The sequence below is a fragment of the Arachis ipaensis genome, chromosome B4, assembly GCF_059453495.1.
Source record: "Arachis ipaensis isolate K30076 ecotype BB chromosome B4, ASM5945349v1, whole genome shotgun sequence".
Classification (NCBI taxonomy): domain Eukaryota; kingdom Viridiplantae; phylum Streptophyta; class Magnoliopsida; order Fabales; family Fabaceae; genus Arachis; species Arachis ipaensis.
Window position 1 is genome coordinate 142367434 of NC_142439.1, and position 72089 is coordinate 142439522.

The 72089-nt window shown below is 30.6% G+C and overlaps 4 protein-coding genes across 4 annotated transcripts; all 4 read right to left on the bottom strand.

Annotated features, from left to right (window-relative positions):
* Window positions 1–24737: 24737 nt before the first annotated feature.
* Window positions 24738–32035, bottom strand: LOC107637292 (uncharacterized). Its single transcript, XM_088485083.1, has 11 exons — window positions 31831–32035; window positions 31668–31748; window positions 31215–31400; window positions 31048–31128; window positions 30767–30874; window positions 29984–30049; window positions 29731–29790; window positions 29184–29622; window positions 28142–29064; window positions 26943–28022; window positions 24738–26413 (listed from the first exon to the last, which is right to left on the bottom strand). The coding sequence occupies exons 1-11, from the start codon at window positions 32033–32035 to the stop codon at window positions 24738–24740; spliced, it is 4905 nt and encodes a 1634-aa protein (XP_088341209.1).
* Window positions 32036–33840: 1805 nt separating this feature from the next.
* Window positions 33841–34983, bottom strand: LOC148569491 (uncharacterized). The gene has a single exon (XM_088485084.1). The coding sequence runs from the start codon at window positions 34981–34983 to the stop codon at window positions 33841–33843; it is 1143 nt and encodes a 380-aa protein (XP_088341210.1).
* Window positions 34984–39311: 4328 nt separating this feature from the next.
* LOC107635329 (replication protein A 70 kDa DNA-binding subunit C-like) lies at window positions 39312–41784 on the bottom strand. Its single transcript, XM_088485580.1, has 11 exons — window positions 41632–41784; window positions 41274–41544; window positions 41103–41202; window positions 40887–41011; window positions 40706–40790; window positions 40477–40612; window positions 40243–40406; window positions 40050–40164; window positions 39769–39954; window positions 39588–39668; window positions 39312–39497 (listed from the first exon to the last, which is right to left on the bottom strand). The coding sequence occupies exons 1-11, from the start codon at window positions 41779–41781 to the stop codon at window positions 39312–39314; spliced, it is 1599 nt and encodes a 532-aa protein (XP_088341706.1). The 5' UTR covers window positions 41782–41784.
* Window positions 41785–54727: 12943 nt separating this feature from the next.
* On the bottom strand, window positions 54728–61252 carry LOC148569492 (uncharacterized). The gene is made up of 4 exons (XM_088485085.1): window positions 61070–61252; window positions 55502–55599; window positions 55314–55423; window positions 54728–55173 (listed from the first exon to the last, which is right to left on the bottom strand). The coding sequence occupies exons 1-4, from the start codon at window positions 61250–61252 to the stop codon at window positions 54728–54730; spliced, it is 837 nt and encodes a 278-aa protein (XP_088341211.1).
* Window positions 61253–72089: the final 10837 nt, after the last annotated feature.

The following is a 72089-nucleotide window of genomic DNA, read 5'->3' on the forward strand; positions in this document are numbered from 1 at the left end:
GTCAATATTTCCTTCAGGATCCTCAAAGAAATCAGATACATCATAATGAGTGGTGGAATTCTCAACAGCATCATTTGAAACGAAATTCGTTTCCTTTTCTTTGTCATCCTTTTTCAAAGATTTTTTATAAAGATCGACTAGGTGCCTTGGTGTACGACAGGTACACGACCAATGACCATTTCCACCACAACGGAAACATTTATCCTCTGTTGATTTATTTTGCTCATTGTTTCTTTCTTTATCCCACTTCTGGTGAGATCCTTTCTTGTGAATATAATTCTTCTTCTTTCCATAATTTTTCTTGTTACCAAAACCCTACCATTTACCTCTTCGGGGTAACGATTTGCTGCATTTACTTCAAAAAATGGGGCGGCGCCAGCTGAGCGCACTTCATAATTCCTTAAAAGTAATTCATTGTTGCGTTCAACAACAAGAAGGCAAGAAATTAACTCAGAATACTTTTTAAATCCTTTTTCTCGATACTGCTGCTACAGGAGCACATTCGAGGCATGGAAGGTCGAGAAAGTTTTCTCTAACATATCATTATCAGATATCTTTTTCCCACATAATTTTATTTGTGAGGTGATTTGAAATATTGCTGAATTATACTCATTTATGGATTTAAAATCCTGTAGACGCAAATGCGTCCATTCATATCAGGCTTGAGGAAGTATCACTGTCTTTTGATTATTATACCTTTCTTCAAGGTCTTTCCATAGATCTGTAGGATCTTTTATTATGAGATATTCATTTTTCAATCCTTCGTCAAGATGACGACGAAGAAAATCATGACTTTGGCTTTATTCTTCTGGGATGTATTATTTTCAGCCTTAATGGTATCTCCAAGATCCATTGAATCAAGATGGATTTTAGCATCTAGTATCCATAATAAATAGTTGTTTTCAGATATATCAAGAGCATTAGATTCAAGATGAGAGAGTTTTGACAAAATAAAAATTTATTTCTTGAGTCTTCCTAAAATTTGATCAGAGTCTCGTGCTAATAACGTGTTGTAGAATAAATAAATAAAAATAAATAAGGAAAAGGTAATATAAAATAAAGAAGTATAATTAGATAACTCTAATAGTAATATTCACCACAATTACTATATCAATATAATAGAGATGATTAATATATTTATCTACTAATATATGAAGCAACTTATTAGTAAAAGAGAGAGAAAAATGGTATATGAATAAAGAGAGAGTGATTTTATTGTTGATTGTAGTATGTAATTAAAGGAGGCTTAACCTCCTATTTATATATGTATAGAATTCTCTTTTTCTTCTTTTATTGAATGTAATTTCTTTGGTAATATGGCACTTCACTATAGAAAAGTTAAGCTATCCAAATCATACGTGGTCATCCATATTATCATCTTTATCACAACAGTATTTTTTATGACTTAAACATTATTTAGAGTTTGATTATTAATAAATAAAGATAGAAATAAATCGGGCCAAGTAAGACATTATTGTTAAAAAAAGGCTTGTATTATAGGATTGTCAAACAAGTCAGTTTGTAAATTATTTAAGTTGGTCTATTTATTTTTTATATGTTCATGGAATCTCAAATTTCCAGTTCAAACAATTTATGTTCAGTTCGACAGATTATATAAACCGAGCCTAATTTGTAGCTTGTTAAAGATTTATTTAAATGTTTAAAAATCTGCGTTGGCTTGAAACTTGTTAACAAGCCTATGAACAAATAAAAAAAAATTAAAATTAGACTAAAATTAAAATTTTAAAAAGGCCAACAACGACTTGACAAACTTTGTAAAATTTTCAAACCTCTTAAGATAAAAATGTTTTATCATGAGGCTGAGCTTGTTTGTAGTTTTCAAACCTCTTTAAGATAAACTTTGCACTACTACAAGATTTGAAGAGTTTGATGATCCATCTTTATACCGAATTGAGAGGTTAAATTTGGATCCTCTAAATTTTGAATTTCACTTGAAAGAGTAAAGTATAATTTTTCACTATTTATTTTATAAGTGAGACAAAAAAAAAATTGAGAGAAAAACTATTCAAAAATAAAAAATCACACTTTATAAGTAAAATTCAAAATTTAGAAGATTCAAATTTAAAGAATAAGGGTTAGTTTTAATATTTAGTCAAGTTAGCTATCAGTTATGGTTTGTTAAAGAAGTTGTTACGCACTTAAGTTAGTTTTTTCCGATTATTTGTTAAACACTCGACCACAAAAGACAAGTAGAAGTACTCAGCAATATAAAGTGTAAACTAATTAGTCGAATGCACAAAACATCATCACCATCCTTACAAATTAAAAGACATGTAACACAAACAAAACACCCCAAACAGAATAAAAGCAAACACCCCTAACGAAAAAACAGAACTTGATATAGAGCACTACGGGTGGTGTAACAACTTTGTGTATACATAGGAAGAGTTTCTCTACAAAAAATATAGTAGATATAGTTCATAATATTATATATGTTAAAGATATAATTATTTATATGCTTATTGCTATTAACTTATAAATTACTATTGTTTTTTTTTGAGAAAAACTCAACAAAAGTTTAAACAAGAATCTGTCTAAGAGAAGCAATAAAAATAATTTTTCCACAATCTGTGCGATTAAATAGGCATTACCAAAGATATTCAAGCAGTAAATATAATGGCAGAAATTAAATAATCACATACCAGAATTTTAACGTGGAAAAACTCCTAAAAGAGGGACAAAAAATCTACGGGACCTAGTCCAATAAAATTTTTTATTATTAGAATAATGGGTACACAAACAGTCTTTCTAGTGACACTAGGACATCTCAACAATCAACAAAATACATCATCAAAACTGATGGAATCAACATAAACCTTCCACAAAAGTGTGTATCTGAAATCAGCCAAAAGAAAAGGCAATACAACTAGCAAGTTATATCCTAATGTTCATCTCTACACCAGGAATAATATACTAAAATTTCATAAGAAATGGAGCAAATTTACCGGTTCAATCGGATAAAAAATGACTTGCCATTTTCCCTCAATTTTCTTCTCCTCTTCGACGCCGAAGCCCTTTGCGTGCTTCGTTTGCTTTCTTTTCAAAAATTGAAAGAAAGCTTCTCTCTCTCGTGTCTCATTAGCCACTTTATTTATTTATTTTTTTTGTTTTTAAAAGTTGTGTGGGCCCCACTTGAGGTTTGGGATCCACCAACAAATCTCCCTCTCACCAATTTAAGTGGGGATAGGCTGTTCTACCAAATCCGCCTTCTCTTTACAGGAATCAAACTTCATTGCAGGTAAACTCTTAGTCATCATATCTGAACCATTATCATCAGTATGGATCTTCTCAAGTGCATATGACTTCATCTCAAGCGCTTGACGTATCCAATGATACCTCACCTCTATGTCCTTCGATTTGGAATGAAACGTCGGATTCTTGCTAAGATGGATAGCACTCTGACTGCCATAAAATAACACAAACTTCTCTTGATTGATGCTTGACTCTTGTAGAAATTTCTTTATCCACAAGAGTTCCTTAGAAGCTCCAACAACAGCAATGTATTCTGCCTCTGTAGTAGACAAAGCAACTCATTTCTAAAGTCGAGATTGCCACGACACAGCTCCCCCTGCAAAAGTCATCATATAACCAGAAATAGACTTCCTTGAATCAAAATCCCCAACCATATCCGCATCTATGTAACCATCCAATACAGGTTGGCCACTCCCAAAGTATAAACAAACTCTGGAAGTACCATTAAGGTATCTGAGAATCCACTTCACTGCTTGCCAGTGTTCCTTGCCAGAATTAGAGAGAAACCGACTAACAACTCCAACAGCATGAGTAATATCTGACCTGGTGCAAACCATAGCATACATCAAACTACCAACTACAGATGCATATGGAATCTTCTTCATTTCTGCTTTTTCTTTCTCACTTGTACAACATTGTCGCGAACTCAGCTTGAAATGACTAGCAAGTGGAGTACTAACAGGTTTGGAATTACTCATGCTAAACCTCTCTAAAACCTTCTCAATATACTCTGCTTTGACAACTATAGTTTTTCATTTTTTCTGTCACGAGTGATACTCATGCCAAGGATTTTCTTTGCAGGACCCAAATCTTTCATAGCAAAGGATCTGTTCAAGTATTTTTTAAGACTTTCAATCTTCTTAGTTTCATGACCAACAATCAACATGTCATCGACATAAAGCAAGAGAATTATAAAATCACCATCAGAGAATTTCTTAACATACACACAATGATCAGAAGAAGTCTTACTATACCCATGACCTTCCATGAAGGAATGCATACAAGGTGCTCCTTTCCTTTAACCTCGAAATCCTCTGGTTGCTCCATATAAATTTCTTTATCTATGTCACCGTGAAGGAATGCAGTCTTCACATCAAGCTACTCAACCTCTAAATTCAAGCTAGCTGTCAATCCAAGCACAACTCGAATAGAGGACATCTTCACAACTGGAGAGAAAATCTCATCAAAATCAATACCTTTCTTTTACTCAAAGCCTTTCACAACCAATTGAGCTTTGTACCTTGGTCATGAGATATTTTCATCTGCTTTAAATTTGAACACCCATTTATTCCTAAATGCTCTCTTACTCTCTTACCCTTCGGTAACTTCACCAATTCAAACATATGATTCTCATACAAGGATTTCATTTATTCTTGCATGGCCTTCAACCAATATTCCTTATGCTCATCAGACATAGCTTCCTGGTAGCTCTCTGGCTCCTTAGTCTCAGTGTTCATTACATACTCATGAGGAGAGTATTTCTGAGAAAGATGACATTCTCTAGTAGATCTTCTTAATTCAGACTCAACTGGTAGTTCAGGTGGAACTTCAACATCTGGTGAAACTTTTGCATCTGGCACCTCAGGTTGAGGTGTAGGTTCATTATGCAAATTATCACCATCATTATCAAATTGTAAATCTTCCTCATCAATAGGAGGTCTAGTGGAAGGACTAGGTTCATCTTCAGCAGAATGTCTAACAGTTATTATTGGCTTATCTGTCTTCTCAAGATCTTCAATAGTTTGGTCTTCAAGAAAAATTACATCTTGGCTTCTAATTATTTTCTTGCTCACAGGATCCCATAATTTGTAACCAAAGTCTTCGTGACCATAACCCATGAAGATACACTGCTTTGACTTTCCATCAAGTTTGGATCTTTCATCTCTTGGAATGTGAACAAAAGCCCTACAGCCGAACACCCGCAAGTGACTATAGGAGACATCTTTTCCTCTCCAAACTTTCTCTGGAACATCACCATTTAGTGGAACTGAAGGAGAAAGGTTGATTATATCTACTGCAGTCTTCATTGCCTCACCCCAAAAGGATTTAGGCAACTTTACATGAAAGAGCATACATCTGAATCTATTATTGATAGTGCGATTCATTCTCTTACAACTCCATTATGTTGAGGAGTCTTAGGAATCGTCTTCTCAACCTTGATCACATGTCCTTTACAATACTCTTCAAACGGACCCCTGTATTCATCACCATTATCTGCTCGAACACATTTCAATTTCCTTCCTGTTTCTCTTTCAACACTTGCATGAAAGTGTTTGAAGATACCGAGCACTTGGTCTTTAGATTTCAAAACAAAAGCCCACACTTTTCGAGAATAATCATCAATAAAAGTAACAAAATATGATGCACCACCTAGTGTCTTAACGTCTGTAATGCAAACATCAGTGTGAACTAAATCTAGAACATGTGATCTCCTATGAGGTCCAGAATTATGAAATGATATTCTAGCATGCTTTCCAACAAAACAATGAGTAAAAGTATTTAAAGTTGTACCTTTTACAGGAAGTGAGTGCTTCTTGACTAAGGCGCTTAGTCATTTCTCACTCAAGTGACCAAGACGTATATGCCACAAATCAGAAGAGGGATCATCAGCTACATTCACCTCTTCTTTGCACAACTTTGCTTGCAACCGGTAGAGAGTAGTAAAACTATTGTCTTCTTTAGCAACAATGAGAGCCCCTTTGGTAATCTTGCATTTTCTACTACCAAAGGAAGTGCAATACTCCTCCTGATTCAATGCCTTCACTGAAATAAATTTGAACCGCATATCTGGCGCATGCCTAACATTCTTCAACTACAACTTGCATCCCATGTTGGTTTCAAGCCACATATCACCTATACCAATGATATCACACACTCCTTTATCTCCCAATTTGATCTTGCCAAAATTTTCAGCAATATAGAAAGTGAAAAATTCACGCCTCGAAGTGACATGACATGAGGCACCAGAGTCCATAATCCAAGTGGAATCATCACAGACAAGATTCACATCATTTTCATCATATGTGATAAGAACATTTTCATAAATAATAGCAACAGTTTCTTTATCACTATTTTTATCTTTGTCTTCATTTCTTCCCCTTGATTGTTCTCTTTTCAAGAACCTACAATACTTCTTTCTCTTCATTTTTTTCCCTTGATTGTTCTCTTTTCAAGAACCTACAATACTTCTTGATATGCCCCGACTTGCCACAATGGTGACAAATGAATTCCTTTCTTGGCTTTTACTTTTCTCTTGACTTCCTTCGACTCTCTGACTTGTCGAAACTGTGAGATTTTCTACTTTGACTTCTTTCCCGTGACTCTGAAACAAGTGCTTCTGACTGGGAGGAGGCATTGGTCAAACTTCGCTCTCTTCTTCTACCTTCTTCATTCAACATGTTCTTTTTAACCATTGCTAACGTCAACTTCTCATTTGGAGATGAGTTAGTCAGTGTCACAACTAGAACTTTCCAACTATCAGGCAAAGAGCTCAACAACAACAAGAATTGTAACTCATCATTCAAAGTGATTTCATTATTTGTCAGTTGGTTCACCGTCTCCTGAAAAATGCTCAAGCGCTCCGGCATTGATTTACCTTCAATATACTTCATATTGACAAGTTTCCTAATTAAGAATGCTTTATTTTGCACATTCTTCCTCTCATATAACTCCTTCAATTTCTTCCATATCTTCTCAGCATTCGTTTCGATGTCAACATGTGGATACACACTAAGATCAAGCCATTGCCTAATCAAAGCAACTGCCTTTCGATTCAGTTTCTTCCATTCAGCATCAGATTTGGTACCTTTGGATTTATCCCCCTCCACAGGATCATACAAGTCCTTGCTGTACAACATATCTTCCATAAGGGTCTTCCAAATCGAGTAATTTTGGGAATTCAATTTGACCATATTTAGCCCATGATTGTTTTCCTCCATTTAATCAGCACAAAGATAAACAACTAAAGTTATAGATACTACTTTGTTGGGAAAAACTCAACAAAGGTTCAAACAAGAACCTGTCTAACAGCAGAAGTACCAAAAATAATTTTTCCACAACCTGTGCGATTAAATAGGCAATACCAAAGATACTCCAAGCAGCAAATATAATCGAAGAAATTAAATAACCACACACCAAAATTTTAACGTGAGAAAACATCCAAAAGAGGGACAAAAAATTCACGGGACCTAGTCTAGTAAAATCTTTCACTATCAGAATAATGGGTACACAAACAGTCTCCTAGTGACACTAGGGCATCTCTACAATCAACAAAATACATCATCAAAACTGATGAAATCAATATAAACCCTCCACAAAAGTGGGTATCTCAAATCAGCCAAAAAAAAGGCAATACAACTAATAAGTTATATCCTAATATTCATCTCTATACCAAGAATAATATACTAAAATTTCATAAAAAATAAAGTAAGTTTACTAATTCAATCGGATAAAAAATGGTTTCTCCTTTTCCCCAATTTTTTTATCCTCTTCAAAGCGGAAGTCCTCTGTGTGCTTCGTTTGTTTTCTTTTCAAAAATTGGAAAAAAGCTTCTCTCTCTGTGGTTTATTAGCCACTTTTTTATTTATTTTTTTTGTTTTTAAAAATGGTGTGGATTCTACTTGAGATTGAAATCCACCAACATCTTTTAATTTTAAAAATAAAAGACATAAATTAAAAAAATTATTACATAAAAAATATTAAAAATATAATTATTCATATATTTTTATCTGTTATTTTAAATTTTTAGAATAAATAATTTTATGAAAAACATATTTGAATATAATTTATACAAGCATTAAACTATCACATCAACATATCATACATATTATCGTATCAACAGAAAAGCATGGTCTCTTGGCGATACAAATGTCCTTGTTGATATGGACAATAATATAATGCATAATGATACAGTTACCCGAATAAAAATCTCTATATGGTTCTGTTTGGAATTACATTTGATTCAATTAGCGGTTTATAAATCGTTTTCTATGGAAAGCAATTCAAATCTGTTGTTTGCATTTTACTCTTCAATTCATTCTTATCCGCGAATTATATCTTAAATGTTTAACGAAAAATCATGATGATAAAAGTGTTAATTATTGTTTCTGATTAATAGCTGAGGCTTAACAAAATAAAAAGATATAAAACATTTTAAATAATAATAGAAATATTTAATAACAAAAAAAAATAATAAAAAATAGATAAAATTTATCTTATTTAACATTCATTAATTCTAACAATAATTAATAAATATTAAATAAGACAAAATCTAATTTTTTTTATCTTTCTAATATTACGGAAATAATAATTTTCCCATCCAAAGTAAATTTAATAGTACACCATAATTGTGACTTACTAATGTAAACACAAAAAGAACTTCACTTTTCATTATTTTTCATAAAGTCTGTATTTTAGATTCTATACACTGTTATCTATGCCCTAAAATTATGAAAACAATATATGCAATTAAGTAACTGACTTTTATTTGGCCTTTTCTTTTTACCAAAAGATATATTTCATTAATGCTGTTAAGGGTATGAGAGTTAGTTGACAGTGGTTATAAACCGGTTAAAGCAGTTAAATCTGTTAGAACTGTTAATGGAAATCTATTATTGTGTTAGTTATAGGTTCATATAGATATGTATGAGGCTAGCACAGGAGTGTACGTAAGATATAAGAGTTTATTTAAAAATTATTTAACGTGTGAAAAGAATTTTATTTCATTTAAAAAAAAGAATTTATTTTTGTTTAAAATTTAATTTTATGATTTGAAATAACTATAATATATTAGTGGAATAGAATTTTGTTGAGTTAAAAAATTAACTAAATTAATTAATGATGACAAGTATTATTTTTAGGCAATTATCTAAATAATGTTAATTATTTATAATTAAATGTTGCAAGTCAAAATTGATATACAAAACAGCAGCCCAAAGTAAATGGAAAATACAAACAAGGCTAGACTATAAAAATAACAACAGCCCAAGGAAATCAAAGAAATAAAGTCAGATGGGCCAAATGGGTTGCATGAATCAAAACCAATCCAAGCCTGTATCCATCACTCCAAGCTGATCCCTTTCATTTGCTTTTACCAAAAGCAACATTCACTTTTCATCTTGGTCAGAAATCACAGAAGTGAGAGAGAGCTTTTTTCCTAAGCTATTCACTAAAGAAACAAGAAAGAAAAGGTTAATTAAGCAAAAAGGGATTGAGGTCTAATTAACCATATCAAACCAAATCAAGTTAAGGCAAAGGTCAAATGTAACACATTTTCAATTGCATGCATTCTGCCTTATTCTCTTCTTTCCATCTCTCTGCCAGTCCGAAAATGAGATACATGAGAAAGTTGATCTCTGTTCTTCACTGCTGTGCATCTACGGTTAAAACTATGTCTTGGGGACCAAGTAGTTTTTCAATGGCCAAGATCTGTATTCACCTTTGAAAGACTTTTTGTGTTTGCTGTCTTGAGGCTTTCGGTCAACAAAGGAAGTCAGAACAAAAGTACCTAAATTGAGGATTAATGGAAGAAAGTAAACGGCTGGGTTGGTGAAGCACACAGCTTGAGGGTTGACCTAGGAGAGAGCAACTCAACCTCATGCAAGGAGATATAAAAGAAGATTTTTTATCATTCAGAAGTCAAGAAGAGATAACCAGTGTTCTTGAGGTGTATGTTCTGAGAAGAGTTCTCTGAAGAGGTTCATCCACTTGGACAGTGCTTCCTAGTCAAAGGAGCATTCTGCCAGAATGAAGAACTGAATCAGAGGCTAGCAAATCTGGTTTATCACATAGCAAAGAGACTGTTGAAGAAGTCAATCTCCTTTATGTTTTACAGATTGTAATTTACTTTTCAATGTTTATCTTTCTGTAATTTTTTGAGTGAAAAGGCATATTGAGAGAGTTCAAGTAAAAGCCAATGAGTGAAAAGAAGCTGAGTGATACACTTGAGAGAAAAGCCTAGAGTCATTTCAGATTTTTTTAGGTAAGTCTGTGTCTTGTATCTTGTACTTGTGAGGTATCCCTTTCTTAGTTGGGTTAGTACTAAGAGTGAAGAGTTAAGTATTAGCATAGCCAAAGTCAAGTTAGGTTAGAACTTGAGTGTGAAAGGATTGTGTCAATCCTGTGGAATTGGTGTATGTAATACTTTAACTATAGTAAAAATTCCACCACTATTGTGGTGGAGATTGGATGTAGGTTGCATACCACAAGGTAACCAAATCAGGATACATGCTTCTCTGCTCTATCCTGTTTTCTGATATTCATGAGATAAAATGAAATTGTCTCATAAATTTTTCGCTGCTGAATTCAAACAGATTCAAATTGCAAATTAGTTTTAAAGGGTTAAGTTTATTAACACAAAAGAAGGTCATAGATTAAACACCCTTTCTCTAAGTCTTCTACAACCTTCAAATTTAAATTTAAAGAATGTAAAAGTTGATTTGAAAATCAGACTGTTTTTTGTCTAATTTATAAATAAAAGAAAAATGAGAATTAGAATTCTCAAATAAATTCTAATTATTCATTTTTAGTTGTTCTAAAATAAAAAAAAAATTACTATTGAATAAATTCTAATTTCTAACATTCCAAACAAGGTCTAACGTATTCATAATTCTTTTAGTTTTAAGCATTTCTTCGCTCTCAAGAAACTCTTCTCTGCCCTTGTTCTCTGTTCTTGCCTTTCTTGATTTTCTATTGATCACCGTTTATGCGTAAGCTCAAAGTTTTACAAAGATAACGTGAAACAAGTATAAAGTACGTGATATTTTATCACAAGTGAGATATGCTCACTATGCTTCCATGAGTTCCATCCACCCTTTTGTATAAATTGATATAGATATAATTATTTATATATGTTTAGTTATTATTTGAAAGACAATAGTTGAAGATAATGGCAAGAATTCGATATCTTAGTGTTAGGGGTGTGTATGGCTCGACCCGATCCAAAAATTTGGCCCGGCCTTGAACACTTTTGGAATTAATTTGGTGTGATTTTATTGGGTTTAGGATCGGGTAAGGGTCTCAAAAATAGACCCGATCATTATTTCGGGTCGGGTCTGGGCCATAGCTCGGGTCACCCGAACTCGACCCGGTGGTCCGATCATCATATACAATTAATATTTTGTGTTATTAGTGATGGATGATAGTTATTCTTATATGGAATTTAAGTATTGTAAATCTTAATATTTTGTTTTATTAGTTATTATAAGACTATAAGTTAATGTTTTATGTTTAAAATGCATAAAATTTTAGACAAATGCATAATATTGTGTTATTTGTATTGATTTAAATATTTGGTGTTATTAGACAATATTAGTATTGATTATGGATATGCTTTAATTTTAGAGAAGAGTTGGTTCTTGTTATATTTTTCTAAATGAATTTTATCATGTCAAATAATGGTTGGAGTCTTGAAATTTTGGATATTTTCACATGCTAGCTTATAAGAAAGTATCAAGGTAATGTAATGTTAACGGCCCGGTTTTCACCCGATTTTTACCCCATATAATCGTGGCCCGAAAGTATATAGGTTTCATCGGGTCTAAAGCCGAGTCCGGGTCTAATAAACAGGTCCGGTGTATATTTCGTGTTGGATCTGGGTCACATCAAACTCGGTTTCACCCGACCCATGCACACCCCTACTTAGCGTTTTCTCTGACAGGAAATCATTGAAAAGCAATAAAAATATTTCCAATGGCACTCTAACACTCATTAAAAAATTTTAAATAGATAAGATTTTGATGTTTTTAGGCTGAATAATTATATTTTGAGAACGAATTACTCTCCTTTGAGTCCTGCTAGAGAGCCAATGAGATATCTATATAATGTGTACATTGGGTTATTTATTAAGCCCAATATCAATAAAAAATAAAAACTAACTCACCTTTTACCCTAATTTCAAAAACCCCCATTCAATTTTATTTTAGTTATAATCATCTAATCCCTAATTCAATTTTTTCCCAACCCTTTCTGACGGCAACCCTCCCTACCCAATCCTTAAGACTTCTCTTGACCATCCCACCGTAGCGGCGGCGAGTGACCCCGCACCTCCATCAGCGCTGTCTAGACCCCTGCTGCTCACCCTCCAGCGCGCGCCTCCTACGTCGCCGGTCGCAGCCAGTTCGCTTGCCTCCCGCTTTCCTCCCAATTATTTTTCTGCGCAGGCTGTTTTATGGCACACGGATACCTTGAAGCAGAAGGCTGTTCTTGAAGAGTATTCGTCTATGAGCACCGATGTTCGTTTTATTCCAAGCATGCCTCGTTTAGCAATAACTTCATTTGACAAAACTGCCAGGGTTTGGGACATTGATAATATTAGTTGATTCTTTCTCTTTTGACTCTAATGATATGCCATTTTGTGCGAAATTATTTCTATGGATTATGAAGGGTTTAATTATTTTCTGTGCTGAAAAATGTTGCACACCAAAATGTTGTTGAAAGTTGTTTCTGAAGATTAAAAAGGGTTTGAAGTTTTTTTTTATCACAAAGATAAATTGCTAACTAAGTAATATAAGAAATAGACAAATAAAATATAATTTTATTCAAAAACAAACTAAAATTTGATTTGACCATTGGAATAAGTCAATTAACAGTAGGCCATCTTTTCTATAATTTGTTTAATATACGCCATTAGTGGCAAAATAGCTGCAAGTTTTCTTTGATTTTTATGCCAAGCTTTTGCCAAAAATAAGCGGCATATCATGGAGGAAAGAGACTTTTACCAAAAATAAGCAGCATAACATAGAAGTGGTATTCTGCATTTCTTTTAGCATGCATCCAACTATGATTTAGCTTCTTTTTAATTACTAGCAACATATCATGCATATAATAATAAAAGAAGACCTTATGTAGTAGCATATATGCTGTCTGATTGTGCTGTTGGTGGTGGCATTGGATTTTAATTAAGAATGTAATAATTGAATAAAAATTCTTAATTTGTTAGATGTTTATTATCAACTAAAGTAGATGTTCATTTTATTATTATGCATATGGTTCATTTATTCAAAAATTGGATGTTTATTTTACTTATAATATTGATCTTTTGCTTGATTTGCTTAATTATGCATGTATATGTTCCACTTGTTTCTTTTGTTAAGTGGTTTCGGAGTAATGAAAAAAAATTGGATTAAACTTAGTTTATGTTTTCTTGAATTGAAGTTGGGTTTGAGTTAGGCTATGTAAACATGGTGTACGGATAAAATTTTGGTTAATTTATTAGATGTTTATTATCAACTAAAGCGGATGTTCATTTACTATGTATGCATATGTTCATTTTATTTTGTGTTGGAATTGAGTTTTACTCTATTTTATTGGTGATAGTGAAAGCAATTATTTAGTTAATTATTTAGTTATGCTTTTTTGAGGTTAAGACTTTTTTCATAAACTGTTGATTATCTTCTAAAGCTTGGAGTTAATGAGTTCTTGTTACACACTAGTAATTGATATGCCTAAAAATTGAGCTGTGTTCCTGCTTTTCAATGCACATTGACTATCGCACGAGTTACAAAATTGAAGAACAAGGAAGAGAAAGAAGGATCACAGGTACAATCTCTAGCAGCCAAAATATTGGAGAAAGATTACAAGTAGAGAGCTCCTAACAAGCTTCCTTTTAGCCTTGAAGAGCTTAACACTGTCATCATGATACAGCATTTCTTGAAGATTCTTCTTATGTTAACACACTTTTAAATATTGATGACTAACTATTAGCTTTCTAGTATTTCTCTAAACTATAAATTATATATCTCGTGTAAATGTTATGTAATAAAAAAAAATTCTTTTAATTTCAAATTAAGACTCTATTTGTTTTTCAAGTTAATATCAATGTTTACACAAATCGTATTTTATTCTATAATTCTCAAACCAAAAAACAAAAGAAACACGTAGAGCATGCAGATGCAAAAAACAAAAAATTAAGTAAAGGACAAACGGTATACCCAAAATAAACATTCACTCTAAAAAGAAAGGAACAATTCGCATACACAGTAAAAATGAACATCCACATTAGTTGATAAAAAATAACTAAGCAATTGACAAAAAATACCAGTCGTGCATCATGTTTAAATGGCATATCTAGAACCCGGCTTGAATCAATCAAATTAAACTAAATCTAATTCAACCGGCATAATAAAAAAACTTGCAGGGCATGTGCAATTGAAATCAAGTAAAAGATAAATAATATACCCAAAATATCAATCTATTTTAAAATAGAAAGAACCATCTGCAATCATAGTAAAACGAACATCCAATTTAGTTTAAATGGCTAAAAAAAATACGATTTAGTATTTGTTTTACAAATCTAAATGTCACATAACCTTGTTATAACTTAATCACTTATATCTAACTGCAACAACTCCAAGCATATTTGAATTTATTGAATGGTACACTAATTTCAATTCTACAATATGACTAAGTTTCGTCTCATTAGTTTCTAGCTCAGTCACGTCCGGCACTTCCACGACCTACAATCGAACACAAAAAAAAAAAAAAAACAACCAAAGGAATTAAGTGACATATGGTACTATGACATAGATATCAGCAATATAAACCACCAAGAAAATGACTAACTTAAACAGGATTAAGCGTGTTAGTAAAATTTCAATTTATAATAGGCACCATACTCACAATATTTTTAACAAATTCTTCTGATCAGGCAAAATTATATTAAATTCAATCCAAATCAAATAAACATCCAAATTAGAATGAAAATAACTATCGACCTACCTAGTAAAATAAACATCCAGCCTATATTAACTACTTTACACTGAAAGTGCATCAAAATTAAATTCTAGAACATATATCTATACTCCCCTTCATGAAAAAGAACCATTAGAGCTCCAAGCCATAGAAACAAAAACAGAAAATGGATATATACAAAACACTATTCTCTCTAGGATATACATTTTTTGCGGCCTAAAACTCACATTTTCTGTATTTTATTTTATTTATGTCAATTTAGTTAGAACATAGTATAAGATCTTATCTATGAGTTAAGACTTATTTAGAGACTATAACTCAAAGAAACCATCATAAAATAGAATTCTAAATAGAGGAAACTAGAAAAGAAGTATTTGTACTACCTTTCCAAGAGTGAAATCAAGGGCTGCACCAGCAACACCAGCACCTACAATGATGATATCATCACATCTTTCTGAGACTTCTGGTAGAGTTCATGTACCATTTTCTGATGTCTTTATACTTTGTGCATGTGTTGTTGCACTTGGAACACTGAATTTTCTCTTATTTAATGCAGAACTGTATAGAACAAGCACAAGTACCAAACCAGAAGCTATGACACTTCCAAAAATGAACATATAATCCATTGCCAAGAATAAGAAAATTAAAAATGTAATTATAGCTTAATAATTCATTATTATTGTTTGCAGCACACAAAACAGAAATGGATGAGGATCCAAATAAGAAGGATAAGGGTAAGAGGCTAGCATAGGAAGCAGCAGCACCAACTTCAAAAAAGGATCCAAATTAAAGAAGCCACGGCTATTGTTGGAATCATCATCAATAGTTGATAACTTTCAACAGGTGAATGAAGCCGAAGCCGCCGCAGCTGCCGTCGCCGAAAGCTTTCCTAAAACGAACATAACAGATGTGGTGATGGATTTTGAGGAGCCAGAAGTCGAATCCCATGAGCAGTTCTAAACACACGGTGAGATTATGCATAATTTTACTGTTGGATGCCAAGAAATCATAGAGAAAGCCAAAAAGTTTAATGAAAAATGTAAGCAACTACTACACCCTGCTGTATGATAATTAAATTATTTTAATTTTCATTACCGTAATAATAATTTCTTGAATATTTTTAATTGTTTTTGTCAGTGGCAAGATGTTCTTCAAGTAAGAAGCATGGTGATGATGATAAGGATAATAAAGACATAAGGAAAAAGATAAATAGATTCCATTCAACTTCAATTGTTAAGGCTTCTATATGTGATGAAGATTTCTAAAATCTTCTCTGAAGCCTGAAAGAAAATCTATTGTTGTATATGTTATATACTATATGATCCAAGTGAACACAATATACACTATACAGTAGTTGTAGTTAATGAATGAATGAATAATACTACCATGCTTGGATGCATCTTGGAATTTGAAACTTAACTTTTGGAATAATATTATCTCTGTTGTTCTCTTAGCTAGTATTTGATTATATAGTTTATATTATTTGAGCTAAACATATATATGAGCTAAATAATAGTGTTTGAAAGTTTATATTATTTGAGCTAAATAATAGTGCTTGAAAGGCAATAACATGAATTGCATTGTTAGGAGAATACATTAAACAATACATTAAAAAAGATTTCTACCAATTAAAAATCCTACCTGAACAATTGCTAAAAGGAATCCAGTTCTTTTCACATATCTGTTATAATTTTTTGTAAAACAGCAACAGCGCTTTGGATCAGGATAAATCACATCTAGACTCTTTTAAGGAAACAATTCATTATTAGTTGCTAAGTGGCCTTTTTTTTTTAATTCTGCTTAAAAAATAGAGAATGAACATCCAACTTAGTGGTTCATAAAATTTTATAAAGAATATTGTGTTTGAGATTTTACATCTTCTATAGTTGAAGAACAGAAAAAAATAATGACCAAGTCTAAACAAAATGCACAACACTAACACTTTATGTTATTATTATGTTAATATAATCAACACAATCAACACATGCATAAAAAATAGCTCTGCCGGAAGCATCACCCCCACCATAGAAAGTGGCATGTCCACCCTACCAACCACCACCATAGTCAGCAATAGCACATTGAAGGTTGATAACAATAAGTAGAACAATGAGAGCAACTAGAAGTACAGTTTGTGTATAACCTTGTGGTGATGAATGACGATGTCGGAGGATGAACCGTCGCCGGGTGGAAGGGAATCTTCTCCGACTGGGACATCCACGGCTGCACGAACAAAGCAACCCTCACGACGGTGTTGCACGGTCCTTCGCCGTGCGCACGACAGCGTCTCCCAAGGCTATGCGCAATGGCTGCTGCTGCGAGTTGTGGGGTGGCACCGTTGAGAGAAGGTGAGAATTTTCGAGAAGCAATTTCCTGTAAATGAGGGGAGGGGTTTGGCAGTTTTCAATTTTGCATTATTGACGGTATGAAATTCTTATTTGGGTTGAATTTGAAATTTGAAATAAATAACAATTAATTACTTTAATTATCATTTTATTTTAATTACAAAAATATCTCCATTGTACACATTGTATAGCAACTACATTGGCTCCTCATACTTTTCCTTCTCCTTTATATAATGGTGTCTTAAAGTAATTGTGAGCGAAGTAATTGTGAGCGCCGACATTAAATGAGATTTAAATTTGGATTCATAACATTGGTTTTTTTTTCAAAGATAGTAGGTTATATTTTATTAATTATTGAAAAATGAAATATAAAAATGTTCAAAAGCAGGACAGCATAATAAAATGTGGGGATTTTCCAAAAACACTACATTGAAGGTATTCATCCAACGGTGCGTGGTCGAAAAACGAAGAAAAATCTTAAAAAAGAAAGAATGATAAATCAAATTGAATGAAACTAAGAGTTTGCCTCATGAAGAAGACGACCTAAACTGGGAGTTCTTTTGGATTTCACGGAGTAACTTGACAGAGCTTGCTAGAATGGCAGACGGCATTGAAGTAGAACCTTCAAAAATCAACTGGTTGCGAGCTTTCCAGCAGTTCCAGCAAATGATGGCAAGCAATTGAGGATTACGGTCAGCATTCTTCAACGGGTTAAGCATCTCTATTGATGCAATCCACCATGTCCAAAAGTCGTTAAGACTCTGAGGGGAAAGACAGTCACGAAGATAACTCTGAGACCATACATCTTTAATTCTAGAGCAATCGATCAAACAATGAGTGACTATTTCTGTTGCTTCATGACAGCAGGGGCATATTGGTGATATAGATGGGATGCGGTGATGAATCTGAGCAAGCATCAGAAGCCGGCCATGGAGAGCTTTCCAGATAAATAGCTTAATTTTGTGAAGCAAGTTCAACTTTCATAGATCAATCCACGGCTTTTTCTGCTGTATATAATTAGGGCAAAGGTCCAGAGGCAGATGGTAAAATAAATAGCCAATTCTGTAACCTGAAGCTGTATCATATTGCTTGGATTTATTCAAATCTCATTGCAATTTGTCCATACTCTGCTGAATTTTAACTGACAAAATTCTGTTTACAACGTCTTGGAAAAATAATTCTTGAATGAGATTCTGATTCCAATTCCTATCTTCAATAATTAGATCTTTAACTCTTTGAACTAACTCAGAAATAGCCTGTCTATTTGGCATATCAGAAATCATTAAAGGATACGGAGGAGGCAGCCAAGGATCCTCAAAGGTTCGGATATTCTCTCTAGTACCCACAGCCCAATTAAGACATTTTTCAACAATCTTTCGGCCTTCCAGTATGTTCCTCAATTTCCAAGAAGGTAAGACTCTAATTTTCGCCGTTATAACATTACCATTGCTAAAGTATTTACCTCTTAAGATTTTGGATAATAGGGAAGTAGGCTGTGTTACGAGTCGCCAAAACTGTTTGCCTAAAAGCGCCAGATTTTGGATTCTGAGATCTTTAAATCCAAGGCCTCCTTCTCTTCGTGGGCAAGTCATAGTGTCTCAGTTAATTCAAGTCATCCGCCTTTTAGAACATTTTTGTCCCCACCAGAACTGAAAAAATAGAATAAATTTTTGAAATTAAACCTTCAGACAACTTGAAGCAAGACAATGTATAAATAGGAATAGCTTCTCCCACTATCTATAACCATTATAACATGGTTATAGGTGTTTATTATTATCTTTTTATCTATATTAAGTCCGCAATGAGTCTTTATTTAAATTTCAGGTCAATTTAAACCTTATCTATCTCCGTAATAATATTTTTCTTTTTATTAGCTAAATAAACTTTTAAAAAAATTTAATTTTATAATACAATAACAAAATTTTTATGATAAAAAAATTTAGAATTTAATATTTCTTGGTTACAAAATAAATCCCTCTGAAACGATTGATTTCATGCATTCATACATCACGTTGACGGTTGACTTAGGCTTTGCAATTGGCTACATAAGTAGATACTAGTAGAATACCCGGGCTACGCCCGGACCAAGTATTGATCTATTACAAAAATGTATTATTACTTATATGTTGGTACTAAAAATTATTCTTTTTAATTTTTAAAAATTTTAAATATAATAATTATTTGTACAGTTTATAAGACTGTTATATTTTCGCTTATATAGACTATAATAAATATTTGTATAGGTATTTGGCTAAAGTTTATGTAAAAACTGAAATTAAAAAGTATTCGTTTATAGTATATAAAATTTATTTGTACCATATATAAGATTGTTTTATTTCCGCTTGTATAGACTAAATAATTAAAAACTGAAATAAAAAAATTTTACATTTTAGTCACACAGACAAAATTAATGTAATGGTACTTTTTTATATTATTAGACCCTATTTTATAGTCCGGATTACTTGCGGTTTATGTGTTTAATATTTTTAAAGGTATTTATCTAAAGTTTTTTTAAAAAAGAGTTTCATGTATTTTAATTGAAACGAATTGCACGATCATAATATCAAAAAAAATTAAGTGATTAAACTTTTTTGATATATTGATAATAATTATTATCAATAATTATTCATATATTATTTTATTATACTTTTGTTGTTTAACTTTAAACTAATAATACATGTCAGTAGCTTCAAAGAATTAATTCCACTATTCTATAGATTATTGATCCGTAAGTTGTAACGAAACTTAAAAAAATTAGATCTTCCGTTCGTTAAATACTATTAATTTATTTATAGTCATTTCCTCAGAAATATTTACTTGTTTCATACGTTTACTTTTATTCTTTTGTTTTTTAATGTATGTGCAAAGGAGCTTATACATGTATAGCAGAGTTTTTTGCATTTTACACACATTGAATGGTTAATTTTCTTTTATTATATTACCATTTATTCAATTGCACAAAAATAGTAAATGAAATTAACATCGGTTACAATTAACTTATATGTTTGAATGATAATTTTCTTAAAATGGTAATTTTTAGAGTACACTTTAACAAATTAAAATAATAAATAACTAAACGTGTATACGAATATTGTATTATAATTTTTAAGTATAATTTGAATAACAGATGTTATCATTTTGAGTCATAAATAAATATTTTTAAGTATATATTTATTTTTCAAAAAATTAATACTATCACGTACTTTAACAAATTGTGTATTATTTTAAAGAAGGTTAAATTTTTTATATAATATAATTTCATTAGCACTATTTAATAAGCGCATTAGAAATACTTTTACAATTTGTTCCTTATTAAAAGAAATATCTAGATAAAAAAGCATTTGATTAAGTGTTGTTTAGACAGAAAAACCATATAAAAAATCATGTGAATACTAAATTAGATTAATTGGGCTTTAAAATTTTTTATAAATGAATTAGACACCATCACGATTTCATTAAAAATAAATATAAAAAATCAAAATCTTATAATATTTATTTAAACACGTAAAATAGTAAAAAAAAAAAAAAATTTACCTAATCAGATGGTTCCCACATTAAGAATAGTTTTATTTCCCAATTCGATGAGGTTATATATATGTTTTTATCAAATCATTATAATTTACATGTATAGATTATTATTTCTATTTAACAAAATGATAATCAAATATTCGGGAAGAATGGATTAAACCATTCGAAATATAACGTGGGATAATTTAAACTTGATTAAGTATTACATTAGATAGAAATGGGAAGCCATTAAAGATGATTTATATAAAAAATAATATAACCGTTATCTATCCTATAATTATATAGTCTCATTAAATAGTTGCCCACTCCCCATAAAGTAAGTTCTCTGAATTCTTATCTGTTCATTAAATTTGAATTTATTGCAACCCGCCCACCCCCACCAGCTACAACAGTCTTCTTCTCCAAATATTTCACACAGATGGATCAATCTAATAATCTGGAAAAAACCATGGGCATCACGGAAACAAAATCAATGGAAAAAGGGGTACCGGCACCACCTACTTCTGGCTTCCTTATTCAATTTGTCTGGCGTTGTATCTTAACTCACTTTTGCTTCACACAGTCAATATCGGGGGCACAGAGTTTTTTGGATCTAGTTAATCTATAGATGATGATTTCTATGGCTGTTGGAATATAATTGAATCCTTCTGTCAAATCCACTACTGATCCAGTCTTCATGAAACGTCTAAATCGAAATCAGGTACTATGTCTTCAATTATAAGCATGTTAAATATTAGAGATATAATTTTCGATTGGTTAACTACTGATTTGAAATCCACTACAACTGAATACATTTAAATAATTTCGTTTATGAAATACATAATGGGGTTGTATTTGGTGTTGAGAGCTGACAACTTTCTTGGTGCGGTGACAGTGTTTAAGAAAATCAGGAGCTTTGTTACTTTTTTATGCATCAAGGATTGCAATCTCCTGCGTTAGCGTGTCCATGTGGGATGACCGCGCTTTGAGAACATGGTGGGAGCTAGCTGAATGGGTAGGGACTTAAATTTCTAAGATAAGCTCGCTCCATCTACTCTTCGGGGTAAAGGTCGCCGAGATGGGTAGAATCCGATCCAAAAGGATTTGGTTCGAGATGTATGTAAGTATACCGCGACCATCTGTTACATCTAGTACATGTTATTTTGCTAGAATATTCTTCACTGAACCTATCCCACTCATACTTTTGAACATTCTTTTAAATTTGAACTTAAACCCTCTTACTATGATTTCCAAAATATGCCTAATCCACTGATACAACTTATTTTTTACTTATATCTCTCCTTTGTAACCAACTCCTAAAGTCAAAGTACTCTCATCACTCATTTAGTTATTTTGATTCCCTCTCCTCTTATATGTGTATTTAAAAAAGGTATTTTCTCAGTGTCCTAAATTTTTTGGCTGATGGGGTGTTAGTTTGAAGATCGTAGCATTATCTTAGAAGATAAAAGTGAAAGTGAAGATATAATACCAGAAACATACAAACATCACAATTAACAACATTGTTAGTGCAAGCAAAGAGATGCAATAAAAACTTCACAGATTTTGAACAATCCAGGAATCCCCAAACTAAAGTACATATTTTACATGGCTTTGCCAAATTTAATTTAAAAAAAAACACAGTTTAAGCGCTCCTTGATTTCCACTGCACCAATACATCCCACACTGTTAAATAAAAAAGATATATTAATCGTCACATATATATAGATGTTTTGCTAGTTCAACTCGCCTTTTTCTGGTTGATCATAACAGGTACTATTTTACTGGTCAAAATTATAGACAAAAGCATACATATAAACAGCTTAAAATGGTTGATCATAATAGGTACTATTTTACCGGTCAAAATAAAAATTCTAATGCAACTAAAAGAGTGATAATATCTTAAAAAATAGTTAGAAATTTAAAAACTTGGGTATGTCATATCATGACATAACTGTTGTTGTCTCTGTATCAATTGTTTAACATGATATTACTTATCTCAATGGTATTACTTAAGAAAGAATGAGACAATAAGCTTGTGCAGTCAAGTTAAGCCATACCTTATTGATGTCTGAGGTTGTAAAATTCATTCATTATAATCTCTAAACTAATCAAAGCAGTTTTGCTCTCTTATAATCAAATATATGCTTCAAGTGGATCCTTTGTTAAGCTACTGTATCATCTGAAACTGCTGTATTACAAATATCAAATATCAAAATTTTGGTGTTTACTTAATGAAAAAAATGGTCTTCAAATTGAATTTTAGTACTATGCAGTATAACATAAAAAGAAATAGAAAGCAGACTACATATATAAATGCCTCAACATGATCAATATGTAGTATCTACATATTTACGAATGCTAATGGAAGTGGTGGATCCAACACCAAAGCCAATCAGTAGACAGTACCACAATGTCATACTTTACATGGTCATGAGAAGCGGAACCAAAAGGGCCATTTATAAATAATTTTGGACAATGAACTGATCTCTTTAAGGTATAATGGAGATAATATCACATTCTTGAGGTCCATCCTCAGTTTGAAAATAATCTTGACTCTATTTTTTTACAATTGAATTAGAAAAATTAAGGACACATCAGAATATAAAAAAAGTACAAAAACAAAAAGAACAATGCTCATCGACCCTAAAGAAATTAGCCTTTTCATAATTGGAAAAGTCACTAATTTTTTTTCCAGGGAAAGCACAATGTTTTCTTTAAACCATTGGAGCATGTGGCATATTTAGTCGGGAAGTTGCACCAGATTTTCCTCAAAATCCTAATAATAGCTATTGTTCAAATACAGATTTTATTGTTTTAGGAGGAAAAACAAATTTTCATCAAAAATTACTTAGTAGATACTTCGTAGGAACACCAAAATATAGTTCTAGTGAAGGAAATGGATTTTATACATTTAAATTTTACCTAGCTGTTATCTAGTCTTGTTTGATATTATCTAGTATGAAAACTATCACTTTGAACAAAATCTTTCAACCATGCTGGCATTTGACTTGAATGTTTGTGTGGGTTCCATAAGATTTTTTTTTGAATTTAAGCTAGACTGATTTATAACTTTAACTTAGTATTTTTTGAATAATCATGTGTCTTATATTTTACTCAATATCACATATATTTTGGGTGCTCCCTAATTATGATGTTTTGATCCAGTTGGGTACACTGCCACAAATCTTATAATACACTACAAATGATAACTATGGGAAGGTGGATCAAGCTATTTAATTGGAAGCCATTTCCTAAATATTCAAGGATTTCCGTGGTATGTATTTGGACATCAATTCTAATTATTTTCCTAATCGAAGGCCTGGCACAATGAAATTAAATTTGTTCTACAGAGGTATATAAATTATTAAGCCCAGATCCAACTGTCATTAGTTTGTGTTACTCAAATTGTGTCGGTAGGCAACTGAGAGGTATACAGGATCCTGGTGGGCATTATTTGTAACACTACTCATTTGTTTAACTTCAGGGTGGGGCTATAATGAGGACATCAGATTGCATATCACCCCAATAAACCTTCTAGCTGGACAATAAAGGTAATATAGTTCCTATAATGCAAAACATTATTGTTCATAATAGTTTTACTTTGGTAAAATCCTGCTAAAGGCACTGATTGTATACTCATTTAGTTCCCTACACCTAAAATCGCTTTTTAAGAAAATTGTAACATGAAACAACGACGTATTTGGTAGGAGTAAGTAGTTCCTATAATGCAAAACATTATTGTTCAAAATAGTTTTACTTTGGTTAAATCCTGCCGAAGACACTGATTCTATACTCATTTAGTTCCCTACACCTAAAATCGCTTTTTAAGAAAATTGTAACATGAAACAACGACTTAGTTGGTAGGAGCAAGTACCTCGTTTGTGTAACCAATGAATGCTGAATCTTTTCCTGCAATACTTGTAATGTTCAACATATGTTTCTGAATACTTCTTTGAAAACGACATTCTCTGTTTCTTTCTTTTGATCATCATCATGACATAACAAAATCTTCAGTCCTGCCTTATTTGTCACCCTGGAGATAGCAACATATAGCTGGCCATGTGTGAATACGGGTTTCTTTAATATTAACCCAACCTTTGATAATGACTGACCCTGGCTCTTGTTTATAGTCATCGCGTATGAAACCATAATAGGAAATTGTCTCCGTTGGAATTTGAATGGTATTCGATGGTCAGAAGGACTTAGGGTCATCCTTGGTATAAACACTTTCTGCCCCTTATTCTTGCCCGCACACGTTCGTGCTTCAATTATGTGTTTTCCAAGCTTAGTAACAACCAATCGTGTTCCATTGCACAATCCTGCGGAGTGGTCAATGTTTCTTAACAGCATAATCGGTGTTCCAATTTTTAGTGTTAACTCATGATTAGGGACACCTGAGCACTTGATTGTGTTTAGGAGTTCAGGAGTGTGTATTGAAGCCAATAAATCGTTATTAGGCTCTGTGGGGCATGCCTTATCAGAGCTAAAATATGTTTGCGCTTCAGCCGGATTTAAACTCATCATGTAGTTGTTGATCTCATCGACTAACTGCAGTGTTGGTGCAAGGATAGCTCGATCTTCAATCTGTTGGTCAATATTTCTTCCTGAAAAGATTTCAGGATAAGTTACTCTACATATTGCTTCAATTGGGTCTACCCAATCAGAAACCAATATGTCATCGGGAATGACAACCTTTTCGCCTGTATTCGATCGTGACCCTTGGCTGCCGTCACCTATACTTAGTATCCAATCAGCAAATTCTTTCAACTCAGATGACCTTGAGTTTGAATCACTTGATTTTAAGCGCATGTTCTTTGAAAGTGTCAAAAGCTTGCAGTCATCCCACAAGTATGATGAGTTGATAGTGGCATTGACTATCTCTTGCCTAGACCCTTTCGGGATGACTGGAAGTATTTGGCGAAAATCCCCCCCAAAAACAATTGTCTTTCCTCCAAATGGCTGCTCCAAGCTATCTGTGTTATTGAACCTTAATATGTCACGCATGGTTCTGTCAAGAGCTTCAATACAGAATCTATTTACCATAGGTGCCTCATCCCAAATTATCAACTTTGTCTTAATCAAAAGCTCAGCTAATGCACTCCCTTGCTTAATATTGCATGTTGAGAATTCATCTATGTTAAGTGGTATTGCGAAACGTGAGTGAGCTGTCCTGCCTCCAGGCAACAAAAGTGATGCTATCCCGCTAGATGCAACTGTTAGAACAATATGTGATCTAGACCTCAATGCAGAAGCTAGTGTCTTCCAAACAAATGTTTTTCCTGTCCCACCGTACCCATAAAGGAAAAATACTCCACCTATCCCGGTTTGAACTGCGGCAATGACTTCGTTATATACTTCTCTTTGTTCATCAGTTAATAGTCCTAAGTAGGTTACATGCTCTGCAGCTAGTTTCTGCCGATCGTATCTGAGTTCATCGCAAATTAACCTATTCATGCCATTGGGATACAGTAAATTGTTACATTGGTTTGTATCTGGCATAGGCATTGGTGGAAAATCTTTCAGACTCTTGTTGTATTTGTTAAGTATATTCTCAATCTCCATTAGGGTCAAATCTTTGATCTCATCCTCTGTGAGGACTAACGCTGTGTACATAATAGCAACATATATGTCAAATCATGTATTTGATTAAGAAAAAATTGTTAACTCAAATCGTAAACACTTGCAAAACCTTGCTTCTAACAATTGGTCAAATTTTTCAAATTTTTATTTTTTTTAATAAAGTGAATCTAATAAAATGAGTCCAAATCACTATTATATCTAATACCATGTCCACTAAATCTTATTTTTATATCCTATTGATTCATACTATTTATTATTATGCATGAAGTTATATGTTTAGGCAAGCCATAGCAAGCTGTACATAAATTGATATAGACTTGTATTCTAAAAATTCTACCAATAAATATGAAGATGTTAATTATTATGTCATAAATAATCACACTATCCTTATAATGCCACAAAGTTCATAAATACCTTGATTATCGAGTAGTCTCCTGTGTCTATGAAGTATGTCATCACATAATAAAGTCCATGTTTCTTCCCATACATGTTCTGGTCTGTCCATTGAATTGGAAAATAACAATGTAGCAAAAAGATTCCTTAAGTATGTACCTGACCCCCAATAACTTGCTTCCACTATTGCTTCAACATATTCCTTATCATCATCTAAAAGACCACGTGCATAACATGCATCTTTGAATGATGAGTATACAACACCATCTATAGTTCGAATGTCTTCATAGCAAGTTGATCCCCTAACGTAATTGAGTAGTAGCCTTAGGTAATATCTCTCACCAGATCCAGGAGGCACAAAGAAGATTCTTCCAATTACAGCATGGCTCTTCCGAGGCAACCACACCCTTTCCTTTGCCTTCCACACAAAATGTGTAGGGAATTCTGCATAAGTTAGCGACCTTGCTTCTGAGTAGATCTTGTTGGCTTGAAACCAACCGAGAAACATAGACTCTTTGACAGATGCTTCTCGGATCACATCATCGAGCTTTTCATTATCTTTAAAGATCAAGTTTTGTTCATCGGGTAAGTGAAATCCTAGACGAACAACCGAGGGATCCCTGTAGTGTATGTTGTAACCAAAGATCCTCCAAGCAGCTTCACACGGAGAAATGTACCTACAATCATAGTACATACTGACTTCATCATAGTCATCCATGTTCTCTTTGTCTGCAGCACTTTTATAAAATGAAGCCGTTACACGGTCATGACCTTTATTCACATATTTGAACAAATACTTAATAGATCTTGACTGGTTACACCACTCAACATTAATATGGGCACCATATCTCATGAGTAGAAACCTATTGTGTGGTACCACGTAACGGTTGTCAAGATCGACTCCTGATTTGTTGATAGTCTTTCCATCTTCTCTTCGTCGATATACTGGGTAACCATCATCATCAATAGTAGTACTCTCAATAAACCTCTTAGGGAAGTGTCGAATGCATTTAGCATTTTCCATACATGGTGAATCTTTCTTTGCCACTCCACACGGACCGTGCATCATGTGCTTTTCGACTGCATCAAAGTATTCAGGGTCTGTCTCTTTATCGGGTATCTCAGCTGATATAATCTTATCAATATCTTCGGCAGTGGGAAATTTGTCATCCTTGTGTAAGAATAGTAGAATGTGTGCATGTGGTAACCCACGTTTCTGGAATTCGATTGTATATACCACTGTAAGATTCATAATGAAAAGTTCAAATCCATGACAAATAGACTCTCATACATAAAACATTATATCTATTGCTAATGGAAACTTGAGACATGACATAATTGGTTTTGACTGGACATACCTGCACTAACTCTACCAAAAACTTTGTTTGCTCGGACATCTTTAATTAGTGTATCTAATTTGGCCTTGAAAACCCTACAAACAATATCGGGTCGATCTTGTGGATTCAACTCTCTATTGTTCAAAAAGTCTTCAACCTCAGGCCACTTCGGATTGCACGTGAAGGTTATGAAGAGGTCTGGATAACCAACAACCTTACATATTGCCATTGCATCCTGATAGTTTTGTATCATATATCTTGGTCCACCTGTGAATGATGAAGGCAATATTATACGCTTGCCACATGATGACGGCGTTGTTTCTCCATTCAGTACTGCTTCCTTTACTCCCTTATACATCTCACACCTTAATTTCTCTTGGTCCCTGCGTATGTAGTTTAGCCTTGATGATTCAATCATGGAGTACCCATCAACCAAAAACTGTTGAAAGAGTCTTCTTGAGTATAACAGTGGAGATCCGTCGGCTAGTCTTTCTTGTATACGAAAAGCAAAAAATTCTCTCATCGACACCTCCTGTCGTCCTTTACCACAGTTATGATGTCTTTTATTTAGCGGTATATCTTCCTTGTATCCATCCTCGCCATAAGGAAATAGCAGGGGATATTGTAATCCTAGATATGCTGGATTGAGTTGATTAATCCTTTGTAATCTTCCGCTCTGTGTCTCCACAACAATGTCTCTATCTGTCTTGTCAATGTCAAAATCACCGACAATCAATGCAGCAACCTCATCTGTCGATGGTAAGTTATATCTTCTACCATCCTTTCCCCTTTTTCCCAATAGTCTAAGTTTAATTGTGGAATTTGATTCTTTGCCCATTGAATCCCTAACCATGCGGAATGCCTTCACCAACACATTCTTTTCATCTAGCATCTTCTTAAGATCTCTTACAATATCTTCATCTATGTTTTTGTTATCTTCACCCCTGTATGTTTTAAATAATGTCATCTTTTTTAAACAACGCTTAATCATATAAGGTTAATTAGTTTGATCTAAACCCTTGAAAATATTTTAACTAAAATATAAAAGGTTATAGATACATGCCTGATAGCTGACATCCGGTTGCGCACCTCATTTTGTGAATCAACTATGTATAATTGGGCGAATTTCGCAATATTTCCTTCTGGTGGAATTAGGCTACCTATTAGATGGTAGTTTTCGCCACAAAGAATAAATGTAGGTGGACCTCTAGAAGCATTTATACCGCGGTCTATTTTGGCACCCATTGAAGTAAATTGAAACATGCTATTATATGACCTGATGTTATCACGAAAATGCTTGCTCTTGGGGTTATTATTGAACAACAACTCATACAGAACTTTTGGTGCTTCTGGTAGGTGTGGTAGTTGGACTTGACCTCCTTTACAGCACATCGTGAATTTGGGTTGGTCTGTGTTATAACTTTTGTTTATCCTTTCATCGTACCAAAAAAGGGCACTGCAGTGTTCGCATATATACATTGCATCTCCCAAGTGCAAATACTCTGAATTTTCAATATTAACATGAACGGAAAAATCCATTAATTACATGCATGAATATAATTTGCAGAGTTTTAATAATAAATTGATCCTTTGAATATCTCTCAACATACCCTTGCTTGCCTGCTCCTTACGACTGGCAACTCTAGCATCCCTTGCTAAAGCCCTTCCACCTGTGTCATGCATTGGAAGATCATTTCATTATTAGAACGGGTTAGACAAAAATAAATATATATTATTAAATATCTTTTCCTAATTCATTTTAATATTACTAAGAATGCCTTAAATTTTGTAGTTAAGTGAACTTGTAAACTATTCAGTTTTTAGGAATTGAAGAGTGAAATTCATAGCCATTTAATATCATACCATTGTTATTTTCTTGTCGATGTATGACAGTGATTCCTGCTTTGCGAGCCTTCGACTGCTCTGCATCTATTTTACAATGGGTCAAAAATCAGTTCTTCATTATTTATAAATGGATATGACAAAAATATCTAACACATATAATAAACTAATCTCGGTTTGTATTGAGTTTAGGACCATATATCAATGCTTAAGTGTCATGTATTCTATATCTATTTAGTATTTAGGGGGTTTAAATTCTCTGGTTGTAACCTTTAAACCTCATATATGAATTTAGTGGTTTTGATGATTTTGAAATTTTATTCTGCAAACAAAGATTAAGGCGTGGGCCTCATAGTTTCGCATATCAATGTAGGCAAATGCAGATCGGGCATATTGAGCGGAGTCATTGAAGGTGGCAACTTGGGTAGAGTTAAAGGGCACAGAGTTAATATCTCCAAGGGCTTCGAGATTTACATATAGACATATGCTAATGCGGTAAGATTGAATAGAGTGGTAAAAAGTGGCAAATTGGGAAGAGTTGGAAGGCACAAAGTCAGTGTATCTATGGGAGGCATAGGTGAAAGGGAAGATTGAGAGAAAGAATGCTCGGCCAAGGATGGAGACCAAGGTTAGTGTCTTCGTTTACATACAAATTTGATAAGTTATCTAACTTTGATTTGCACTTATCTTACAGTACTCATTAGTTGGTATGATTCATTAGCTAATTCGATTACCATTTGTGTTTCAAGCCTATATATATATATATATATATATATATATATACCATAATTAAATAGAACTGACCTTTAAATGGGCCATTTCGGGGACCACAATTCACTTGATTTGCATTTGAACATATGTTGTTTTCCTTATTCACAATCAACCCTTGCTTGTGAATGTTAACCAACTCAACTACAATTTTTATCATGTCAGAAAATATATAAATTAATACAAAAAAAAAAAAAAAGGATAACTCAGACTAAGTTAGGACACATGGATTCATATATAGTGACTATAAACTGTACCTATTATAACTCAAGTGCAATAAGCAAGTTCTTCTACAACATACTTTGTATAGTTCCTACCTTGTGGGGAAGACGTTCCCATATGTTGTCTTTTCTTGGATAGTTTGTTCGCTCGTTCCATCCTAGCATGCCTAGCATTGTCTGCCAATGAAAGATGTTTGCTAAATCACTATATTTAGAACGCATAAATTAGTCCGATGTGTAGTTTGTTACCATTAGTTCATTACCTCTACTTCTTAAAGTATCCAGTGTTGTTAGATTTGATGGTAGCAATATCCATTTTTGACTGTTTTCTAAGTTACTGTATTCATCTCTCTTCATGGTTTGCATAACAATACTTGGATAGAGTGTGCAATCTGCTAGAGTATATGTTACATTTCCTGTGATGACACAATCTATATCAGAATTTGCCACTAAGCAATAGTAAAATACACTTGTCATTAGTGAACAATAATTACCTTATAGTGATTTAAGAACAAATTCAATTAATTATTACTGCACTTTGTATATAGTTATGTAACTCAAGTTGGGTCTATACATATAATTTTTTCACAAACTGTTATTCTACAATGAAACCTCTACACACTATTCACACTAATATGCAATTAGAGAACGATTTGCACATTAATAATTGGTTAGCAGCAAGTGCTGAAATAAAGCATTATTTATTACAGCTTTACCTTGAGGGAAAGATTCTACTGGACGTTGTTTTTTCTTGGCTAGCTTGTTAGCTCGTTCCATCCTAGCATGTCTTGCAGTATCTGTCATAAAGATCTTTCATAGTTTACCTATTCATAATCAAAGTAAGATTTTGATTTCTATGTTGTTAATATATAAGATTACCTGTGTTAGTTACATCTGCTAGAACATATGGTTTTGTTCCCAAGCTTTCCCGGATCTCATCGTTTTGTAGGTTGCTATTCGCGGTAAAATACCTTGAGTTGCCAATAGTACTGCTAGAGCCCATCTGAACCCCTATGTTGCGTTGCATATCATCAACTGGCTGGCTCCAGTCAGCCGATAATGTTGATGACAAAGTCCCTGCCATGATACCTTTGTTATCTTTCTCACTTATAACACCATGTTATACAACTATTTAGAGATATTCAAGGTACTCTTGTAGTGGTATACACACTATAACTGAAATTGACTTTATTGTGGATAAGCTATTTTTCAATTGTAATGAAAATAACTTCGTTTATATTATGTTGAATGAAAGCATGTTGTCCATATTTCGTACCTTGAGTCTCTCTATTGTTTGACCATTCATTCGTACAAAATTGATCAACCTTTCTCTTATTTTTAAGCGTGTTTCTTTCCTCCATCTCTGCACATTTCAGATTAAACATGATTGTTAATATTCCAAACATAGAGATTATAAGAAAAAGAAACATGAGTGCCAGAAATCATTATACTTAGATCTGTATACACCCAACTCTGTTCCATTCATACTAACCTAAATGGAACCAAGATATTTTGACTTTGTATTCTAAATCTCATTATGAAAAATAAATCTATAATTACTTATACCTTTTGCCCTTGAGTTCAGTGGGAGATCTTTTAGTAGCCTTCCTCTTATAACTATATCTGTGTTTAGTCCTTGTGATGATTGCATTGCCTTAACTTTTCTTCCCCAGCTTTAACTGTTGAGGACTTTTGCCCTGGGAGGCTCCACTTGTGTCTAGTTTTTTTTTGTCTTTCTCTTTCTCTTCACATGTTATGCTTTGGTACATGTAACAATTAACTGGTAACAATGGTTGTGTGGGTATAGCAGGTAATTTTAATACGGTTAAGTTGGCCTTAGAAACCTATGTGAAAAGTTAAAATACTATATTGTTCATTGATTGGCCTCATTGTTACTACTTTATTCCACATTTATCATGATATTAAACCTTTATTGATATAGACCTCATAATACCATGCTGTAATACTAAATTCATATGATATATAATTATAAATCATTTTTATATTAACTTATTATTAGCTATCATTGGTATATATTTTGAATTATGTAGCATCTTTTTTGTAGTCATTTAATCAGACTAATTTTAGCAACCTATTACTAAACACACCTCCACAAGGCCTGCTAACTTTCTTTTTAAAGATAATCCATAATATATTATATGTTTTTTAAATGATTCATAGCCAATAATTTTTTTTCTATAAAACCCAGGTATGGCAATTTATAAGGCCTAGTTGTTGTCCATGTCTACAAACCGTAGTTTAAAGTCCTTCTTAACCTTGGTTGTGAATATGTCATATACAAAATTTATAAAGTCCGGTATATGATAACTTGTTTTTGAGCCAAATATACTTTTCATATCAAGATGATGTTAGTGTAATCAATCAATTCTGTTTAGTTAAATCTAGGTAATGTATTTATTATTGATAATAGATAACCATTGTTAAATTAGTATTAGGGATATTAAATTACGGTGACATGTCTTAATGAATTTACAGAAAAATATGTATTCATTAATATATTGAGTTGAATATGTAAATCTGATTTCAACATTAAATTAAGTGTATATAAATGGGTACATATAGAAAGTTAACCATATGTACTACCTGCTACAACCATTACTACTACTTTAATATCAAAGATAAAAGGATAAAGAAACCTGTAAACCCTAAACCTTTTAAGTTGTTACAAAATTTAGAAGAGTGTATAACATTGATTAACAAACTAACATTGAAAACTCCTTCAAAATCAAAACGAACCCAATAGACGGTTATATTGAAACATAAGGGATCTAACTACATATATTCTACCCTATTGTCTAAATAACCAAACTAAACAAAATAAACTGCATTTAAAACTCAGCAAAATCATCTAAATTGATCAATAGAACTCTAAACCATGTATAGCCCATCTGAATGCATTGTAATTGTCTTCACGTTAACATGTTCCTGCCATGTGCGGTGAACCAAATGCTCCCTTCTTGATTCCATATATTTTAGCCTCGAAATCAGGAAGTCTGTTCGCACGGCATCATTTGCACTTCCTGACCCACCTCTGCACTCCATGACTGTTATTATGTCATTACCTACGAACAATGAAGGAGTGTATGGGATTCCAAGACCAGAAACTCTAATCATCCTCTCCCAGTGGATGTTGTGATCACCATTCCTTTTCATTTGCCAGACCAGGACTTGCCTGCTGAATGCAAGATTGCGGTATGAAATATACCCGACACCATCGTTGAAGTAAGTTAGTGAGTTGTAATCAGATGGCACATCTGGGGGGATCTTTGCCTCATGGAACATCTGGATACGGAGGTTGAACGTGACTATGTATGCTGGCTCAAAGAAATCAGCTCCCTGCCACCCAATCCAATAGACTATCCCGTTGTTCACTATATATTTGGGCCCAAGTTTCTGGACATCACTCTCAAACATACCGGAATGAGTCCATTCTCGTTCAAATGAAGTGTAAAGAGACCATGACATATTTCTTTGTCTAAATGCACGCTTGTAGACATGCACAATACGATACTCAATTTCGTCCTCCAAAAAACCAAACGCATATAGAGAAATGGCATGAGCGGAATGCTTGCTTGCTTCATCGGTTACGTACCGCCTCTTATCCGAGACTGGATTCCATATAAGAAGCCGAGAATTAAGGCCACCCAATGAGATCTTTATGCATATGATTCCGTTCTCAGACCCAATGACTGAATAGAAGCCATATTGGTTAGCATCCATTGGGATATTGAACTGAACCTGGCGACCCGATTGAATATAAGCTCGGACGAACCAAACAGAGTTGTAATCACCTGGGGGATAGCCAATGCCTACAATCACACTCTTGCTTCGATCTTTGTTTTCTTTATAATTTGCCTTCACGAACAAATTAGTACACAGCCTGAAATTCCAACCCTTGCTTAGGGTTCTGCACTGTCCAACTGTCTTAGGATCTGCCTTCACCATGATCTTCCAGATAAGATCCTCACTAAGGTGTGGAAGTTTTTTCATATTGGGTGGAGTGTCACTCATTCTAGCTATACAGTTTATTACAGAACCGCTAATGGCTCTTAGTGTTTTTGAGTATAAATTATGGTTCTTGTAACCTTTCTCACAACTCATGACATATATATGTTTTGAATGAGAATATCAATAGCCTATATTGATATTTAGAATGTGTCATGCAATGGCTAAGACAACAAACTGCAAAATAAGATATTTATATAAATATTTAAATAAAATTGTATTGACTCTATGCATACATTAGATGCATTGCTTTGTCATTACCTTAATAATGAGTACACCCAATATTGGTGATAAATAAATTAATTAGATGACGATCTTAGTTTGTTTGTTAATAAATACAGGCCAATTGCTTTATCATTCATGCAAATCTAATGACCATTGGATATTAGTGACATTAATGGGTAAAAGTATTTACCTACACGTTTTGTCCTTTGTGCACTCTTTGGGACACCTCATATACTTCTTTTAGAAACTGCTAAGGATGTATTGGAAGCAACACAGTAGTAACTAATTTTGTGTATGACTTGTGCCATGAGTCTTACATTTAATTAATCCATCAAGAAAACTTTAAAAAAAGTTCTCTATATTAATGCCATTTTTATCATTCTCTATATGTGTCGTTACCCTATGCATGTGTGATAATCATTTTGCATTATATGTTACTGCATCATAATTTAATGACCGTTGGATATTAGGCACATTAGCTAGTTAAGGTATTTAACTCTATGTTTTCTCTCTTGGGCACTATTTGGGCACGTAAACTCCTTCTATTAGAAACTGCTAAGGGTGTATTAGAAGTAGCACCTTAGAACCTACGTTTGTGAATAAGTTCTCCAATGAGTCTTGTATTTGGTTAATCAATCACGGAAACTCTAATCAAGTTCTTTCAATAGATTGGTGACCTGTTTTTCATTCTATGTGTCATTAGCGTATGTATGTGTCATACCCATTGTGTATTATATGTTATTGCATCATAATTGAATGACCATTGGATATTATTGGCATTTGCTAGTTAACATATTTAACTATAGATTTTGTCTTGTGCACACTCTTTGGGTCAGCTAAACTCTTTCTAGTAGAAACTTTAAAGGGTGTATTGAAAGCAACACGTAGAACCTATTTTTGTGTATAGCTACTCCAATGAGTCTTGCATTTGGTTAATCCATTAAGGAAACTTTAATCAAGTTCTTTCAATAGATTGGTGACATTTTATATAGGTGTCATAACCATTTTGCATTACATCTTACTACCTCGTAATATATTATTTCTGACAAGGTTCACCATTACTGGTTTTATCACTTGGTATGAGAAATAATTTTTTAGTGGAATATGTTTTATAATGTTAAGTCTTCTCATGTAACTGAAAGTCCGTATGTATTCTATGCCTTGTTAATCATGATCCAGAAATTATATTTATCTCTTAAAAGTATCTAAATGCAAAAATAGAGATCACACACCTCTTTATTCTTTTACAGTTGCACAAATAGAAATGACCACTATTTTGACTACATACCTCAAAAGGTATGATTTAAAAGGTACTACATTATCTTATGTTGCAATGTCCTACTTTATATTGAGTTTTTATTTGATTTAAATGCAATTTCGCCTTCTCTTTGTTAGTGAATTAATGCAAATCCTGGGAACATATCGACATTGCATTTTTTTTTATGGTGCTTATAGTTTTACTGGGTCAATGCACTAATTATGTTTCACACCATTAGTTTGCATAATTTTGTCTTGGACAAAGCCTATTTTCAAAAAAGGCAATGGCAGTCTTGTTTGAACAGAACCCCATGTAAACAAACATTGGGATAAAGACTATGCCAACACACTACATTCAACTCGTCTATTTAATTGAAATCTCTTTCAGAAAAAACAAAGCTTCATTTCAACCCTACTTCACTATTTTGAGCTTTAGTCACTTCGAAAAATCTTATGATCTGTCAACTTGATACCCGAGATTTAAGTGCAACATATCTGATCACCGTTGATTTAAAATGGTGAGGCTCTTGATGTGTGTCAAAATGAGCCACCCTATCTACTATTACCTTAACCATCATTTAAACTCACAGGATAGTCCAGGCTTTCTTTAATCGTTTCCCAAAGAAACCCACTTTGAACAAAGTCCTGCATTTCATTAAAACATCAAGGGAACTTTAATCATGTTCTTTCATAGTTGTAGACGGGTGACATTTTTATCATTGTATGCATATTTCCTTCTATATGTGTGATAGATATTTTGCTTTACCTGCAACCACATATAAATATAATTGAATCCAACTGTTGTCCACTTTCGAATTTACAGATAAGTGGTCTAAATCGGTAAACCATTCATGGTATTATCACTTGGTATAAGAAACAACCTTTACTTGGGATACAATTTAAAGATATATTAAAATTACTTATGGATCCATGTGAATTTTTGTGGGAGCAAGTGCCCATACTATCATTCTTAAAAAATGTTAGACAGTAAATGTGTGCATATATATGCCCCCATAAAAAAATTAGATTTGACCCCATGTTAAAATAATGAAACGATTTAATTAACTCGTGTGAAAGAAAATGATAAAATTTGGTATCACGCAATAATAAAACTTTAGATAGATAATTAAATAAGTTGTGTTAAAAGTTATATAATATCATTATATTTATTATTATTATAATTACTAATATTTAAATTCATATTATTTATTTCTTTACAAAATAAAACAATAATTACGTGAATGCCTATTAATATATCAGTATGGATATAGAATAAAAAAAAATCAACCATTATTTTTATATGATTTAAATGTATATGCTCTGATATGTTCACACTATGACTTTGCATGAATTTGGCTGACATTATCCCCTTCCTCAAGAAAGGCAATAAAGGTTTACTTGTTTTAATTTTATGGTGTGGATAAAGATTTTGTTTCTTCCTTCACTATGAATAAACTTCACCGAATAGTTCACATATTTCATTCATCGTTTCCCAAATAAAGTCACATTTAAAAACTTTTTGGAAGCTTGTTCCACACAACTCAATGTAGATATGTATTTGATCTTGTGATGCAATTTATCTGCTTTATATAGTTCTGATAAGGTTTTAACAGCTCGCTGCGTTACACTTTTATGGAATAAGTGACTTTTTTATCCAGCTCATCAATTATAATTTCTCACACCCTATGTTAGCTGACCTTTCCACGTTATTTAATACAGTTAGATGTGTAAATGACGCATATGACACATTGTTTCTTTGGTCTTTGTGAGCATTAGTAGTCTGAACCTATAACTGGCAAACTACATTAAGGATTGAGATACTGGTTTGTAAACTTAGCTAAAATTGTTAGCAGTGCATCTGTTTAAATCCAGCATACTTGCTGATTTTGCATTCATTTGAATATAACGTAGTCTCACGTCTATTTGATTACAATACTTCAATCACATGGACTAATTGGCTTTATCACATATTTACACTAATGACATCAAGCATAAGATATTAAAATGATAAGTTGATAAACAAATTCTCACCTTTGCATAAAAGTGTCACACTCTCTTATAAGTATACACTTATAAAAAATGCAACAGAGTGTTTGTAATGCCACTTTGTTAGTTACATATATCATGATTATAGTTTATAAAATTTGAAAGATAGGCCAATGCTAAATTGATTAGTTTAGCACTAATACTTTTGCATAGATGTACACACTTTCTTATAATTAGATACCTATCAAATTCTCCCTAGTTCTTTGCTTAATGGTTCTTTGGCAGCTACGAAACTACGATCACATGAATTATGTGTAATGTATAATACCTATATGTGGAGAGTTATTGTTATCTAGCTTGTTGGCTTGTCAAATTTAGAATGATTGGCATTGACTATTAATGAAAGTTGTTTGATAATGTACTTAAGGAGGTTTATGATTCAATTAATACCTCAGCTTTAATCAAGTATTGACCCTTTCCCTATATAAAATAGTGTCTGATTCTAGCATGACTTAGCGATAACCATTGCTATTGTATAAAGTATCCCTAATATTTCATATAATAAGACTTTTTTTTTATATTATTTAGCTAGTCTTTTTATTATGTAACTTAACACAACATAAATATATGAAATCACTATTAATGCCACGTCCTTAAAAATCCAGTGCCTGAGTTGTCATTACATACCATTAAAACATATAGTTCCTCTCTTAATCAATATCTCTATTGTTAAGACTCTAACTCCTCATTACTAATTTTAGTTACATATAAATAACCCTAATAAGACCATTATCAAAACATGGAGACAATAATAGCTAAGCAAAACACTGTTTATAGATATCTCTGAAATAAGTATTTCATAAAGCTCATTCATTATTATCATGAACTTGCATCTTCTGTCTCTTTCCACGATTGCGGGTAAGTTTGTTGGTTGAAAACCCCAGTTCTTCTTCATTCTCAATGTTGATGGGAATTTGTTGGTTTAAAACCATGGTAGCTGTTTTTGCTGGGGTTTTGCACTTGAGGCTTGTAACACTATCCTCCACAACATCCTGTCCCATGAAAAAAAAAAAAAACTGTCAATTTTCTGCAGATTTAACACAAAATAACTGGTTCTATAAAGTATATAGCACAAAAGTTACCACAGAATATTGAGAATCACTAAGATTGTTGATATTAACCATAGTTGCTGACAAATCCACCGAGTTACTGCACCCAGTATCCTACAACCATATTGGAGATATTCCTACTTAGATATTATAGCCATATAAACTGCTCAAAGTCTCAATATAATCAAGGAACCTACAAACTTTTAGCACATACAGTTACAGTAGAGAACGTTTTATTTGGCAGATGCATTTCAAAAATTGTATCATCCTCGCAGACCTTCATCACTGTATACACCTGGTCATATAGCTTGATGTTGGAGGATTTGACATTCACCTTAAAAAGCAGTTTTCTTTCTAAAAGGCTCTCAAGAGCTGCAGGGTATCCTTCAGCATAAAGTTCCTGAAATTAAATCACAAAAGTCTAAACTTATAGTTGATTTCATTGACATTTATATAGAGTACATGACATAATACTTGTTATAATTTACTATGAACCTCCTCATCCTTGATCTGTTCTGCTTGTCTACCACATAGTTGAACTGTTTCTCGATCCCATAGAAGCAGTGTTATGCTACCAGTGCCATCATAGGCCATCACCTCAACCTTAAACCTATTAGATAAATTGCACAACTTAGTAACTTGTAATAACATAGTCCATCCAAAACATATTGAAAATCTGAACACAAACCTTAGTGATGCACTTCCGTGAGTGTGGCCACACTTTCCACACTCGTATCTATTTCCAATTGGTGTTTCAACCTTCTTCGGACACTTCCTACATGATTTGTAAAACCAATCATCCTTGCCAGAATTGATTGCCACAACTGTTCCAGCAATCCACAAAGGGCCTTCCTGCAAATACATGAGGGTTTATGTAAATGCCATATTATGTAACATGGATTTAAATAGGTTTGGGGATGACCTGTGTAGAGTTTAGTGCTTCCTCTATTGTGTTCACCGTCACATCTCCCCGCTTAAGTTCATCTGCCCCAGAATGTGAGTTGTTTGTGTTGACTTGACTAATTCTGACCAAATTTGAGGGTGTAGCGGCAAGCCTCCTACGCGGCACAACGTAAGTATTTTTTTAATGCTTGGCTACTTCTGACCGTGAAAAGAACATTAATCTATAGAAATTGAAATGTGGATCAGACCTGTCACGGAAGTCGCGAACCTCATCGAGATCGGGATTGATGCGTAGCTTAGAAATGTCGAAATGACTCTGTACTGAGGTTTTCTCTGTTTTTTTATAAAGCTGATAATGAGAAAACTTCATACATACTTAATGTGTACATTGAATTTATATACTATAAGATAAAGGGTTTGGATTCATACCATTCCATCTACTCGGTCGGAAGAACTGCAGGACCACTATCAATGGCTCAACTCTTCCATCATCTAGGTATGGTAGTATTTGATCAACCATGTCCCCAAACAACACACACCCAATACGATAATTACTGCAAATCAGTGTGATTAAACAGGTTTAACCCTTATTATCATTATAACACAAGCTATATTGTGTCACTATAATTCAGGAACACAACTTACTCAAGATCTTCAACCAAAATAGCTAGACGCTTCGTTTCCTTCCCTTTGCTTGTGATGAGTTCCCTGGGATCTTCCTTTCCAACCACTTCACCCATAATATCTGCGATATCCAACTTATTGTTAGGTAGTTATGAGTTATACACTAAGCAAGTGAAAATGTATTCGCCTCACCTACTAATTGAGAGTCATCGATCCTGTCAGCATTTAACAACTCTGGAATTTGCGTTAATCGAAACGCTTGAAGTGGGAAAGTTGGATTCTCCACCAAGAGCACCACAGTTCGGTGAGAGAAGTTTAAGGTCCACCGATTCATAGTTGTCTTGGTTTTCTCCCTCTTGTCTACAACAATGAAATTTGACATTTTATACATCTTGAACTCAGCAAGGTTATCATTCCATCTACGTACCAACGCCTTAGGGACCGAAGCTTGGATCCTCCCTCCCTGTAAGATAGTAAAATATAGCTCAATTTGGAATGCATGTGTGAATGTATAAGATCATGCAGTTTATATTCAATCAATATTACTTGCCTGACTATCTTGAAGAACCATTTCAATGCTATTGATCTCTTTAAGATTGTACCGGCTAGGAGCTTCCCACAAACGAACAACATAGACCAAGAAGTTCCATGCAAGTTTTTTCGGACTGATGTCCATCAACATATCAAACGATTCAGCCATGGTTAGTTTGATAAACGGAAAACCACTACAATCAGCTAGCCTTTGACACTTTTTCAAACTGGAAGAAGTGATGTTTAGAAAGATAGAGGTATGAACATTAGATGCATGCTCCTTTATATAATGAAGTTTGAATCTCAAAGACATAAAATGCCTGTTTTTGCCACCCTAATAACTATTATTTTATATTCATTTCAAGATTTGATAATGACTATTATTTTTTATTCATTTCAGGTTCAATACATATGACACTACATATTTTGGTGTCGTCCACGTGTCAATCACTCGGCGCACCACTTGTCGATTGAACAATCAGCTACTACTCTACTATAATATATAGATAGATACATCTGTAACACTAATAACACAGAAATAACATAGGCAACTTTTTTTTTTTTAATGCCGGATATGAATATAAGAGAGCAAATACTAAAAGCCAAAGTTAGTTATCCATGTCTTTTCCTCAATAATTAGCTAAATAAAGCTTGATCTTAACAGATGGAACTATGGATATATCATGAATCACATCAATTTTAAAACTCTAATACTAAAACCAGGGGCGGAGCTAGAACATTTTTTTAAGGGGGTCAAAAATTTTTAAGGACCAAAAAATTATTAATGATTGATAATTTTGTAATGTATTTTTAAATGTTTTTAATTATTTTATAATAATGTTATAATGATTAAATATATTTATTATTTATTACATTTTTAATTGTTTTAATACATAACATGAATAATACTTGAATTTCTTACTTAAATTTTGTTGGAAAAAATTATTAGGAAAATATTCCCCAAAAAAAAAAAAGCAATATATTGTCCGAATTTAAACACTTCACACATATGATTATATACATTAGTTTTTATTGTGTTAGACCCTTATATTTGTTTAATAAATATAAGGATAAGGTTGTTTAGAGAGAAAAAAAAGTATAAGATAAATTTAATGTGTAAAGATACATATAAAAATTAACACTAAATATTTTCTATTCTTATTTTGAACTCTTAATTAAACATAAATAAACTATATTTTTTTTAGAAAAAAGAGGCTAAATTTTAAAATTATTCAGGACGGGTTCAAAATATAATTATTTACATGTATTTTTTATAGTTTAAATTTTTAAAATAAAAATTTTTTAACAACTTTTATTAACGTGGTGCATGCTAACTCTTTCCTTAATGTCGTACTTATTTGTTTCTTTTAACAACTAGCTAGAGATGAATATTGAATTATTGATGAATTGTGATTGTGAATTGTATAGGATCAACATAATTTGCATGGCTGCATGGTATAGAACTAATAACTATGTTAACTGAATTCTGGTAAATCAGTTTAACACCAAAACAGAATTTCTATTTTGTATGCTAAGTAACAGCTTTATCGATCTCTCTGCTATGCTTAATCTATGCTTGACTCCATTAACTATGGATTAATTATGTAAAAAGATAAGGGTTAATTTGAAGTTAATTATCTCTTTCCAATCAAATTTTTTATAGGTTTACATATATACGTGTTCGTCTGTAACGAACATATTATAAGACTGCGTTTATTTCTGAGAATAAAACAAGAAAAGACATTGAAAATAAGACATAAAAGAATAGAGATACAAAATTTTGTGTTCTTAAATTTTATTTGGTGAGAAACTAGAACAAATTATGAAAATTTAATTTATTTTCATTTTTTTTATTTAAAAAATTTGAGATGAAAAATATAATTATGAAAAATTAACAAAAATAATAAATGAAAAAATGAAAAATAATTTGTATCTTTTATTAGTGTCTCTGTATCTTTCCTGTATGTTAGGATGGACACAAAATATATTTATTCAGTGTCTTTAGACACAATATCTCTGTCCATATCTTCTTTGTCAAACACAATTTTGTATATCTGGATTTCTGTCTCAGTATCCTGTCTTTATAAATAAACGTAGCCTAAAAATAGAACAATATAATTATTCGTGTGCATTAACAACTTAAATTTTAAAAGAGATGATTTCATAAATTAATATTAAATTTCTATAATTAATAGACTTATACATAAATTAACCTTTAATTTAATTTAATGTTAGTATATAGAGTAGCTATAACTAATAGATGAATGAAGTAAATAAAGGAAAACAAAAAGATTAGTCAGGTAAAAGTTTGTTTTTTTTTTAATATTTTCCTTTCTATCTAGAAGCTTTGTTGCATTTAAATTTATTTGTCCAATCAAGGCAGCATCTTGATATTATATTAATTATAATAATTTTGAGTATTATTTGACTCATACCGACCGAGGATTTGCAATACAATGACACTTCGAAAAAAACCAAAAAGAGAAAAACTCAAACTCAAGCTTTCACTTCACTGCTGAAACCGGTCGAATGCATGTCTCAACAACGTTGCCGTCATTTTTATATTACACCTTTAATTTGTGTGAAAAGTGACAAAATTAGTTATGTAAATTATTGAAACTATAGATTTATGATTAGATATGCTATCTTATTGGAATTTAAATCTTTTATTATATATAAATTGAGATATACTTTAATTTATTGAGTTTGAATGGCACACATGAACTAATTAACTCAACTAGTTCTGTGAATTTTTTTTTTTTTTTAAATACTTGAGTTAAGTCAATAGTTTAGACTTTATGATCAAATTACACATAATATTCATCTATAAAAATTATTATTCCATATTTTGGTACAATTTATCCCGTATTTTTAACCCTATCTATATACACCCTTATATTATTAAGATGAACAAGATGACTGTTAGTAAAGATATAATTATTTATACATTTCTACTTGATCGCTTAATATCATAACATTAATGATATGATATTATAAGAATTTTTATAAAAAAAAATACTTTATGAAAATTACTTCATTTCAACTATTTTAAATTACACTAATATTCCAATACATCAAAATATGAAAGCTCTTTTCCCAATTATGCGTGGATGGATATACATATAGTTACACTAATATGCAAACAGAGGAATCATTTTGAAATTGTCGTATAGGTTTGGCTAAGCTTAATTATATATTATGCTTAGGTAGTTAGGTTCTGATGATTAAGCAAAAAGGAAAACAAAAAAACAAAAACAAACACACACACTTCCGGCCCCTCACTACCGAAAGATGAGTAAATTCAACTTATATGTAACTCTTTATTGATTTTATTTTACTTAATAATAAAGGTTACTTTTATTTGTAAGCTATACTAATTAATATTAACTAAGATTATATCAATCATATAATGTGTGCATAAAAAATTAATAGCTCAATCTATGCCTTGAAAGTATAAATTATTTTATATATAAATACATTATGATCGATTTAGTGTCTGATTTTTGTTATATATATAATGTTTTTGTATATCAATATACTATTTGTTTCATATTTTCAGTATTATGTATTTTAATATATATTCTATGAGTAATTGATTTTGAGTTGGATGTGGTGTCTTTTTATCTTATGCCAATGAGTTATAGCTCAAATGATATAGTCTCTCCATACTCATCTAAGAAGTTGCGGGTTCGAGTCTCCTATCTTTGGTTAAAAAAAATTGATTTAATAGTTGATTTTAATATACATATATAGCATGTCATTTGAATAATAATTGAGAGTTGTTTGAAAGGTAAGAGAGAGTAGTAGAAAAAAAATTTGTGTGTATTCAAATTATATTTTAAATGATACAATATAAAAAGATATTTATAGATATTAAAATTGATATAATAAATATTTAGATATACTAAATAATTTTAATGAATGCTAATTGATCTTAATATATTCTGACAAGAGGATTGTTACTTTCATTTTTAGTTCAAATGACAAATGTTAGACTTATGTTATAATAAAACGATTTAGCTAAAATTTCAATTATTTAAAGTTTAGAATTTTATGTTTGATGTTATACTAAAGAATTAATTTGGGAAAGAAATTTAAAGTGAGAAAATTTATAAAGTAATAAAATAAGAAGTTAATCACTATTAAATTTGTAATTTTTATCATATAGAAATTATATAACATTTATAGTTTAAGAGTATTGGAGATATAATTATTTATGTTATCTATTTCTAATAGTTTAAACTTTTGAAAAATAGTATCGTAATATGGTATTAGAATTTTGAAAAATCTAAAATTTGATCATTGATGAATCTAAAAAAAAATAGTATGAGATAAATAAAAAGAAAAAAATATATATACAAAAATCAATCAAACTCAAAAGAAGCTCTTACTTATAGAACGTATTAGAGATATAACAATTCATATTGACTCTTCCAATCTTAACAAAGGGTGATTAAACTCTCGTTGCTTTCTCACTTTAGATAAGTATGATCCATAAATTTGTACACAAAATTTTAATCAAAATATTTATTTAATTTTAAGGTTTATTTATCATGTGTCTTAAAAGTATATGTTAAGATTACAAAAAAAAAAGTTTTTATTAAAACGGTAATGTTAGGGAGACAAAAAAAAAGCACGAACTTGCTTTATTTAATATTTATTTATTGTCGTAACAATTAATAAATGCTAAATAAGACAATTTATGATTGTTTTTTACTGATTTTCTTTCGTTACCAAACATTTCTGTTATTGAAAATACAAAAATTTGAGTTTTAATGCATTTATTTTATATTTATTAAATAAAAATATTAAAAAATTTTACTAATAATAAGTTTATTATGTGTCTTTAGAACATATGTTAACTAAACCCTTAATTTTTTTAATTGAAGAATTATTGAAGGTCTTTATTAATTAGTCTTATGAAACTTTTTTACGTTATAATGTTATCTTATACAATTATTAACTTTTAATTAATATGGCTTCTAAAAATTAATTAACAGGTTAAAGAAATAAAATACATTCAATGAGGAGAGAGGCATTTGATTTAAATAGGGTTAATTAATAGTTTAATTAGTCTGTAAAAAATAAAATATTTTTTAAATTTATCTCTAAAGATTTTATCAATCAAATTGGTCATTTAAAAGATTATGAATTAATCATATTTTTCTTTCAGTTACTTCATTCACAATTTCTGTCAATGATTGATAATGTAAAATGTTAACTGATAACATACATGACATTATGACATTTAATATGTCTAATTAGACACTGATTAAATATGTTTATAAAAATTTATCAATTTAATCGTTAAGTCATATTGAAAATAGAGTTTATATAATTAAAAAAATGACTAAATTAATCATTTTTTATAAATATAAGTGGTTAATATTCAATAATTAGACATATTAGGTATTATGTATATTGTCAATTAACATTTTATAACATTAATCTTTGAAGAAAATTATTAATAGAGTAACTCGAAGACAAATATGATTAAATTTTAATCGTTGATGGACCAATTTATTTGAAAAATTTTTAAAAATAAATTTAAAAAATATTTTATATTTTGAGGAACTAATTTAACTATTAACTCATTTTTTTAAAATGTTAATAAAAAATTTAGAAGAATTTATTTGATATTTGAATATCGTGTGTTGTGTATTATAATTTATTTTAATTATATGTGTTACAATAAACTTAAAATTTGAAATTAAGGAATTGGACTTCTAATTTCAAAACAAATAATGTTATTATTACTCTTCGGATCAAACTGGTTTAAAGTGATGAAAAGAATAATACAATAAAAAAGTAAGTCTCATAATTTTTGAATCAAAATAGTGAAGTTCACACATAATAAACGTTGTGATGAATTAGATTATTTTTACACTTTATCACTTTATAATTGTATTAATTTTAGATAATTTCTTTTTCTTATTATTCAAGTTCAAATATATTTTTTCTTCAAAAGTGTCCTAGCTATAACATAGACCATTAACCGATAACAACCCAACGGGGATCAAAATAAAGTGTACAAAGTTTTAATTTCGTCCAAACATTATGTGAATTCATAAAAAAATATGTAAAACTATAATTATATTAAAAGTATACTTGGGAATCAATAAAAAAAATCAGCCAATTTCAGCCAATAAAATTTTTGTTAAACAAAGTCATTCACTTATTTTTTTTTTTTAGAATTTACTTTTTTATTCATTCTCTCTTTTTTCTTCCTATAACATCAAAATTTCACCTCTCAAATATTTTTTTATATTCCTTTTAATTTTGGATGTGCCTTTTTTATACTATTTCTATTTGTTGGCTCATTTTCAAATTAATTGGCTGAATTAATGTTGGATTTTAGATTTTTTTTATTATTATGAATGCTTTATCCTACTTTTTATTTTAAACTCATAAAAGCTTTAGTCGATTCAAAATATTTGTTACATGACGTAATTATTATATGTCTGATTTTTTTTCTAGATAATAATAATAATAATCAATTTTTTTTGTCATAAACTTTGAGACCATATCATGCAAGTATTTGTCCAAAAAAGTTAAGGCGTCGAATGAAAATACATGTATGTGTTTCTTTATTCTTACTATTTGAATATAGTACATTAAGCAAAGTTTTGTAAATGAACAGATAGTTTTTACTGAAAAATACCAGAGCTAACTCTACCTATATATAATGTGTATGTTTTTTACTCGAAGACATGATATATATATATATATATATATATATATATTATCTAATAATTTAAGTTATTAGAATAAATAATTTTATAACGATAAATAAATTTTAATTAAGTTTTTATTCTCAGTCTAGATACATTGCACCATTTTTCTACAACACTTTTCATGTGATTAGTGAATTATTACACACCATAATTTGTAATCTTGTTTAAGAAAACGTACTTAATTATGATAAATAGTGATGACAGGTAGTAGAGTGAAAAATGTGACTCTAAGTTATCTTTTCCTGAAAATCTTATAAATTTAAATTAGCCAGATCATCGTACTTATCTATTTGAGTCTCATATCACTAAAGACAAAAAATTTAAATATTTTTAGAAATTAAATTCAACCGTTAATTCTAATTTTACTACTTATATATACTTCTTCTAAAATGATGATTCTTCGCATTATCTTACTGTTCACTAGTAATTTTTTCTTTCTCATTCTCTTTTTCTGTCTTTATTTCTGTATTTCTGTCTCTAATATGTTAGATTCTTTCTACTTCATCAATTTTGCTCCTTAATTTGATTCTCCAACTCTTAACATATTTTATAAATCATTTTTTGTAGGATTTTGAACATCATGAAAAAGTATTACATAAAGAATAACGACCAACCTGATTCTTCCTCCTCCTCCACCTCCTCCTCGGCCATCAGGATTTATGTGACATACGGCGAGTGCCAAAGGAACCAAGCCGAGTGGCTCGGAGGACACGCGGTTGACGGTTGTCAAGCTTTCATGCCGAGCGGAGAAGAAGGAACACCAGAAGCTCTCTCATGTGCCGCTTGTAACTGCCATAGGAGCTTCCACAAGCTTGAAGTGCATGCTGAAGGCGAAGACAGTAATGATTACCTTCCTCCACCACAAAGGAGCTAGGGCTTAAGTAGTAAGGAGTAAAATAAAATTTCATGTGTTAAAGAATAAAAAATCCAACGTAGCCTATGATGTTATGTTGTGATGAACCTGCTCTAATTTCTTAGTTTTTGTTTTATGAATCGTGTGTTTCTTTGTTTTCTTTGTCATGGAATTGAGGACACATCGCCTCAACCAAATTAGAGTCTTCTTTAAATAAAATATATAAGTATTATTATTAATTAAACATATGTTGCCCTTATTATATTATTAATCTTTCTTTTCATGCTAGAATAATAAAAGTGATGCGAAACTTCTAATTATATACATATGTATATATAATTATATATCTTTGTCCTCATAAACTAAATTCTCTCGTCATATGTTGTTCCTATGATTTACGAATGATTAGAATCCTATTATTAATGATTTTCCATTTAAACCTGTTAACTATTTTGGTAGAAAGAAAATGCTTTCTAAACCAAAGTTATTGCTTCTCCTTTTTCTTTTTTCTTTTTTCTTTTTTTTAAAGCATCTTTTATATTTTTGGGAATAATTTGAACTATTAATTAGTTTTTAATGTTACAACATGAAATTATTAGTGACAACACAATATGACTTAATTTCGAGTGTATCTAGACAATATTTTGAACTAAGTACTCATCAATGTATATCCAGATCCTATAACACTCAACATGAATGTGGGACTGAAATTTTACCCACCTTAGTGTTAAAACGCAAAATGTAACAACCTAGTCTGTTTTGACATTACGGTCTCACGATTTTATTCTTAAAAAAGGACTAAAAAAATCACTCAACTCATCAAAATGTATTCATAAAAAAATATTTATATTTTTATAAGATATTTTTTATTTTAAATAAATTAACAATTAGGTCATAAAAATTTCGATTTCGATGTCAGACTAATTAATCTTTAAAAAGAAGTTTCAATTTGGTCCTCCAAGATAGCAAACGGATGACACATGATGTTCTCTTATCAATTTATCAACTAAAACTTAACGGTGATACTTATATGTACTGTTAAATACTTTGGTGTGTCTATCTACAAAAGATAGTCATGTAGATAACAACTTTTGGAGCGAAATTTCACTTATTTTTTATAGGATTTGTGATAAATGAAAAGCAGTTGATAAAGGATATATAAAAATACAAAAGATAATAAATGCTTCACTGTCCAAAACTACATCGTTTTTCTGCTTATGTAACAGTAACGAAACATGTACCATTGTAATTCTGTAAATAATGAATATATGGACAATTCCATTTTGTTTCGCACTATTTATTGACAGAAGAATATACATGTCCACTGTTTGTTATTTTAGAGGACCTAATTAATACTTTTTTTTTTATTCAAAAATTAATTAATCCAAAATTAATATCTTTAAACATCTGATTGTCACTCTATTCTTTTATTTTTCATTTTAATCATCGTAAGACTTTGTTAAAAAAGGAGATATCTCGTCCCTCTCCTTGTCTAAAAATTCAATGTTGCAAGTTTTTTCAGCATGGCATAAAATTATTCAACAGAATTAGTAGTCCTTACTAAGTACTGACCATCATAAGTAGTAAAGTGAAAAATGTGACTTTGAATTGTTCTTTTATGTTAATTAACAAAATCCATGTTAAGCCCAAAACAAGGTCTGATTGATTATTAATTATTCAGAGGAATTATTAGCCCCTTCCACACATAACATGTGTGTGGATACACCAAAAAACATATATGTTGTGATAAACACTAAGCAGCCTGAAGAGCGTGAATCTTACTGATTGTTTTATGCAATCACATACAAATTAGATTAAGCCACATCAGATTTATTCTTTAATGATTGGCAGTTTCAGAACCGTTACTATACTATACACACAGTATTCTCTCTCTTCTCTTTTTGTCCCACAATATTTTTTTAATTTGAAAGGTTAAAAATTAATTTATCATTAAGGACCAATATGCATACATTGGACTAGGACATCTGTTCATGCCTAATGGCTTCTCCAACATAGCTTGTGTTACTTGTGGTTGCTGCCACCAAATTAAATTAAATCTATAATTGGATATTGTATCGATTTTTTTTCACATATCACTACAATAAAAATTATTTTTAGCAGTAATTTTTTAGTGACAATAATATAATGATCAATATATTTTAATTAATTTATATTTTTACGATAATTATAAATTTATCGTTATTACTGCATATTTTAATTTAATGGTATTTGTATATTTTTTATAATTATTAAACAAAAATTTTTATTAGTTATTATATAATTGTCGCTAAAATTTTTTAGCAACAAAATATAAGACGATTAATATCCAATTGCCAGTAATTAAATCTATTAGCAGTTATTTTTATTATTATTAAAAATAAAATAAATAACTATTAAAAATAATTTTTCTAGTAATATATCCAAATTACCTAAGACTATGTCATGACTAACATGCTCCCAGGCAAGAACTCTTTTATGGATTTTACGTCAGTTTTTGCACCGACTTTCTTTTTCTTTTTATATGTTTTGCATGATTCTTTTAGCATAAGTTTTTTTTTCCTTCATGCTTAAATTTTTTATTTTGATATTCAATAAAAATTAAATTCTAGAATTTTTTTTTATCATAAAAGCTTTGATACTATATCAAAAAATAAATCATTTCTTTTAAAAATTTAAGTTTAAAAAAAACTACACATGAATAATTATATTTCAAACACACTTAATTCAGCTATTTTTTTAAGAATAAGTATTATTTCAACTTATTTTCTTATATTCTTATTCTTTATTTTGTTTATATGTATTTAGACGCCCATCTATCTAGACATTCTTATTTTTATGCTATATTAAGTTTCTGTTTATGCTCATTTTTTGTCGTTTAACATTTCATTTTATATAACACAACTGGGTTAATAATAATGCGATAATTTTTTTTTTAATTTTAAATATATTTTTTTTCACGTGCCAAACTAGCCATATCAAAACTTTTTTTTGTATGGTAATCGGTGGTTATTTAATTTGGAAATGTGTTTTATAATTCGTGAATATGGTGTAATGAGATCCATGTGATTAAGTTGGCCAATCATCCTATCAGATCATTAAACATAATCATCACTCAGAGTACCACAATCATAAATACATATAACACTACAGATAAAAAAACCAATCTGCTGGTACCTCCAGCAATGCTATCAACCATCGAAAGAATCACAACCATTCCACTCTTTGTAGCTCAACACCGTCCTTATTTGAATGAAGTCAATACTTGCTCTTTGATTATTGAATATTCTGGCATTACGTTCCAACCAGATGTTCTAGATCACTGCAAAGAACGCTGTCATCCACATCTTCTGCCCTTGTCTTCTGTTGTGCATGCCAATCCAACTCCCAAACAGTTCTTTCATGGTTCCAGGAATAACTCATTCTCTACCAAAGGATCGCAACCAAGAGTACCACACCTGCCATATTACCTCACACCGAAGAAATAAATGCTCAACAGTTTCTATCCCCATGTGGCACAGGACGCAAATATTATCACTATGAATAACAACTCCTAATCTAGTCAACCTCTCCTTAGTATTAATTCTACCAACTAGTACAAACCATCCAAAAAGCTCAATTCTTGGTGGTACCAGGCCTCTCCATAGCGCACTTGTGAAGCTATAGCTCGTGATCTCATCTGACAACGTCTCCGTTTGGATTACCTGTAGAAAGGATTTTGTGGAAAAGACACCTGTATTATCAAATTTCCACACAACAATATCCTCGCTCTCAGATGACAGCTTTACTGGCTTTAACCGCTCATGAAGTTGATGGACAAGTTCTAGCTCCCATTGGAACAACTCCCTCCTCCATTGAAAATTCTATATCCACTCTAACCCTTCCCAAAACCCATAGTCCCCAATTACAGATCCTTGTTGGCTTGAAATAGAGAAGAGTCTTGGAAAATTCACTTTCAGAGGACCACCCTGAACCCAATTATCTTCCCAAAATCAGGTTTTCCTGCCATTGCCGACTTCCATCGCCAAACCACTCACCATTTTCTCTTTCACCCTTTGCTCTTTGATATTCAGCTGGCATATGTCCTTCCGAGGCCCCCTTTGACCGGTAAAGACTGAGTTGCTAGCATTACATTAGGGGTCAACTTGTTGCAAGAACAGACAATCTTTTTCCACAGCGGACATTCTTCCTTTGAAAACGGCCACCACCACTTAAACAATAGTGCTGTATTTCTAAGCAGTATATCTCCCACCCCAAGCCCCCAGCCTTTTTCGGAGCCTGGACCAACTCCCACTTGACCAACGGTATGCCATAGGTTCCGTCCTCTTTGCACCACATAAAGTTCCTTTGTAAAGCAATCAGCTTGTTCGCCACCGCTCGTGGCATCTTATACAAACTTAGGTAATAAATGGACAAGCTATTTAGTACCGATTTGATGAGGACAAGCTTACCTGCTTTATTCAAAACCTTCACTTTCCATAAACTGAGCTTCTGTTCTACCTTATCTATGATTGGTTTCCAAGTCTTTACCAACTGTGGATAAGCTCCTAAAGAAACCCTAAGGTATTGAACAGGCAACTCTGTCTTTTGGCACCCCAGTAGACCATACGCATGATCAATCCATCCTTGCTCACAGTTCGCCGGGATCAGATTCGACTTATCAAAATTAATGCTCAGCCCAGACATCAGCTCAAAACATCGCAACAACCTCTTATAGTTTACAATTGTTTCCGTCTCTGGCGGGCAGAATAAAATTGTGTCATCTGCGAATTGTAGGTGCGACAGTTCCATATGATCTCCCCCTACCAGTAACGGCGCTATGCGTCCGTTCCTGACGGCTTCCCCCAGCATCCTATGCAAAACATCAACAACAAGTACAAATAGAGGTGGAGATAGGGGGTCTCCTTGTCTTAGTCCCCTTTCCATTTTGAACGTTTTTGACGGTGTCCCGTTTACCAGTACTGACATAGTAGCCGTGGTAACACACTCCTTTACCCAATTCCTCCACCTTTGGCCGAAACCCATCTTCTGTAGCACAATATCAACAAAACTCCATCTTAGTCTATCAGAAGCTTTTTGAAAATCCAGCTTGATGATAGCCGCTATCTTCTTTCGCGCCTTCAGCCAATGAACTGTCTCACAGGCTATGAGTGCTCCATCATGAATTTTCCTACCATTTACAAACGCAGTCTGAGTCTCTCCTACCAACCCCGGCATCACGGACCTCATCTTCATCACCAACACCTTTGAAATCACTTTATACAAACATCCCACCATACTAATCGGCCTAAAGTCCTTCACCTCCTTTGTACCTTCAAACTTTGGGGCTAATGTCACCCAAGTTACATTCGCATCCGTAGGTAACTGAGCATTTCGGAAAAATTCTAGTACAGCTGCAATGAATTCCGGACCAATGTCTTCCCAGCAATTCTTTATGAAGTTCATATTATACCCACTCTCTGGGGCCTTGAACGATCCACAGTCCCACACTGCCTCCCTAATTTCCTCTTCTGATGGCAAGACCTCCAAAGCTACAGCCTCATCTGATCTCTACTAATCTGTTTCACCAACCCATCCCTGACACCAATCCTCGGAGCATATTCCTGGTGATATAACTCCTTGTAAAACCCCCTAATGGCCCCTTTAATCCTTGCCTGATTTCGCACAAGTCGTCCATGTACCATCAGAGCCTCAATCCTATTAGACCTTCTTCTGGCTGAGGCAATGGTATGGAAGTATCTGGTATTCTTGTCCATGTCGGCTGCATGCTGAGACCAAGACATCTGCTTCCAGTGGATTTCCTTCCTGATGTACCATTTTTCACAGAAGTTCACTAGCATTTTTCTTCTAGCCTCCGTTGTACCATCATATATCTCATGACTCACTAAATTGTCCAGCCTTGTGATTTCCACCTCAAACGTCACTAGTCTCTTATCCGTGTCCCTAAAGATATTTTTGTGCCATTGCCGCAGAGGTCCTGTTAAAGCCTTCAGTTTTCACATGAACTGAGCATCTCCCAAGCTTCTCCATTCAGTTTTCAGCATACTTAGAAAACCCTCATGCGTAAACCAGGAATCTAGGCTTCTGAACGGTCTAGGGTCCTTTTTAATCTTGTACCTTCCACAATCAACGGGCAGTGATCAGACGACCCCCGCGGACCACCTTTTAGCCTAATGTCCGGGAACTTCTCAGCCCACTCAACATTGACCAGAACCCTATCAATCCGACTACATGACCGACCCCGAAACCATGTGTATTGTCAATCATTAAGAGGTAAATTCATCAGCTGCATATCATGCACCCACCTCTTAAACTCATCCGACGACGCCGGCAAGCTAGTCACCCCTTTTCGCTCCTCTATTTGCAGAATTTCATTAAAGTCCCCTAAAAAATAGAACGGAACCTGACACAAATTCGCAACATAACTCAGTTCTTCCCACACCTCTTGCTTCTCCTCCCTCCCATGTGCTCTGTGCACCAAACAAAAAGCACAAAGGAAGTTGGTACTCTAACCCATTTTTTTTCGGATAATTAATAAGTGTTTCAATTTGAAATGATAGAGGCAAAATATTCTGTAGTATTTTTTCGAATATAGTCTAAAGGGTAAGGGAATTATTTTTTCTAATTAGGAGAGTAGATTGAACAATCCCAATCCAATCCTAGAAATAATCATTAGATTAAGGTCTTGTGTAGTTGTGTGTAATGAAATCGAGTTGCTATATGTATAAGACGCAATTCGAATCTTTGACACTTGTTTAAACGAATGAGTGAATTGACCACTCTGATTTATCCAAGTTGATTTAACGCAAATTAAGTTTTAAACTTTTCTTATTTTTTTGGTCAGAAGTCTAAACAGTTAATTTTAACATTTTAAAATGGTTATCTTTTTGAGTAGTTACTTTTTCCGAACTCTCAATAAACTTCAATTAAGTGCGGGCCCAAGCCAAAATTAAGATCAATGTTTGGGTGGGTGAAAATAGCCCCACTAGTGCTTCATCAATGTTACAATAATTTAAAAATTTCAAAAACAAGGTATAAATTAAAATTCAAATTGACAAATTGTTGGGCTATTCCAAGTAATTTAATTAGAAAATCAAAACAAGAAAAAGCTCTTAATTTCTCAAACATGTGGATGGATCCTACATATATAATTACATCTATATGCAAACAAAAATCATGTTGAATTTGTGGTACAGCTTTGGCAAAGATTGCCAATATAATGATGCTTACATATTAGGTTAATCACTATAAACAGACAATTGATATTGCATCGAATCAATGCACCCCACAAATTAATCCTGTATATACAATTATTGTTATTTGCTAAGTAAGATTATAATGGGCCATGATATGTGTGATGATGAGGATATTATAATCAAATTATATATATTGTTATTTGTCAATAAGTATAATTAATCATTATTTAGGTGAAAATTAGAGAGTTTTAATTTTACCAAATCAAACGCTCACTTATAAAGGCTTTTCTCATGTATTTTGGGGAATCTTTTTGGTTTGATTATCAAGGTTGAAACATGAAATAAGTGACACAGACATATGTGATTAAATTATTATTTGAATGCATTTGGATAAGATTTAGCACTCACTAGGTGAATAGAATTATACATGTTGGTTCAATCAAATTGTTATTAGACTTGATTGATTTTAACTAGTGTAAACTGAATCTAGCCGAAGAGTAAATTATCTAGGTTGAGTGGTAGTTACAATCAAATCACATCTAGTAGTGATGAGGACATAGAAAGTGAATGCTTTAATTTTGTGTCAAGACTAATTCATTACTTTATTTATATATAAATACTTTCACATAAACATCCATAATAAATTGTGAAATTTTAACTGATTAATAAATTTTTTATATTTTTTCTTATATTTAAATTGATATTAACTATTTTTATTAAAAACACTAAATGTGTTAATATTATAAAGAATATTGTGCTTATAACGTTAATATCTTTTTAAATTTTTTATTTTGAATCAGGCCTTTCATAATTCTTTTGATTAAAGTGTATGTTCAAATTAATTCTTTAGTAACTTCAAACATAAAATTTTAAATAATTTAACTTTTAGTTAATTCTTTATTGTAAATAATTTCAAACCAAGTATGCATAAAATACTCTCAATTGCATATTGTTATTCATCATATTACTTTTTCCTATTTGTTACATTGGAATGTTAATTATATTTAGTTTTATTTAACATTAACTAGCATAGCTAAAATTAAAAATAACGTGTTATTAAAGACATTTTAAAAGTTATATATATAAAATAAAATCAATAAAGACTGATAAATTGAACTTACTCATCTTGAGTATTGAGGGGGCGAAAATATAATTTTGCTTTACCAGAAGCATAATATAATTAAGCTTAGCCAAACCTATACGACAATTTCAAAATGATTATTCCTCTGTTTGCATATAAGTGTAACTACATATGTACATAACATGTATATCCATCCATACATAATTGGGAAAAGAACTTTCATATTTCTAATTAGTAATTACAGTTTGGAGATAAAATAGATATTTGGATTAAACTATTGTGTCTTATTATCAAATATATTAAAAATTTTATGTCTTTTTGTTTATGTTTTTTGTGTATTTATGCATTTATTATTACAGATATAATTATTTATTTATATATTTTTTATTAGCTTAAATTTTTTTTTTAAATAATATTATAACATGGTATCAATTTTTATGAAACTTTTGTTTGAAGGGATATGTTAAGAATATAATAATCAGTAATGCTATAGAAAAAATAATCTAAACTTGTCTATTTAATATTATTATTTGTAGTGACAATTAATAAATGTTAAATAAAACAAGTTTATATTATTTTGGCTGATTTTTTTTTCTCTGAAACATTATCTTATAATAACTGTTTGATAATGTTAGGAATACCAAAAAATAGTCAAAATTTATCTTATTTAACATTTATTAATTGTTGTTAGAATTAATTAATGTTAAATAGAATAAATCCTAACTATTTTTGACTAATTATTTTTGTTACTAAATATTTTCGATAATAACTGTTTGTATCTCTTTCTATCTATTTAAATTTATTCGAAGAAGTGATATATATTACGACACAAACATATTCGACTTTACATTTGATAAACGACTTCATGCTAGCTATTTAAATTGATAGTTGATTGCAATTTTTTTCTTTTTTTACTAAAGATAGAGAGACTCGAACACGTAACTTTTTAAATGAATATGGAGAGATTATACTATTTGAATTATAACTCTTTGGCAATTGATTACAAACTTTGGTAACAGAAGTGAAACATTTTATTTATTTATGTAGTTAAAGTTAAAAACGCTTTTCGATATTTAAACATTTTTAGATGCAAGTGTCCAAACATAATTTATCTATAACCCACTTTTAGTAGAAAAGCTAAAATCATATTTGAGTATTGAGCATTTTACCCTATAAATTATTCTATATACATAACTCACCCGCCCTAACCTAAAACTCTACCAACTACTTAAAGAAAATGAATACTTATCATTCTAATCAATCATATATTAACCTTAATCAATAATAATTGGTTTATCTTCCATTGGAAATGACTTCTACAATACTCAACATGTGAGTAGATTATTATAAGTAGTGGTGTTGTTTTAAAACCTTCCAAAACGTAGTTAATTATTAAAACGTGGACAAATAACGTGTGGCGTGAGATAGTAATTGCATACAAAAAAGTGGTTAAGAACTAATGTAGAGTTTAATTTGATATCCATAGTTAATTATAATTAACCTATTGAAACGGAGTTATTAATAAAAAAATATTAAAATATCCATATCAAATTATATATTCAAATTTCATTTAAAGTAAATTATATTTACAAATAATGGTAAATTTATGTCAATAAAAAAGACACCAAAGCGTAATTATTTATTTTAAAAATGTTAGGCAGTCAAACACTTTTTTTTTAAACTAAATTTAATCAAGTCATATGTTTACGTATGTATACTTCTTTTTCAATAATATATTTTTTCTTATACATTTTTAACAAATCTATTGAGTACAAAATTTTTTGAAGGACTATAAATCCAATATATGTGACTCATCAATTAATAAAATGTATTTAAAGTATCAAGAATCATCAGAATTTCAACATGAAATTATTAGATAGAAAACACATCATTAGTATAGAAAAAGACAAAAAACAAAAAAGTAACGGTAAAAGTAATTTCTAAGATGTGTAGTAAAATTATAGAGCACAAAAATTTTAGTGCACAACACAAAATGATGATTAATATAGAATTTTTTATATATTGATTTAAGAAAAGAAATGCTAACGGATCATTAGAATTTATTGTTTTTGGCCATTAGTTAGTCATTAATGTTTAAAAATATGAGATAAAATATATTATTAGATTACTAAACTAAAAAAATTGAGTTGATAACTAAATAATGGCAAAAGATAATAAATTTTAATGCCCCTAGTATTTCTAATTTAAGAATTTTGTTTTTTATGAACATTGGTGTATATGAGTCGCCGCTAAATTTTATTCATTTTCGAATTCTTTAAGAGGAGGTCTGAATAATCATTTTCTTCGTCAATCTAATTATTTAGTATGAAGTACTAGAATTTAGTTTCTTTATTTTTATTTCTGTTTTATGTGTAAAAATTTATGTGATATATCAATAAGTTAAGTTTTTAGACTTTTTAACAAAAAATTATATGTTTCTTTTTTTTCTTCTTTATCATCTTTTTCTTTTTCTTCTTGATCTTTTCTTTTTTATTATACCCTTTTCTAATTTTTCTTATTTTATCCATTTAAGAAGAATAAAAAAAATAAACAAATTAAAAAAGAAGAATAATAAATTTCCAATAACACCATAAGGAAAAGATGGAGAAAGAAATTAAAAAATATAGCAATTGCACATTATATCAGTAATCTTTGCTAGATTTGGGCCGATTTGATTGGTATTGGTTACCAAAAATGTTTGTACATATATTATTAATATATATTATATTTATTTTATATAGTGGATAATTTTTATAAATTTAATTTTGATATTTTATCTATCAATATAAAACAGTTTTATACGTATATTTAATTACGTAAAATTATCTCTACAAAAAATAATTATCTTTTATATTAACTGCATAAATAATCATAAAAAAATAAATATAATTGAACAAAAATATAAAACATTATTTTATAATGTCATTAAATTAAAACTAAACACTAATTTCCATACAAAAGAAACTGCTTAAGATATGCTACCCCTATTATTGATACCAAACACGTGGGTTTACCAAATATTTTAATTAATTAATTATAGGAAAAGAAGAGTGTAGTTTTTAAGCCTGAAATAAAAGATTGCATTAGTACAAAGTAGTGTGACAAAAATGATTGAGTTGTTCCCTTGTAGCACTTGCACAAATTTCAAACTGAACCAGTTCATATCAGGAATAATAGTTTTCATATATAATTAACTATTTTTTATTAATCAATTTAAAATTTATTCCCTTACTATTTTATATAAAACCAGATATACATAATCTGTACTTAAATTTAATAATAATTATTATTATGTTTAATCTTATACTCTCTCTCTTAAGTATATTTATATACCATAGTTCTAGGGTTAGGGATCTTCACACAGCAGCAAATACGGTACTCTCTCTCTCTCTCTCTCTCTCTCTCTCTCTCTCTCTCTCTCTCTCTCTCTCTCTCTCTCCAGTTACCGATTTCTGATTATTATTATTATTTTGATGCAGGAATTTGAATCGATAATCATAATCATCATGAGGAGGTACAATCTGAGGAGCAGTGATTCATCAAGGAACGAAGAAAGCAATGATTATTCAAGAGACGTAAGAACGTATGTGAGATACGGAGAGTGTGAGAAGAACCAAGCAGAGCGCATCGGAGGCCACGCCGTCGACGGTTGCAGAGAGTTCATGGCTAGCGGAGCTGAAGGAACACCTCAAGCTCTCACTTGTGCCGCTTGTGGCTGCAACAGAAGCTTCCATAAGCTTGAACTTCGAACCGAGCTTGTTGCCAACCATGGCCGCCATGGTCAAAGCTTACATGGACAGCGCTGAATTCATCGTACCATAATACTTAAATTACTATTTGAAATTTCAATTTTATTTAATGTTTTTTTTTTAATGATTTGAAGTTTGAGTTACCATCATTTTCATGTGAAATTAATAATTAAAAATATTAAATAATTTAATTAATTTTTTAATAATTTTTAATTATTAATTTCATATGAAAATAACTGTAAATAAATTTTTATTTTATTTTACCCTTACATTTTATTTACAGTGTATTTGTAATTGCTAAGAATGAAGTTAATTAATTAAATTGTAAACTATTTTCTTTTAATTTTGATAATGTAGAAAGTCAAATACAAATTAAATTGTATCCTCTTTGTTTTCGTTTGTTCTTTCTCTATGACTAGAAATTGGCGCTGAATTTGCTGGTCAACCGTTAAAGAATCCTCAGCTTTTAAGAGAGAGAAAGAAAAGAAATCAAAGTAGTCTCTATTTTCTTCTGTTCTGTGTCTTTTTCTTGGTGGCAGTTCTCTAGCTCTATTCTAATATATTGAAGTTTTACAGCAAAGACTTCAAATTATGGTTATTTTGTTATTTAGTTTATATATATATATATATATATTGACAATTGTTATATACTTAATGCCAATTCATTTTAAAAAGTTTATTAAGAAGAAAAGGTCTTAGAAATCAGTATGCACAACTAATATTGCAATAGTCAACATTTAACATAAAAAAAATTTTATAAAATTAAGTTGGGTTGGTCTAGTGATTAGTTTACTAATCCATTTAAGCGAGTGTTGAGAGTTCGAATTTTGATTTGTGCAACAATTCATTGACCAATGACAAACCCTTAAATGAAATTATGATCCGCGATGAATTAGTTATTGTCCTACCGGATTAGAGAATACCGTAAAAACTTCTAAAACTCTTAAAACTAAGAATATACATAACTCAATCAGAAGAAAAAATGGAATGGATACTGAAATTTGATTTAGTAGTATGGTGATTTTGGTGTGTAAATCAGCAAAATAGTTCACAGATTCGACACCACTTTTACTGTCTCATGAATCATGCTCCTCATGCAAGCTGGTTTTTGTGTGTGTAACTGTGTCTGTATGTGCAACAAACTGTGCAAAAGTCATTAATTGATTAATTACTTTAATTAGCAGAACCATAATGAATTACATAATAATAATATATATGGATTTCGATTAAGTTCCGTAACAAGGCTCCAAGCCACTAACTATCACTTTGAATACATAGAACGGTCCACAGGTCTAATCATGCTGGTTGTTGAGATAAAGAAATCACATTACCAACTAATTAGAGTTGATTTAATCTTAGCTTGAACTGATGATAGAAAAAAAAGCTAGATAAGAGCACTTTCAATTATGATTTAGTGCTGACTGGTGAGTCCTAATTTCTCTACTAATTAGTCAAACAATACTGATTACCACAGCAATTAATCAAAATTAATATATAAAATTCACGTAATTATTAATGTTACAAATGTAAAGAGTGTACACAGAACAAAAAAAAACCGAAGAACTTATAAAATAAAAGATTCATTAACACTTTAATATTTTAAATTGAATGTGATATCTTTTTAATTATTTTATTTTTTCTTAATTTTCTCCAAAATCGTCTAATGGTTGAAAGTTTTGTAGATACCCTAACAATAATTATCTTTTGGGTTTGCATTATAATTCTTAATTACTTGACTTTGTAAATGAGAAAGATCAAGAACTTTTTCTATCTTCTCTTCCAAAACTTATATTAGGGACATGAAGAAAATCTATATCTTCATTTTGCATAGAAGAAAAATTAAATTTTAATCCAACCAATGATTTGGACAACATCTTTATTTCTTTTCCTATGAATAGATTCCTCCCAAATTATACACTGGAAAATCTTCAAGATAAACAATGTCGTTTTCATTTCTTGTTTAATTAATTTGCATCTACAACTAACTATACTATTAATACATAGATTGGAATTTACAGCATAAACACCACATTGAATATATAAATTAAACCAACTTTAATCGGAAATTAAAGAAATGCTCCCACACTAGTGGAGCACGAATCGCCGATGACATAAATAAACCACACTACCAAATAATAACCACTTAGATAGACAAGAAAAAGAATGATTAATATAGTATGTATTTGAATTTTACTAAAGCTTTTATTGCTACTATTTTTTCAAATAAAAAAAATAGATATATGAATTATCTACACACTGAGTCTAAAAAAACATTTTGGTGTAGAAACACCTTATATATAGAAGTATTCATGTGTTTGTATATAATAGTTTGAGATATAATATTTTTTATAACATCAAAATATTAATTTCTCTTAAAACTCATATATATATATATATATATATATGAAAAATTACTATTCCTATTTGTTAATATTCATAATACTGACAAAATTATTTATAAAAAAAAAAAAACCTAACGTGTTCATAAAAATTGATTGTTTGAAAATTTAGCTAGCTAGTGCTCTTGGATTAATTTTTAATCAGTTACCTCATTTTCGATATTCTTTCCCTTGTTCTTCTCCAATGTTTGGATCAAACATCACCCTTTTTTTTTTGTTTTAATTAAGACCCGGTTTTTCTTTTTAAGAAATATTTGTCTCATTTTATATTCCATAAATTAAAAAAAAAATCGTGTTTAATTTGTATTTCTAATAGCATCTCTAATGCTAGTTTTAAATTTTATTTTATTTTGAATTTATCAAATGACACATTAACATTTATGTGATTATATGCCATAAACAGTAATTTAAAACTAAAAATAAAAATTTTCACTCTAATGTTGATTTCAATTCAATTAAATTTTATATTATTTTTAATTATTTCATCAAGATAATTATACAAGTAATAGAATTTTATTGATTTTTCATTAAAGTGATGTTGTTTCTCTAGGATAAGACCAATTTTATTTCATCTATCAATTTTAATAATGTAAATTTCAATTATAAATCAATTTAGTTTTTAAAACTATAAAAAATAATACTCTATTAAAGTTGCTCTAATTTTAAAAAGTTAAAGATTCAAACACTTAATAATTTTAATAATTTTTTTACATTTAAACCTTTTATTTATTACATTTAAGTCTATTACACACATTTTAAATATTAAAAGAAATTTTACTAAATAATATAATTTTTTGGTTCAGTTAGATAAATAAGTATTTTTATCAATTAAGTGGTTCAAACTCACCAAAAATCACTAACATAATGTGCGCATAAATTATGTATTTATTTTTCTTCGCGTTCCTCCTTCTTCTTTCTGTATGTCCCTCATTGTCATTCTTATATTGCTTTTGTTGTTGCTGTATTTTTTATTTTATTTTTCTCTTCTTCTTTCTTTTGATGTTATTGCAATATTTTTTTCTTTTTCTTTTGTTTTTATTTTTGTTAAGGGACGAAACAATAGAAGAATTATAAGAAGATAAAACAAAAAGAATAAGAGAGAGTTTTGAATTTGTACAGAATTTATTAGAAAAATAACACCAAAATTTTTTAACTAATACAAAAAGTTTCTTAATTTTGACATTGAAATTTTTTAACTATGATAGAAGTTCTTGTTAAGATGGTAAAATAAGAAGGAGAAAATGAAGAAAAAAAAGAAGAAAATGATAAAGAAGAGAGGAGAGAGAATTTTGAATTGTGCAAAATTTATGAGAAAAATATCACCAAAACTTTTTAACCGTGGCACAAAAATTTCTTAACCATAACATATAAAAGTTCTTAACCAATTAAAAACTGTTAGAAAACAAATTAACACAAAAAAAATTTAACCATGATATAGGAATTTCTTAATAATTGAAATTTCTCAAAGTTCTATATTTATATTTATAGTTTTTTAAAGATTTTTTTTGTATCATTTACTAAAATTTTGATGTTATGTTTACGTAAATGATGTGCTAAAACTAATGTTGCAGGTTTTTTTTTTCTTCTGCTTCTTCTTTCTTATTCTTCTTCTTTTTGTTATTCTTACTTCCTCTTCTTTGTTGTGTATTTTTTCTCTTTTTATTCTTATTCTTTTTATGAGAGAGAGAAAAAAAATAGAACAAAGGAAGAAAATAATGATGATAATAATAGAGAAGAAAAAAAAAAACAAAAATACACATAAATTTGACTTAGTTAGACTTAATTTAAAAAAATATTAATTGTCTAATATTTTTTATAATTTTTATAGTTTATATTTATTAAAAGTTATTTTTATTTTTATTTTTTAAAATACTAACATTAATAAAGTATTTTTAAAAGTGAAAACTTTAGTAAATCGAGTTTAAGTGTGATTAACTGTTTATCTATCCATAGTTGCCATGCTTGTCGTCCAAAGAGTAGTTGCATTGTTGTTAGTGGAACTTCCAATATATGAAAAAGTATTCCACCAATTAACAAACGTCTTAACCAGATAAAAACATATGGTCTTTCAATTGATTAGGAACACTAGCATACACACCTAGATATCTCTCACCACTCACCATGGATAGATATCTTGGTGAGAAATGTTCACTAGAAACTCCCTTTCTTAATTCCCTTGTTTAAGAATCCATGAATTAGGTATTTTATGCTCTAATATAATGTTTTGGTGGATTCATGATGTTTGTTTAAGTTACCTAAAGCAAATTGTTATGTGCTTAGAGTTTCCCAAATAAAGTTGCATAAATGGATTGGATGTGATGAGAGATGAGCAAGACTAATTCAAGAATAGGGATATTAAAAGAGTTTTAACCACTTTAATATTTTTGTTTATATAAAAGCTAAATTTGTTTAGTGATATATAAATATTAAATTATAATTTCAGAATTTTATTATTGAATATTGTATTTTTTTATGATCCGCAGATAAAGTTAAATACCTGAATTGATTGAGAACGGATAGAAATTAATCATCCGCTAAATTTAAATCAATTATTTATATATAAATCGACTAAAATCAATTTTTTATATCTTAAAAATTTGTCTTCATATAAACTAATTTAAACTAATCTTTAAAATTAAAATTGACTTTATTTTTCGAAGTTGTTCAAATTCATGCATTATATTACAAATTGTTTTAAAACCAATTTGCTATATAAGCAAGTGGATTAATACCGTTTTTAAACCATTTAAAATTTAGTGCAATTTAATTTCAGTTCAATTTATGAAAAAATTACAGAATAACACCCCTATCCAAAATATACCAACATTATTCAATTCAATTTTATTTTATGTCTAAAGTGTAACTGAACTAGCTACTTGTGTATTTTGTGAGCCCTAGCTAGTAGAATAGTTATATATTTTGGGACTAAGTATGATATATTGTAGTTTTGTTTCTATTTTGACTCATTATTGTATAATAAAATTGCTATTTTTTTTTCCCTATCTCTGTTGAGACTTGAGAGTGACTTTGGTTGGAACATCATAAACACATAGTCGGCAATGGCGGTTAATAACAAAAGGGCCCCCTATCTGATCTGATTCTATATACTTATATATTTATTTATAAATTATTTGTTGTAACTAATGAATTAAGAGTGATAGTTTATCGGTGGCTAAGAGAAGGGGTCGAATTTTAGCCCCTTTTTTATTGTATAACACTTGCTGCCTTTTAAAATGCTTTAAAAGATATTTCTGTTTTTTGTCTCATCAATAGTCAAGAGATATTTTCTTTTTGTCTCGTAATCAATGAGGAGATATTTTTTATTTTTGTCTCCTACGAACAGAACCAGAAATTGAGTAGAAGAGAGAGAGAGAATCACACCTAGAAGTATCTTGATTCAGCTGTTAAGTGCAGTGCAGCCTACATCCAATCTTCATCACAACAATGATGGAATTTCACTATAATCAAACAGATTACAGACACTAATTCTCCCTAGGAACTACCCTTCCTATCCGGGACAAGTCCAGAATCTATCCTCAATCCTGAACTTGACTTGGTCACCTACCAAGCTTTCAACTGCTAAATGCTAACCCAACTTGTAAGGGAATTCCCACAGAATCATGAAACACAACACAGATGTACAAATGATCTTTAAGGACATTTATGGCCTTTTCTTTTAATTTTGTATACTCTGCCTTTTTCTCCTCTATGGCTTTTTCATTCAAACCTCACTGTTTGTCTTTTTCCATGAGACTTAAGACAGACAAAACTAAACAGAAAAATACAACATGAAAAACATTGAAGGAGAAGAACTTTTGTTAGTTTGGGTAGCTATGAGAACTCTGTGCTTTGCACTCTTAACTCCTTACTTCAATCCCTGGTTGTTTTCCCTTATTTATAGAAGGAGAAGCCTCCAAGGTTGAAACTGTTGAACCAAGCCAATTTCTTCTTCTTCATGCAAAAATCAGTTCGGCCAAAGAGAGGAGAGAGGAAACCGAATGCTAAAACTAACATGCAATTACCTCTGTGTCATCCCTTCTTACCAAGATCCATCAATCCGGGCCTTCCATCTTGACTTGCTCCCCAAAAAGGATACCTAGCTCTTGATGAGTCCTTGATTGCTTGATAGCTCTTCCTGCTCTTATCTTCTGCCTCATCCTCCACGTAGTTATAGTAGCTACCTCTTGTAGTGGTTGAGCAAAAGTAGAGATGAGTCATGCTTCCAATGGATCTTCTTCCTCTGGCCGAAATGAATTTCTTCCATTTTTGGTTATGAAAGGCTTGAGACTTTTTCACCACACCTTGTCTTTAGTGGCAAAGATCTCAGCCACACCATACTGTAGATTTTCTTTTTCTTACTGCCATCATTACAATGGCTTCATGCTTGAGCCTAGCTTCATCTACCTTCTTCTGATAGCTTGTGGCCCTTTTCTTTCAATTTCAATTCGGACCAAGCTAGTTGGTCATTCACCAAGTATCAGATTTGGGCTTGCACAATGAATTTTGGCCCAGCTATCATAACAATAATTCAGCCAATAAATTTAAATATATTTGCACAAGACTAAAAATTCACTTTTCATTGGGCTTGCTATTTTTCGGCCCAAGTTAAAATTTACACATAACAAAATTATTAATTAACAAATATTAATTGAAAGATTAAATTAATAATTTATAATTAATTATTTTAATAATGTATGATCATCGTCAATTTAATTTAAAATTTTTCAAACTTATCAAAGAGAACAACGATAACAGTGGATAAAATATCACATATATCTTAATCTAAAATATCAAGGTACGTGCGCGTTTATAAGGTTTATATTTTACATATTTTTTACTTAATTTATTTTTCACTGATTTAAAACTTTATCTCCATATGCTTGATATCTCAACAAATATCGTCATACTATATCATTTTAAGGTTTAATTATTTTGTTGATAGTTATAATTTTACCAATTTTACAATTAAGTTTTTATATTTTTTTTAATTTTATAATTAGATATTTTTTAATATAAAAAATATTAGAATTAATTGAATATTTTTTTACAAATTAAATATTTATAATTAAAAATTAAATTAATTTTTTTACTACATGTATTTAAAAAAAATATTCTATTAATTTTAATATTTTTGACGTAAACAAAAGTAGTTATAAAATTAAAAATAATATAAAAATTCAATTAAAAAAATATAAAAATTTAATTAAAAATTTAGTAAAATAATACAGACGAACAAAATAATTAAACATAATTTTAATTATTAGAATGCGCCACTTTAGTGTTTAAAAAGTAAAACCTTCTTAGATTTCTTTCTACCATATAATGTTTTGGAATATGCTGATGAATTAAACTACTAATAGACACAAATATAGTAGAAGGTGTAGTAACATTTTTATTTTTTACCCTATCTATTGAACATTCTTTTTTTTTTTTTTTTGTCATGACCATGGGCCAGAGAACTGACCCGGCCAGACAACCAGAACATGAAACACCCCCATGACCCGACCCCTTAGTGCCCGACCCTACCCCCTCTGCTGCCCGACCCCTTAGACATATATTACATTAGGCTGTTCTAAGGAAAAAAAATTATTCTGGGCTGGGTTGGTATCATTGGGTCAAAATTTTTTCTGTAACGGGTGGAATTATCAACATCTACTTAATCTGCACTGCTAAGTGAAATGCTTTAGTAATTGGGCTTCAATGTATTTTTCATAATTGGGCTTGGAAAATTTTTGTAGTATTAAAACTAAAGGAAAATTCAAATACCAAAAATAAAAAGAAAAACTCATTACCAAAAACGAAAGTAAGTACTTCCATACTTTTCCCAAATTAGGTGATAAAAAGTTTTGGATCAGACTAAAAAAACAAGAACCATTTTTGTGATGTATTATCGCATAATAAGCTTAATTATCGACACATTTAACACGTGAAATATATATATATATATATTGCATATTTTTATGAATTTATAGTACGGTGTTTGAATTAAACTCTAGATAATTAGTCACCAAAAAAAAAAAAAAACTCTAGATAATTAACTCATTCAATCATATTTAATTATTCTCATAGAACTATAAACTTGGGAAATACTTGCGTAATTCTATAGTATATTTAATGATTTAATGCATGTTCTAAAAAATTATTCTTATTCAAAAATTTTATTTATCTATTTAATTGATTAAATAGGCGATTATTCTATGTGTTAAAAGTGTTCAAAATAATTTTATTGTGCATTGTTTGGAGGATATTGTAACAATTGCCTCAAAATGACAAAAAAAAAAAAAGTTAAATCAAATTCAAATCAAATCAGAAGTGAATATCCATAACTCCACTAACAAAAAGTTGGTTTGAGCAGTAAGCATCTTTAATTTATACAATTTAAGTAGTGTCTAGAGTTTAAAATCTTGTAAATACATCTTTTATAAATAATTTATATAATTCTATAGTCTAGAATTTATATCTTCAATTTTCTAAAAGTATAAGAGTAAATTACTCTTATACTTTTAGAAAATTGTAAAAAATATCTTCTACAATTTTACTAACATATGAAAATTAGAAGAAATATTTTTTAGGTATTAAAAAATTTTGTGCCACATTGAAAAATTCTTTGCTACTTAGTTTGCTCACAATGTGTATGCATATCAATCTGAGAACTTGTTTTACAATTAATCAATGGGATTTGGATTCTCTAAAGTGAAATTCAAACTTTAGAAGATCCAAATCCTATTGATTGATTGTAAAACGAAATTTTGAGATTGATATGTATACACATTGTGAACAAACTAAGTAGCAAAGAATCTTTCTATGGGATAAATCATAAATATTAGCATGTGAATAAGAACAGGAGCCATTATGGTTTTCCTTATTTGGCTAAGATAAAAAGTTTCTTTTTCCTCTGATTCACATGCCACTAAGTATATGTTCCTCCACCCTATTCAACTAGCCATTGTCTTTATTATGTGTTCACCCCACTATTCAAAACATAATTAAGCACCTTCAATTAAAATCTTGTCTGTCCTTTTTTGTCTGTTGGGCTAAACCCTAAACATATGACTACACCATACTATGTATCATGCATGTTCCAGATTTTAGTTGCAACTTAATTTAATTTGTTTTAATTAATTTATTGTGGATCTGTTGAGTGGCTGGGGGATTTGTTGTACCAATTCAATTTAATTTATTGTTTGTTACATAATCAACTACCTCTGTAAAATGCTAATATCCACAAGGTAGAGTAGTTGTGTTTAGGGTTAGTTTAGTCAATTTATAGCTAAAATATAGATTTATCTCTTAAAAATATTATAGTTTTAAATGAATTAACCGATTTTAGAAAATTTTTATTAAGTGAGACGATTTTATAATTTACATTTTGTTATTATTTTATATTTATATATATAATTTATTCTTTTAATTTTACGTAAAATATTAATTTTCTCAGCCTTGATCAAATTTCATAACATGTAGGGACGAATCTAAGGGAGGCAGGTATAGGCCTTGACTCCCCAATTTTTTTGAACAAAAATTAATAATTTTAAATATATAAAATTATTATATATTATATAATTTTACTTTTATTTAAAGATAGAATAAATAATTATCTTATATAAATAATTAAATTATTAAACTCAAAAATAAGTAATAATTCTTAAATTAAAGAATATATTATTATTAATCAATTTTTGATTAAACAAATTTTTAAATCTTTAAAATTTAAATTTTAAATTTTTAATTTTTTTAAATTTTCACACCTATTATCATATAAAAATATTTTAATATTTATAACTAAAAAAATCATTATATATATATTTATTATAGTACATACTTGAAAGTAAATTATTTAAAATTTATTTATTTTTCTTATGATATTAAATTATAACATATTAAGTGATTCATTAAAACGATTATATTTTATATATTTTATTCATGAATACATTTTAAATGCATATAATAAAATTATTAGAACTTATTTATATTATTTTATAGCATATTTTTTTATGATATGAAGTACAAAAATATAACTTACTTACACAATAATACTCAATAAAGTAAACTAATTAAAAAATAGATAATTTTTATATTTTATCGAATCTAAAATAAAAAAAAAATATAAGAACTAAGATAACTTTTTTTATATAACAAATACTTTTTAATATTTTTTAATAAAAAAATAATAATTATGATGATATATATTACTAAATATAGAATACTATATTTAATTATATAATATTTTAATTTTCGGTCCTCCACTATCAAATTTTTGGATCCGTCATGTGTAGTTAATAATAACGTATATGAGTTGATTCTCACTATTAAAAGGAGAGCCACTTTAACGAATAATCTTACAAATATTTTATGAATATATTTTTTTTTTAAATTAAGAGTAAGTCTTCTAGACGAGGAAGGACTATTCTAATTGAGTTATAGTCCGTTGATTATGAATACTATCTTAATTATTTAATAGATGTAAA

Coding starts and splice junctions, on each gene's coding strand:
- LOC107637292 (XM_088485083.1), bottom strand. CDS start 32,035: ATGGCAGGGACTTTGTCATCAACATTATCGGCTGACTGGAGCCAGCCA. Junction 31,749..31,830: donor AGCAGATGTAACTAACACAG/GTAATCTTATAT, acceptor TCTTTATGACAG/ATACTGCAAGACATGCTAGG. Junction 28,023..28,141: donor TTTTGGTAGAGTTAGTGCAG/GTATGTCCAGTC, acceptor TGAATCTTACAG/TGGTATATACAATCGAATTC.
- LOC148569491 (XM_088485084.1), bottom strand. CDS start 34,983: ATGAGTGACACTCCACCCAATATGAAAAAACTTCCACACCTTAGTGAG.
- LOC107635329 (XM_088485580.1), bottom strand. CDS start 41,781: ATGGCTGAATCGTTTGATATGTTGATGGACATCAGTCCGAAAAAACTT. Junction 40,613..40,705: donor GTTCGCGACTTCCGTGACAG/GTCTGATCCACA, acceptor TGTGCCGCGTAG/GAGGCTTGCCGCTACACCCT. Junction 39,669..39,768: donor AAACGTTCTCTACTGTAACT/GTATGTGCTAAA, acceptor ATATGGTTGTAG/GATACTGGGTGCAGTAACTC.
- LOC148569492 (XM_088485085.1), bottom strand. CDS start 61,252: ATGGCGGCCATGGTTGGCAACAAGCTCGGTTCGAAGTTCAAGCTTATG. Junction 55,600..61,069: donor TGGTTCTTCTCACACTCTCC/GTATCTCACATA, acceptor AATTTGTGTCAG/GTTCCGTTCTATTTTTTAGG. Junction 55,424..55,501: donor TCGTCGGATGAGTTTAAGAG/GTGGGTGCATGA, acceptor TCGGTCATGTAG/TCGGATTGATAGGGTTCTGG.